Genomic DNA, 70,247 nt, shown 5'->3' on the forward strand with positions numbered 1-70,247 from the left:
AGGATGGATGAGGAGCTTGCGCGGGCTGGATTGTGATGAGGAAGGATGAGCAGGGAGGGTGAGCCCTCAGACCCGGTGCAGCTACGGACCCTCCCTGGCCAGGCCGTAAACCCAGGATGCTCAGACAAGGGCTCGCATCGGTAGTCGCGAGACAGTGGGGCATACCAGCTTCACCCACTAAAAGCACAGTGCAGCAGGCCGCTTTGCTCATGAATCAGCACCAGCTGCGCATCCAGGGCTGAATGGAGGCCAAGCTGCTTCGTTAGAGACGTGCCGTGTGGGGCACTTGGCTTGGAGAGGTGGGGCTCTGAGGCAAGCCGACCACTAGGCAGATCACCAGCAGGGGCTCCCTTTGAGGTGGCTGATGTGTGAAAATGCTGGGGGAAGAGGGCCACGTGGGATGGGACCCCCGATCCTTCAAGGAACTTCTTTCCAGACTATTGGACGGCTTTGGGGTCAGGGATCAACACATCGAGGAGGGTCAAGCTGGGTCAGACATGTGCCCTCCTGTTGGCTAAGACCCCTCTTGTCCTTGGAGCAACCGTGGGGCAGGAGGATGGGAAGGCTGGAGGGGGAGTGGAGTCCTGGGCTCTGGGGTCCAGGGCACCATCTAGGGGATTTAGGTATTCGGAGATTTCTGTCCCCAGGGAACCAGCTACATTCGTGTCCCACATCCATCTGTCATCAGCTTTGAGACTCAAAGTCACTAACAATCTGGACATTTTAGTGCCAGGTATATATGGATCCCAGCACCTGCCCTGAGAGTTTCCCCCTCGCCCCCACGGCTGATGTGGGGATCACAGGAGATGATAACAGACATTCACAAGTTGAAAAGCATCACACCCATAACTTCCCCCCATCCCCTGCCCTGTGGCACCCAAGAGGCTATACTTCTACATTTCTTGCTTATGTCCCAGGCGTTTAACCTTTGAAAACTTCTGGAGAAGGGGACAGCTACCCACTCCAGTATTCTGGCCTGGAGAATTCCATGGACTGTACAGTCCATAGGGTCGCAAAGAGTTGGACATGACTGAGCATATACCCTCTTGCTTGCTAAGACCCCTCTTGTCCTTGGAGCAGCCATGGGGCAGGAGGACTGGGAAGGGCTGGAAGGAATGGAGTCCTGCGCTCAGGGATCCAGGGCACCATCTAGAGGATTTAGGGGTTCAGAGATTTCTATCCCCGGGGAACCAACTCCATTCATTGTCCCACACCCATCTGTCATCAGCTTTGAGATGAGACTCCAGGGAAGTCACTTAAAATCCGGACATTTTAATGCCATGTACCATAATGTACGGATCACAGCACCTGCCGTGCGCACCTGTGAAGGACCAGTCATTCTTCTTCAGGGTCTGCCTGACGTTTTATATCAAGCTTCATCATGTAATAGTACTAATAAGTGGGTCCTATTAACGTTTCTGTATCAGAGAACAGGGGACTGAGGACAGAGAGGTTAAGTAACTTTCTCAGGTTCACGCGGCTTCTGGTATGATTTGAGCCCAGACCCTCAGGCACCAGCCCCAATGCTCTCAGTCACTGTGCTGGGCGCCCTTTCTATTAACGTATTATCTCACTGAATAAAGCCACGTCCCCATGCAGTCAGCCCGCTGGCTGTCTTAAGTGCACACCACATGGCTGCACCGCTCTCCCCAAGCCCAACTTTGATTCGGTTGACCTCCCTGCACAACCGGTGATCAAAGAAAAGAGAAGTGGGACCTGGGGACTGACTGACACGCCTCCATTGTCTTCTCCCAGCAAAGTAGCAATAGTTTGTCTCAAGGTTTGTTCTGTTGTCCATGAGCACGGCTCGGGCAACAAGAAAAGGAGGAGTATAAGGGATTCAGTCGCAGAAAGCAGATGAATGCCATGTGTGGTCAAGATGATCTGCTGGCCACTCCCAGCAGCGGTTCAGACACCTTAGAATCCATTTCTGGCCACACAAGAAAGAGGGTAGGGGCACAAGTGTGCCACCCCCACTAACCACTCCATTGCAGGTACTGTGGAAATAACACCAGCGGCTGTTTATACAGCAGAGCCTGGAACCAGGTGGAGGGGGGATTGGGTACCACTGAGGTTCATGCCCACTCAGAACCAGTTCAACCAATGCCTGCCCTCAACCAGGCCTTAGTCCAGGCTGCTCAAATGACTGGTCAGATTCTAGTCAGTGTGCCCCTGGAGGCCTGTCAGACCTCATCTGTTAAAGCCACCAACGCACCAGCTCAGGAGACCCTTTTCCCAGCTAATGAATATTCATTCCTCATTAAGAGCTGTCAGTTAAAGTGAAGCTAATTCTTTGCTAATCTGTCATATGGATGTTTGGTTTGAAATGTACTGTGTTCTAAGCTATTAGGGAGTTATGCTGATTACTGACTATTCAGAGTATTTGATAGAGCGCCAGGAAAGCGTTTATAGGATGAAGATGCTGGGGGAAGAGAGAAACAGATTGAACACCCCTGATGGTCAGAGGGGCCCTTTCATTGGGACGAAGTGTGTAATTTTGGGTCAGGGATTAAATGTAGAGTCAGGAGACTGGGTCAGACATGTACCATTTTCCTGTCTCGGGCACCTCTTCCAAGTCGTCAACTGTCTCCCTGCAGCAACCTTGGAGCAGGTGCAGGAGGGTGTGGGAGAGCAGTCAGGAACTCTTGGGTCAGTGGTCCAGGGCACGAGCTGGTGGTCTCAGGTGTTCAGGGGTCTGTGTCCCAAGGTGGCCAGCTACATTCCTGTGTAGGATTCATTACTCATCAGTGTTATGTCAAGTCACTTAATCCCTCAATTTCTGTGCCCTGCATCATAAAATGTGGGTAACAGCCCCTTCACTGCCCACCCCACAGTGCGATATAGAGTTCACAGGAGATAACAGGCTTTGCCCATGAACTATAGTGTCTCACCATGTGAAGGCTGATAACTAACCTCTCCTGACTCACAGTCATTCCTCTCTGGAGGAACCACTGCTGTATTTCTTATTCTTTCGGGCTAGGAATATTTTGAATACTTCTGTAGTGCTTAGGAAGTACTGATAATTTTTCTTCAGGCTTTATCTGTATTCACTTAAAATTAGTCTCATAATAGCAGTAAGTAGGCCCTACTACGGACAAGGCGATGGCACCCCACTCCGGTACTCTTGCCTGGCAAACCCCATGGATGGAGGAGCCTGGTAGGCTGCAGTCCATGGGGTCGCAAAGAGTTGGACACAACTGAGCGACTTCCCTTTCGCTTTTCACTTTCATGCATTGGAGAAGGAAATGGACACCCAGTCCAGTGTTCTTGCCTGGAGAATCCCAGGGATGGGGGAGCCTGGTGGGCTGCCGTCTATGGGGTCACACAGAGTCGGACACGACTGAAGCGACTTAGCAGCAGCAGCAGCAGACGCTACTAACACTTTCCTATCACAGAACAAGAAATGAGAACAGGAGGGTCCACATAACCTTCCCAGGTTCACGTGACGCCTGGTATTGAACCCAGACCATCAGGCACCAGCCCCCATGCCCTCAGGCACTGTGCTGTGCGTCCTTTCTATATTATCTTATCTGAATAAAGTCATGTTCCAGTGCGATCGGCGCTGAATAGTCTGGAGAGTATTAACTGCACACCACATTGCAACATTCCTCTCCCCAGCCGCAACTTTGATTCAGCTGACTCCCCTAGGCAGCTGGCGATCGAGGGGAACAGAAGTGGGGCCTGGGGATGAGTTGATATTTCCCCATGCTCTTCTCCCAGGACTATGTCAATAGTTCTGCTTTGAACGTATTTTCCAGGATTGTGGCCCGGTTAACCAAAAGGAAAGGACCACAGGGGATTCAGACACTGGACGCACAAGAATATCATGTGTGTTCCCAAACATGCATGTAAGAATTAAAGATTTTAAAATTAAAATAAAAAATAAAAAATAATAATAACTGTGATAAAAAAAAAAAAAAAAAAGAAAATCATGTGTGGTCAAGATGGTCTGTTCACCATTCCCAGCCGTGGTCCAGACACATCAGAATTCACTTCTGGCCAAACCACAGGTAGGGGCAGACGTGTGCCACCCCCACTAACCACTCCATTGAAGGTACTGTGGGCGTAACACCAGTGAGTAGCTTCAAGAGTAAAGGCTGTAGTTGATACAGCAGAGCCTGGATCTGGGTGAGCGAGGACTGGGCAGAGATGGTGCCCACTCAGAACCAGTTCAGCCACTGCCCGCCCTCAACCAGGCCTTAGTCCAGGCTTTAGTCAGTGAGGCGCTGGGGCCCACAGACTTCATTCATTAAGCCCCCCAAACACCACCAGCCCGGGAGATCCCGTTCCCAGCCAGTGAGTAGCCACTGCTCCTCGTCCAGGTTTGGGCAGTTGAAGATGATGCGAATTCTCTGTGCGACTGTCGTGTGGGCAGTCGGTTTAGAATGTCCTGGGTTCTGAGCCAGTTCGAGTCAAGCAGGTTACTGGTCATTCAGGGTGGTCACCTGACCACCAGGAAGTCTCATTGCAAAGCAGCAGCAGACAGAATCATGTGCTGAGGGGGGCGGGGGCAAGATGCATGTTCTGATCTCGCGGTCCATCAGGGGGTCTTCATTTGGGGGAAAGGCAGTGTATTTGGGCTCAGGGATTGAGTCAGGAGTTGGGCTGAGATTTGAGCCATTCTCCTGGGCCAGGCATCTCCTCTGGGTACCAGCTGTCTCCCTGCAGCATCCTTAGGCAGGAGGACGTGGGAAGGGAGTGAGGAGAGCTCTTGGTTTGTGTATCCAAGGCACGATCTCATGTCCAAGGGTTCAGGCATCTCCATCCCCAGGGAATCATCTCCCTGTCTTGCTTCAGACCCATCACTCATGAGTGTTGTGACTCTGGGCAAGTTACTCAATCTCTCTAAATTTCAGTCTCCTGAACCGTAAAATATGGGTCACAGCCCCTACTCTGCCCGCCCCACAGTGTTGATTCCAAGAAATAACAGATTCTCACCACTGCTGACAGCTGAGTATTGAAATTTCCAACTATTATCATTAAAGAGTTTCTTGTCAGTTTGCTTCATGTATTTTGGAGCTATCTTGTTCAGTGCAAAAGAGGTAACTGTTTCCTCCTTGAAAAATGGACACTTTGTCACTATAAAATGTCCTTATTTGTCTCTAGAAAAAATTGTCACAACCTTTGTTTTACATAATAAAGCCAGTCAGATTCTCTCTTGGTTAATATTTGCTTGGTATATGTTTTCTCATCCTTTTGTTGTTCTCAGTCCCTTTGTATCTTGAATTTAAAGTTCAGCTCTAGATAGCACATAGTAAGATCAGAACTTTTTCTCCATTCTGCCAGTGTCTGCCTTTTAATTGAACTGTGTAAACCATATGCGTTTTGTTTAATCTCTAAAATCACGTAACATTGGAATCTGTTACTTCGCCACCTGTTCTCTGTATGAGTGACATCTTTTTGTTCTCCCATTCCTCCATTACTGCTTTCTTTTGTGGTTATTTTCTAGTGGACCAATTTAATCCCCATGTTGTTTCTTTTACTATAGATTCTGGATTATAGTCTTAGTGGTTTCTCTGGGGACAATTAACATCTTAATTTATAAAATTCTTATTTGGATTAATACCAAATTAATTGCAGCGATTCACGGAGACTCGGCTCATCTGTGGACCTGTTCCATTACCCTCCTGTATGCTGTTATTGTTGTAGTCATTATCCACTTTATACTTTCTGTGTTCAGGAACATAGATTTACAATATTCTTATAGTGTGCTTATTAACCAGATAGAATAAAATAGTACATGGTTTATATGGACTTTCCTCATAGCTCAGTTGGTAAAGAATCCACCTGCAATGTAGGAGACCCCGGTTCGATTCCCAGGTCAGGAGGATCCCCTGGAGAAGGGATAGGCTACCCACTCCAGTATTCTGCCCTGAAGAATTCCTCGGACTGTTTATGTATAGTCCATGGGGTCACAAAGAGTCGGAAACGACTGAGTGACTTTCACTTTCACTTTCTATGTTTATTCTATATACATCTTATGTACTTACATTTACACTATTGCCTTTTCAGCATAAAGGACTCCACATTTCTTATAGGTAGCAATGGATTCTCGCAGGTTTTATTCATCGGTAATGTCTAATGTCTCCATCACTGAAGGGCGTCTCTACTAGAGAGTTCTCGGTTGACATTCAGTGACTTTTAGCAGTTGTCTGTTTTGTTTTTTTGACTGCACGGCATGTGACTTGCTGGATCTCGGTTTCCCAACCAGGGATTGAACCCCTAGGCCCTCGGCCAGTGAAAGTGCAAGTCCTAACCATTGGACTGCCAGAGAATTCCTTCTTCCAACGCTTTTAATACACCATCCCACTGACGCTAATAAAATGCGGCCCTTACACTTAGTGGGAGGCTTTGCATGCAATCTGCCCCTTCTTTGTTGTTGCTTTCATGATTCTTTGTCTTTGGCCTTCAATTATTTTATTATGATGCAAGCTTATTCATCGTATGAGGACTTCCCTCATGGCTCAGTTGGTAAAGAATCCAGCTGCCATGCAGAAGACCCCAGTTCAATTCCTGGGTTGGGAACATCCGCTGGAGAAGGGATAGGCTACCCACTCCAGTACTCTTGGGCTTCCCTTGTGGCTCAGCTGGTAAAGAATCTGCTTGCAATGCAGGAGACCTGGGTACGATTCTTGCGTTGGGAAGATTTTGATTCCCTGGAGAAGGGAAAGCCTACCCACTCCAGTATTCAGGCCTGGAGAATTCCACGGACTGTGTATACAGTCCATGGCGTCACAAAGAGTCAGACACAACTAAGCAAGTCTCACTTTCACTTTGGGCTTCCCTGATAGCTCAGTCGGTAAAGAATTTGCCTGGAGTACAGGAGACCCAGGTTCAATCCCTGGGTTGGGAAGATCCTCTGGAGAAGGAGAAGGAAATGGCCACCCATACCAGTATTCTTGCTTGGAAAATCCTACGGACCGAGGAAGAGGAGCCTGGCGGGCTACAGTCCATGAGGTCACAAGAGTTGGATACAAGTTAGTGACTAAACCACCAAGCTTATTCAACTTGATGTTTATCAGACTTCCTGAATACTGTGATTGTGTTTTCCATTAAATTTGGTGAGATTTTGGCTAGTACTTGACATGGCCTCCCTTTCTCTCTCTTGTGTCTTTTAGGAACTCTCTTTATGCATGTGGTAGCATGCAGGTCTAATTAGGCTCTGTTCATTTATCTTCCCTATCCCCCTGCCTTTTTTATTTAAAAAAAAAAAAAAAGACTGTTCATCAGACTGGAACTCAGGTATCCCGATGTCTTCAAATTTGCTGATTCTGTCTTCCTCCTATTGAAAGCTGTTCACCCCTATTGTGGGTTTGTGTCCCCACCCCCAGTTAGGAATTAGTTCGTTATTTGGAAAGAAGGTCTCAAGTTTGGAAACACAGACACAGAGAAGGCCGCATGATATTGAAGGCAGAGATTAGAACTATGCAACTGGAAGGCAAAGGAAACCGTGGAGTTCCAGAAGATGCCAAAGGCGAGAAAGCAAGGAATTCATTTTCTAGTTTTTCATAGGGAGTTGAGCCCAGCCTCCAGAAGTGTGAAACAGTAAATTTCTGTTGTTTTAAGCCATGTGGTTTGTAGTGATTTGTTACAGCAGCTCTGAGAAAGTAATGGAAGCCCCTCCGGTGAAATTTGCAGTTACTTCTACCCTTTTCAACTCCAGATATTCCGTTTGGTTCTCTTGTATAAGTTTATCTCCTTTATTGCTATTCTGTACTTCAAAGAATATAATTTTCATACTACTGTTCACTTTTTAAAGTATCATTTCTTTTGATTCTTTGAACATACTTAAATTATGTCCATAGCAGCAGTATTTACAATAGACAAGACATGGAAACAACCAGATGAGTGAGGGTACAGAGCAGAACAGAAGGGGGTCTCCCAGAAATCTTGCACCCAGAGCAGGTCAGCCCCCACGTATACTGACAGGGAGGAGGAGGAGGAGAGCGGGGTGCAGGCTGTGGAGCAGGTGCTTAAGAGGTGTGCCCCTGGAGACTCCAGCAGGGGGCTCCCCCAAGCCTCTCTTATTCTGAGGCACCCATGGGGGAAGGAGTTCCTACATTCACATATGTCCCTTGTTCCCGACAGTCTCAGCCCTGGACAATGTTTCTGGCAGGACAATGGCCCGTCTAAAGATGTCCATATTCTAATCTTTAAATTCTACCCACATGTTGCCTTATATGTTTGGGAAAGAGAATCAAGGTTGCAGACAAAGCTAGGCCGGTAACCAGCTCACATGAAAATAGGGAGAATATCCTGGATTATCCAAGTAGTCCCAGCATCATCACAAGGGTCATTAAAAGTGGAAGTGGGAGGCAGAAGAGCCAGGGTCGGTGCGATATGAGAATCACTCCACTGAACACTGCAGGCTTTGAAGATGGAGGTGGGGCCAGGAGGTAAGGAGTGCAGACAACCTATAGGAAATGGAGTGGAGGAAACGAGACTCCTGGAGCAGGAAGGAATGCAGCCCTGCGGACACGTTAAGTTTAGCCTGGCAAGGCCTGCGTCAGACCTCTCACTCAGAGTCAGGAAGTTTGTTATTCTGAGATTATATATTGTTATTGCTACTTACAGCTTCCCAGGTACAGAATTTGCCCTGCAGGAGGTGCAAGAAACACAGGTTCAATCCCTGGGTTGGGAAGATCCCCTGGAGGAGGAAATGGCAACCCACTCCAGTACTTTTGCCTGGAGAATCCCATGAACAGAGGAGCCTGTTGGGCTACAGTCCATGGATCTCAAAGAGTTGAACACAGTTAAGCACACACACACACACACACACACACACACACACACACACACACACACACACACACACACACACACACACATACACACTGATACTTAAGCCAAATTCATTCCTAAAAGACCTTTAATTGGTCTGCCAAAGCAGAGACATTACTTTGCCGACTAAGGTCCGTCTAGTCAAGGCTATGGCTTTTCCTGTGGTCATGTATGGATGTGAGGGTTGGACTGTGAAGAAGGCTGAGGGCCGAAGAATTGATGCGTTTGAACTGTGGTGTTGGAGAAAACTCTTGAGAGTCCCTTGGACTGCAAGGAGATCCAACCAGTCCATTCTGAAGGAGATCAACCCTGGGATTTCTTTGGAAGGAATGATGCTAAAGCTGAAGCTCCAGTACTTTGGCCACCTCATGTGAAGAGTTGACTCATTGGAAAAGACTGTGATGCTGGGAGGGATTGGGGGCAGGAGGAGAAGGGGACAACCCAGGATGAGATGGCTGGATGGCATCATCGACTCCATGGACGTGAGTCTGAGTGAACTCCGGGAGATGGTGATGGACAGGGAGGCCTGGTGTGCTGTGATTCACGGGGTCGCAAAGAGTCAAACACGATTGAGCAACGGAAATGAACTGAACTGAACTGAACACCTGCTCAGTAACATGAAACTTAGGTAGTACTGTGATATATTGGAGAAAGTTTATCTGTTAGGCCTTTGGAATAATACAGCTTTCCCCTAGAAATATTTGATACCCAGTTTCTTTCATCTGATTTTATAAAGGACTAGTAGGCTGGAGAAGGCAATGGCACCCCACTCCAGTACTCTTGCCTGGCAAATCCCATGGACGGAGAAGCCTGGCGGGCTGCAGTCCATGGAGTCACGAAGAGTCGGACATGACTGAGTGACTTTCACTTTTCACTTTCATGCATTGGAGAAGGAAATGGCAACCCACTCCAGTGTTCTTGCCTGGAGAATCCCAGGGACGGGGGAGCCTGGTGGACTGCCGTCTATGGGGTCACACAGAGTCGGACATGACTGAAGTGACTTAGCAGCAGCAGCAGTAGGCTAATAAAATCAGATGGTGTCCTGGTCACAATATTTCTATTAATCTTAGAAAAGCAATAATTTTTTTCTAATCAGCAGATTAAGAAGCCTAAAACCAGCATATATTTTTAATAACAAGACTGAATTCAATGATTTTAACATGAATACCTTTATTGAGTCACATTTTAAATTTATAAGTCTAGAAATTATAGTGTTACAAATAAATGATATTTGTATTGCATTTGTAAGAAACATTCAGAAAGTTATTACTTTGAATTTGTTCCTTCCAAGTGATTTCTGTAGATCTCTAGAAACCTGCTACCATAAATGTATTATCATAAATCAAATTCTGGTTTTAGAAGAGAATATGTTATCTTTAATCATGGAGACCATATCCTATATTTATCATTATTGGCAATATAGCTAGGTAGGACATTACCTGGGCTGCAGTATATTTAAATAACTTGTTTTCATTTTCTTATAAGGCCGTTTCAAACCTAAATGAATAACCTATAATCAAAGCAATTATATTATTTTTAAGCATATCCTTTTGGATATATTAAAAGCCAGTATATTCTCCCTTACCACCCCACCTCAAAAAAATATATATATATACCACTCCATTTAGGAGTATAGGAAAATAAAAGTTTCACATACTGTCTCTTAAGTATATTTAAAGGTAGATTTGAGTGGAGAGAGAAAAAAATGTCTGCTTTCAGGAAAAACATGACAACTTTAAACAGCTTATCTTCTGATGATGGTACAGCTATCATAAAAACATCACATTTAGAACATGCAGAAGAGAATGAATTAAACAAATGCTAACAAAGCCCTTAATTGACCTTAAAAATGACAAAATGTTATGTTCCTGAGCTTCCAACTTTTAAGTCCATACTACAGCTCCACCAAAAATAAAAAAAAATTGATTCTCACATGGGTACAAAGAATAAACTGTTTCACATATAGGTTATTTCTTCCTTACAGAATATTAAACACAAATTCCCATTTAATTTTGCCACTGTTGAATCTTCTGTCCTTAAGGAAAAGGTTGTTTCAAAAATAAAGTAGGTATGGTTTTTCCAAGTATAATTTACTTGTTCATAGACATATTCTCCATGTGACTAATTCCCAACCTTTACAATTATAGCAGCTTTACTTGGAGTAGAGGATTCAGACACATTGAATCATAAAGTCTTTGTAACACATTTGAGTGGTAAATTGTGAGTCAAAACCTTCATTGTCAGTTCTCCCACCTGGAGAAGAGAAGCCTCATGTTTAAGTTAGTGATCCCTTTGAAAATAGCTTAACATCTCTGAATCTCGTCCATGTCAAGAATGGTTTTAAATTCTGATCATGCATCTGGAAAAAATATTTCAGATGTACAGATACAAAATGAGAAGATAAATGTATAAATTATGTTTTTCAGCATCCCACTGTGCTTTCTTCTGTAGGTTAAAGGTAAAAGAGAGATTTTGACAGAGATTCGTGTGGTTGTTGATGAAGACTCTGGCCCACCAAGTAAGCCAGTTTATGGGCATAATGGCAAGGAGCAGGAACTCGGATGATACCCTTTAGGAGAAAGAAAAAAAAACATTTTTTTTTAACCTTTATGTTTACTTCCCCTAAGTTTCAATTTTTTTTATAGATATCCAAGTTTCAAAAAGTAGATTCAATTTTGTACAGTTTCACAGAGGTGAAGGAAAATCAGTATCAAAAAATTCCACAGCCACTGTGGAAAACAGTATGAAGGTTCCTTAAAAGCAGAAATAGAGTTCGCATGTGATCCAGCAATCCCAGCCCTGGGTGCATATCCAGGAAAGAAGAAAGCTTCAACTCAGAAACATGCATGAACCCCAGCAGCACTGTTTATAACAGCCAAGACGCAGAAGCAACCTAAGTGTGTGTCAGCAGACGAATGGACAAAGTCGCGGTGTGTTTCTCCGATAGACCACTCACTCAGCCGTCAAGAGTGAAATGAGGCCATTTGTGGCCACAGGGATGAACCTAGAGACTGTCGTGCTACCTGAAGTAAGCCAGAAACAAACATTATGCCGTATCACTTATATGTAAAATCTAAAAAAGCGGGGTGCAAATTAACTTATTTACCTAGCAGAAATGGACAGAAAACAACTCCATGGTTACCAAAGGAGAAAGGGCAGGGGAGAGGGAGAAATTAGGAGTCTGAGATTAACAGATACACACTACCAAACTGAAGAAGAAAAAAAAAAAAAAACTTACCGAAAAATTGTAGTACATGTGGCAGAGTTTGTAAGTGAGACCCTGTACTGCATCCGGGCTCAAGTAAAGTGTGTCGTGGATGACGTTATAATGAGTGGGAGTGACAGTACCAGTACCTTCTCGCACAGACTGACTCACAATGAAAAAATCATACCTAGAATTACAGAACGGGTCGGTCTCACGCTTATTTTAGAAGAAAAATGATGCAGCAAAGCTAGTCTCTGGAGTAACATTAATTTATAGAAGTCCATTCTACCGAGATTCCTGTGTATTTAGAAGCCTGGCTAACTGTTGAGTGGTGACTTGCTAAAGCACATCTGCCAAAGACAGGGAAATCATCGACGTGATTAATAACACTCACGGGATCTACACTCAGAAGCATATGTGCTGATGCCTAGAGGCAGCACACTTCAAAATAGCACATTAGACGTGGTCATGGGGAATGTGATTCAGGGAGAAATAGAAGCTACCTGTCTTTCAAGTCACCAGAATAGATTCAAACGCCCTAAATTACCTAAGTGGTAAGGTTAACCGGATTCCTGTCGGTGTTGAATGTTCAAATCATCTTATGCTGTGCTTCATGTTTATCCTATTCTCCACTGGGTTTGTTTTCTTCAGGCCTTTCCTTCCTTCTACCAGAAGGATCAATGTTTCTGCCTTTCTTCAAATTGTGTTCATTTCTCCCTCTCTACTGGTATGAACGTCCTGTTTACTTCTCGCTGTGCGTTTTGCATAACTTTCTTATTTGCATAACTTCTTGAGACGTTCAAAGTGAACCAGAAGCTCTAGCATTTCTACCTAACACCTGAGTCATCTTAGAATGATCGGTATATCTGTCTGGTTTTTAAATTCTGAGAAACAAAATGAAGACCAAAAAAAACTTAACCATCTAACACACAAATCGTTTTTAACCCTCTTTAGGCCAATTCTTCCTTTCTCATCCAAATCATTCAAACCTTGAAAAATTCTTACTATTTAAATAAAAGGGAACCTCTGAAATAAAGAAAGGGGGCTTACCATTCTGTCCTGGTCACCTTTAGGTCAATAACTGTTCCTGGAGATGGATTGTTAAGTCTCCCTCCATCCTTTTCAATAAAAAATCTGGTATTTATTCTTTTCTTGACCACGATGAAAGTTAGTCTGACCCTTAAAAGATTACGATCACTTGTCACTACTTGCTCTGTGTTATCTCAGAAGCATTCAGAATGTCAAAAGCAGCTCACACTTAGGAGCCAATAAAGGGAGCCGGCAGGCAGCTTTCTGCCCACCCGTTTGACTGTCTTAGCTCCACTAGCCTTATGCAGGCAGTATAGGAGGAGGTCTCGACTCATAGCCATTCAGATCCTAGGGGAAGGGTCCTTTGCTCCCAAGGTCAGAATTATTTGTACTGTCTATGCTGGGCACCAGGCTTCACGGACAAGCAGATGGGGTCAGAGAAGAGAACTGTGAGAAAGCCCCAGCCCTGGGATGTGCAAAAACTCCAGGATTGAGAAGCTGGATGAGTCCAAACTACTGACAGGCTGTATTCATGGATGCTAAAAACATCAGAGGCTAACAAGCCCTCCTCCATCAAGGTTTGGCAGGAGATTAGATGAGAAAGATTCATGGGTTCCCATGTGGGGAAACCACCTGCTATTCAGGGCTTCTAGGGGTAAGGTATGTTGTCTCCCCAACCACCCACTGAAGGCTGCTGTGTCCAGCTCTCCAATTCGCACACCACAATGGTTACAGATACTCCTCCCTGCCACTTGCCCTCCCCCAAACTAAAATGCAAGACTTATGAAGTCTGCCCTTCACGATGTATATACCTACTTTTGTCCTCTGTAAGCGTTCTCTAAGTAGGTCTCCATCTGTTTTACTTCTTGGTCTATGAGTGCTTGAAGCTGTCCGTCTCCCACTCCATCTCGATACACAATGATAGAACGTGGCAGAGATGAATTTTGTTCACACCAGAGCTTCAGGGCAGCTGAAAGGAAGTCAGAAACCCATATAAATGAACCATGACTTTTAGAACAAAGTGGCCACTATTTCTGACAACGTCTGGATTCTTCTGTCAATACGGCGGCTTTCAGGACACTGCTCAAGTCCTCCGTCTAGCCCAGACTCAACAAGAGTATGGACATTTTGAGCCAGATCATTCTTTGTGAAGGTCAGGCAGAAAGTATTGCTGTCCCATGCATGGTAAGATATTTGACAGCCTCCCCAAACCTCTATCCACTAGACTAGATGCCAATAGCACCTCTGTCCCCCTGTGAAAACCAAAAGCGTCTTCACTCATTGCCAGATGTCCCTGAGCTGGGAGTTGATGGGGAGGGAGGGTGGGGGGCAGTGCAGGGGGAGGGACTGGGCACAAAATCTCCACCCAGTACAGACTCAGGCCCTCCAACATCCACCAGACACTGACTATACAAGCAGGTCGTCAGCCCCTTGACAAGCTCCTGCCCCGATTGCTGGATGATACACTCAGAGAACCACCTGTTTGGAGAAAAATAAACCATTAGCTTGGAAAACAAGATTAATTCAGAATCAACATGATGAAGTTAATCTATGCACGCCGCCCCCCACCCCTCCAAATTCACTGTCAGTAGCTGAGGATCCAGCTGAAGATCCATGTGTTCGTGCCCCTGCAGTGATCCAAGTATTGGCCTCTCCCATATTGTAGGCATTTTGTAACATTTTGAATGCATACAAATAGTAAGAGAGAATGGAAACAGCCATTAACATTAGCTACAAGTTATACATGCTTTGAATACATATGGTCCCGACTGTTGCAGCTCCTGGGAAATTCCACTAGGTACAAACCCTGGGTTTTCCTGGAGACTCCTCCTCATATTTCATAGGTCAGGAGTCATCCTTATGAATCGATTAAACAGCAGTTCATCCATATGAATCTGCTTGGAGGGAACAGTTTTCTTCAAAACAGCAATAGATACCGTGACCAGTGCTCAGCGTATCAAGGACAATCACCTCTTTGCCTCGCGTGTCTATCCCCTTACTACACTTTTGTTCACTTCAGAGTCTTGGGATGGCCTGGTAAACGGTCATGACATGTGTTTGCCTCATCATCTGAATGTGCACTCAGTGGATGGGGTGAGGCATTCCGGCTCTACATTTTCACTGCCTTCTCAGGATTTGCACGTAGCAAATGCTTGTAAGGCCCCGAGAGCCCTGCCACGACCACCATCTGACCCGCAGGACTGCCCGTGCTCACGCAGGCATTGTCTTAAGCGACCACATTTGCCACCGTTGTTATGCAGCAAAAGAGAATGGCCAGAAGCTTCCACACAGAACGTTCTGGGAGCCTAACTTGGCCAGAAGGTCAGGAAAGCCCATCGTTAACCTGTCCGTGGATCTTGCCAGCAGTGAGCATGAGGGCCACCTCTCTCATCTGGCCTCCCCACTAAGCACTCCCAGAGATTTAACTCACCGCGTCAGGTCTGGATCGATGCTTGCCACAAATCCTGCGACCGACTTCCGCCGACGTTCAATATCGTGGAAACAATCGATACCGATGAACATTGCATTCTGCAACTTAAGTTTTAAACAGGGTAGAAGATTGAGTTAGAACAGAACACAAAGCAAATTTACAATTTAAATAGGACCTTAACAAATTCTGCCAAAGATGGATGAAAGGAAGAGAAGCCAACAGAATTCCCTCGTACTCCTATGTCCACCTTCCAGAGGGCACCTCCCAGCTTGCAGTTCATCTGCAGAGCAATTTTGGTAGCGATGGTCACCGGCGTCTTAGGTCTGTCCAAGGTCCGTTTCAACACACACTGGCTTGGAATTGGGTAATTGATGCACAGGTATCTTTTTATGCCATCGTAAATTTCCTTGTTGTCAGTGGGCAGCAGGCAAAGGACCTTGAAAGGAAGCAAACGTGAAACTCCCCAAGATGCAAGGACACGATGACGCCAGAAATGGATGCTGTGTTGAGGAAGCTACATAGGCGGCCCACTGACAAAGTAGAGCCTGTTTAAGCAGATACCTGAGTGCATGAGCGCGAAGGGTCTAGAGTCACACTTCATCCAACAATTGTTAGTGTGAACGTACGGAAGAGACAGGCTGTGAGGTATTATTTGGAAATACGCATCAGTCCCTTAAACCTGCTTAAACGCTTTTATGCTGGTCATTTGATTTCCAGGAGTTTATCATGAAGTTGACATAGTGGGTTAAGAACATGGACTGTACTATACCATCATCAGCACAGTCACCATCGACAGATGATCACTATGTGTGGGGCACTCACCAAGCATTTTACTTGATTTGGTTAATTATCTCAACAGTCTACTTAGAAATACTATTATCCCCATTTTACCCTCCCCCCAACACCAGCAAACAAATTTGGGGAGTTGTTATGGAAATTGCCTGATTTACAAGGTTCCAAACTCTCACCAGGACCTCTAATAGGATACTAAGCAGTTAGGAAGGGAGGTTCCTGCTTGACTTGTTTCTGACTAATGGGAAAAAATCATCAATATATTCTTTTCAACATAATGATACTTAACAGAAGTTTTTGGCAGACATTATCAGATTAGGGCAATTCTTTTCTCATTGTAGATTTAGCAAGTTTTTCTTTTTACATGAAAGGGTGACGTGAAAGTGGCTCAGTCCTGTCCGACTCTTTGCAACCCCATGGACTGTACAGCCCAGTTCTCCAGGCCAGAATACTGGAGTGGGTTGCCATTTCCTCCTCCAGGGCATTTTCCCGACCCAGGGATTGAACCCATGTCTTCTTCATCTCCTGCATTGGCAGGTGGATTCTTTACCACTGAGCCGCCTGGGAAACCCATGTACATACCTGTAGCTGCTGTGAATAGTGACCCATGTGTATGTATACACATACATTACATATATAATGAAAAGGAAAGAATGGTTATATGTAGGTAGATACAGAGGGCTTCCCAGGTGGCACTACTAGTAAAGAACCTGCCTGCCAATGCAGGAGGCTTTAGAGATGCAGCTTAAGCCCCAGGTAGGGAAGATCCCCTGCAGGAAGGCACGGCAATCCACTCCTGTCTTGCCAGGAGAATCCTCATGGACAGAGGAGCCTGGTGGGCTACAGTCCATCGGGTCACAAAGAGTCGGACACGACTGAAGAGACTTAGCACAGCGCAACACAGGTAGGTCTAGAGAGGGGAAAAGAATGTTCATAGAAATGTGATAAAATTTACTGAGTGGGAAACCTGAATGACGGTTGTAAAGAGAGCTGTACTTTCCTGTAAGTCTGAAAATATGAAAAGCAAAAAGGTTTTAAAACCTCACGAAAATAGTGGAGGTTTTACACTGGATTCATGTGCACTCATTTTTAAAACAAAAATGATAAAAGATCCTCTACTTAAAACAATGGGCACTGTGTTCACAGTTGGCATTTTTACTGCCAATATTGGATTTTGAGGAATAGGTGGTATTATGTATTAATATAAGCTGATTACTTTATTCTTTTTGCCTTAAATTATTAACTCAGTAGTAGATTTCTTTTCCTTCCTAGTTTAAAAAATCTATAGTTTAAATGTACTTTTATTTCCTGTATATCTGCCTTACTCCTCCAACTCACACGTTTATAGGAATTAAATTATTATTCAAGCACTTACGCTTCCTCATCATGACCTGTTTAAAACAGTGATCTATAATCTTTTGTCTGCACATGCCATAAGGAAAATATTCCCGAACTATGTGAGTACTTATGAACTCTTCTAGTATCACCACCAATTCACTTTAACATTTTGGAAGTTAACATTTACTTTTAGATATAAATATGTGGCTTGATGTCTTCCCGTCACATTCAGTGGATTAGTTTACACAGACTGGTTCTGGCCCCCCACCCACCCAATGCCACACAGACTTTGAAATTTGTGAGCCACGTGGCTTCACCCCTGCTTATACACATGAATTCCCCTCTGTTTTGAGTCTAGGGAGACTTCTATTTATGCCTAAAGATATTTTGCACATAATTTCCAGTTGCTGTTTCATCAGTCATTCCAGTTGTTTGGAGTATATATGATTATAGGCATGTTCTCCCCACCATCTGAAAAAAAAAATACCTTAAAATATTTAAGGGGCACCTTGAATAAGAGATATTGTTCCAAAAAGCAAAGCCAGGATAAATGGGTAAAAGTGGGACACGTTCCCATTGAAGATACAGATAAGCTTTCTTAAAAGACATCCCCACAATTAGAAAGGCAGTCTCTCACTTTCCAGGCAGATGCTCAGTGGACAAAGTCATGTCATGAGTTGGGATGCAGACCCACCACCATGGCCTCTTCAATGCCATTCTACCATGTGAGTCTTTGCTGAGTCCCACCAGAGGCTTCCCTGCCCTACAGGAGAAGAATTAAGCATGGTGTTCCATCACAGTGACAGGAAGCAAGCACACAAGACTTAAGAACAGGATTTCAAAAGTAAGACATTTCATTTGAGTGTGATAATGGCTCACAGAAAGCAGCCACCGTGCATGTGTGCTAAGTCGCTTCAGTTGTGTTCGACTCTTTGTGACTCTATGGAATGTAGCTCTGTCCATGGGATTCTCCAGCAAGAATACTGAAGTGGGTTCCTATTTCCTACTCAAGGGGATCTTCCCACCCCAGGGATCGAACCTGAGCCCCTTATATCTCCTGCATTAGCAGGCACGTTCTTTACCACTAGCATGGTGACTCTCAGAAGCTAGCATTCAGCGTAGCCTAAAAGGTTCCCTGGTAGAAGCTGAAAGGAGAGAGAAGTCTAGGCTCTTTGGATAAGACAATAAGAAGAATAGCCTGGTTTTGTGATCAAGAAACAAAAGATCCCTTTTCAGAGCATTTTGGATGATGAAGGAACAATGTGAGATGAGTTTGAACAAAGCACCCAGAGGAGGAAGGAAAAAGAAGTAACTTTAGTAATTTAGGCACAACACTTGTTGACAGCTTGGTCTAAGACATCGGATGGGGAAAAGGAAAGATCCCAAGAGAAATACCAGACAAAAGAAAGGACACTTACTGGAAGAGACCAGATCACAGACTTTGCAGGTTATAGCTGGAGAGAGAAATAGTACACGTGACTACCATAATCCATATTACTTCATATTTTTATGGTGTTTTTCAGTTTGAGACTTAAAAATTAACTCTAAGTCCTCAAGCCTGAAAGAATGAGCATAACACAGTGATATCAGGTAGTAGTTAAAACCCCAAAGTCTGTATTGAGCTACATTACAGGGGTAAATTTCTATTTTTTGGCTGATTTGGGAAACCAATGGCAACATCTCAATTCAAAGATATTAATACATACAAAGGCAGCTCACTCACTAAGGAGGGGGCACACATCACAGAGACACTTACCATCTGTGTTTTTTGTGAAGCATGTTTTTCTAAGGTTCTTATGTAAGATTGGACTGTATCAGCTGCTTCGAGCCTAGAAAATAAGTATTTCATATTTCAAAAATAATGAACAGTGAAACATGTAACATTTTATACAGCCAATGACACATGATACAAAGCAAGATAAGCATTTCAGCTGAAAGTTTTTAAGGCAAAACCAAGTTCAGTTTTTGGAAATAAGACTGGAAACTAGTTTTTACCATCTCCCCCCCCACCCCCCACTTGCTAATTCTCGTGTCTTCAAGATGAAGCCCAATAGCCAGAAATCTACAGATCCCAAGGGTCTGATATTAATACATGCAGGCTGGAGCAGACTTTACTTTTTTGCTCACACACATTTTAGAGTTTGGATAACATGTCAGAGTCCTACAGTTTCAGAAGTCTTTCCTCTTTCAGATTGCCAGCAACCAGTTTTGAAATCACAGATAATTTCTGCTCTACTTACAGTTTTGCATTTCTGACAGTTACGCCCATTTTGGGTGTCACTTTCTGTAGATTCTGCTGCAAGGTCAGGGCTGTTTCATAATTTCCCTTAGTATACACTATCAGCCAATGATCCAGTGACACCGCTCTAAGTAATGGCACCTCCCTTGTGTTTTTTGACCAGTCTGCTTTATGGTTGTCAAACTGGAAGAGAATTCCAAGCCATGGTATAAAATTCATTAAAAAGGAAAAACTGACATCATCTAAGATCCTTTCCATTGTAAAAGCTGTGATATTTCCTATTGGAACATTATCATTTTACACTTCAGTCATGATAGGATAAGTTTATTATAACTAATGTAAAATCTGACATGTTTTCAAACATGTTTGCTAAAAAAGTAACCGCCCCCCTCCCCCCGCCCCACTTCCCCCATCCCCATAAGACAGAGTTATAAGAACTTGGACAGAGTTCAAGTTTTAAACATGAAACTCTCATTCATTAGTTGATCCTTGAAAGCTCCAAAACATTATATTCTAAACAAATGTCCATTAAAATCAAGAAATCAACAAGCCACTTGCTTTCTGCTGTCATTATGACGCTTATTCAAAATGCTGAGGGATAAGGACAGGTAAAGCCAGACTGCATGAGACAAATATTCCAACTGCACGGGCTGGGACTTCCCTGGTGGTCCAGTGGTTAGGGCTCTGTGCTCCCAATGCCAGGGGCTCAGGTGCGATTCCAGGTCAGGGAACTAGATTTTTCATGCTGCAACTAAGATCCAGTACAGCCAAATAAAAATTGTTTAAGTATATGGATCTATGAAGTCACAAACAACTGCGATGAGAATACTGGGAGTATTAAACATTGACTTAAAAAAGCAGTCTCAAGGAAATCTTTGTCCATTGTAGACTTCAGCAGCTGATCTAAAGTATTAGCTATTTTTCTGCAAGATATAGGTTAGTAACACTGGAGTTCTACCATGGGTAATTCTGGGTTACTTTGATTTTAGATATTTCAGGATATTGTGACTCTTTAAGGATACATTTGGTAGATTATTTTGCCAAGAGAGAATGTATACAATACTATTAATAACAAAGATATAATATGTAACACATGAGTTTACTATATGCCAAGCATGTTACATGCATTTTTATTGAATGTTGACTTGTCCTCTCATAGAGAAAGGACAGGTAGTCTGGAAAGAGTTATTGACACGACCAAGTTAGTCCATCTTTGGGTTGTTAGTAATTTGACCCAACTCTGACATGACAATTCTGAAGCTCTTACCACCCTTCTTCCTTGGTGAATTCTTACATCTTGCAGAGTTCTTCCAGAAAGGGTCAAAAACCCCTCCTCGAGTTCCAAATTCCAGTCTCGAAGCTCCTTCTGCACAGTATTATTTCTGAAAGAAAAGACATTTCCACGTGACCAAACCCAAGAAAATAAGCAAAGACAATTATCCATTTGCAAAACACAAGTCAGTGTTTCTCTCATCTAAAGAGCCTCATTGCTTGTCCTTTGTGTCAAGATGCTACCAATAAATTCCCTAAACTCAGCAATAGTCTTGTCTTTGTTCTCACATTTGTGTGGGCACTCAGAATCTATTTCAGTCTTACCCTCGCAATGACAGAAGAAAACTAGTTGCCCTTCCCTCCCCCATCTCCTCCCAAATATAATTTTCTTTCCAATCATCACTTTTTAATAGAAGAAATCTGAGATGCCAAGTGATCCACTCAGGTCTTTACTTCATACTCCCACACAGAAAAGTAGCACTTACTCCACACGGCTTGTGGGATCTTAGTTCTCCAACCAGGGGTTGAACCTGTGTCCTCAGCAGTGAAAGCAGAGTCCTAACCACTGGACCAGCATGGAATTCCCAAGCACTTACTTTCTTAAAGCGTCCATAAATGTCAGCAGTTTATGCTGCCTTCTATCAGGATCCATCCTCGTCTGGGTGGACAAGTCTCCCATCATTCTGGAGTCTTTACGCATGTCATCCGTTAAGCCTTTAAAAAAGAAAAAATCTGAAAGATAACATGCTCAACAAGCAAGGATAGATTTGTATTAGAGGAGACTTAACTATTGTGTCCGGAAGGAGGAGGAAATCAGAGAGCACACAGGTCTGGGTCATGTGGAATCTTATGAAAAAGCCTGTAAGGTAATATTGGTGACTTTAAAGAAGGGGTGTCCTATGAAGATGGGATAAATCCGCAGTACCTGTCAGGTGGCACAACTCAGGAACCAGCATGATGGGCTGATGAGGTGTGTCCTGTCGGCTCTTTTTCCACTTGCCTTTGGTGATCAAAAGCGGCTGATTTAAGGTAGTGACCACTGTACCGTACCGCTGTTGGACAGAAGAACAAACACTGGCATGACTATTAGCAAAACCTTAGTAACGTCACATAAATAGGTGCAAAGGCATATTTTCAGATCACAATTGGAGGCCCAGAGGTGTAGTGATACAGTTTCCCCAAGTTCAAGAAAGCACCAAAAATAGTCTAAATGTTCTCTTGATTTGATGTCCCAGGGATCACTGATGGCCAAGAAGAGTAGGACACCCACCAAACATAATGGAATTATCATGCTACCCTTTTTAATATAGACGTAGATAGGTGAGAGCGTCTCGGAATATGTATTTCTCACCACAGTAATGCCTTGAAACTTTCTAAAACACATTGAGAACTTTCAAGAGGATTCCCATTAGTAATAGGGAACAAAAAAGCCCTGGCCACTTTTTAGAGTGGCAGTTATACAACTATTCCCAGCATTCTTCCTTGTTTATTTGCCCCAAATCCTTAGCCCTGCTTCCAGTAAGGAAGTTCAGTACAGTTCGGTTGCTCAGTCGTGTCCGACTCTTTGCAACCCCATGAATCGCAGCACGCCAGGCCTCCCTGTTTATCACCATCTCCCGGAGTTCACTCAAACTCATGTCCACTGAGTCGGAGATGCCATTCAGCCATCTCATCCTCCGTCGTCCCCTTCTCCTCCTGCTCTCAATCTTTCCCAGCATCAGGGTCTTTTCCAATGTGTCAACTCTTCGCATCAGGTGGCCAAAGTATTGGAGTTTTAGCCTCAGCATCAGTCCTTCCAAAGAACACCCAGGACTGATCTCCTTCAGAATGGACTGGTTGGATCTCCTTGCAGTCCAAGGGACTCTCAAGAGTCTTCTCCAACACCACAGTTCAAAAGCATCAATTCTTCAGCGCTCAGCTTTCTTCACAGTCCAACTCTCAAATCCATACATGACCACAGGAAAAACCATAGCCTTGACTAGATGGACTTTGTTGGCAAAGTAATGTCTCTGCTTTTGAATATGCTATTTAGGTTGGTCATAACTTTTCTTCCAAGGAGTAAGCGTCTTTTAATTTCATGGCCAGTAAGGAAAGGCATCTTCTAAGACATCACATACAGAAGTTCCTATCCCTAAGGCAGCAAATTCTTGTACAACAGGGTGCCTGTACTCTAAACCCAAAGTGGAGATTCTTCATAGAGTTTGTTCATAAGCTGCTTGTTAGCAAGGTCCTTATCAGTAATAAGTTAGCCACATGACTTGTGGTATCATCTGGCATTTAAAGGCTTCCCTGATAGCTCAGTAGGTAAAGAATCCGCCTGCAATGCAGGAGACCCCGGTTCGATTCCTGGGTTGGGAAGATCCCCTGGAGAAGGGAAAGACTACCCACTCCAGTATTCTGGCCTGGAGAATTCCATAGACTGTATACTCCATGGGGTTGCAAAGAGTCGGACACAACCAAGAGACTTTCACTTTCACTCACTGGCATTTAAGCTTCTGGGAAATTCAAAAGGAGCTTGTTCCCAAAATGAAAACTCCAGGCTGTACAGGCCCAGAGAGCATGCTTTAACTTACCCACTTTGGCAAAGAAATGATATTGAGCTCACTACGTCTGTACATGGAAGAGAACTGTTCCCTAAGTTAGGTTCGTCAGCCTACAACTTTCAGCCTAAGGGACCTAAGGGCCAGTAAGCTGCTTCTACCTCTCTTCTAATATCACAACCTTGGAGTCCACTTGTTAGGATGGTAGAGCCACAAAATGGTAACAGATGGGACCTCCGAGCCTTTAAGAGCCAGACGTATTCAAGCCAGAAGTAAACCTTTTAAAATGAACTCACTGATATTTCAGTTTGCAACTCCGGCTGGGAGGGATTGGGGGCAGGAGGAGAAGGGGACAACAGAGGATGAGATGGCTTGATAGCATCACTGACTTGATGGACGTGAATCTGAGTGAACTCTGGGAGTTGGTGATGGACAGGGAGGCCTGGCGTGCTGTGATTCATGGGGTCGCAAAGAGTCGGACACGTCTGAGTGACTGAACTGAACTGAGTGCCTGTCTCATCCCAGAACAGTCCCCAAACCAGCTCCTCCCACAGACTCCCCTATTTCAATAAATAAAGCCACCCTCCACTCACTTCCTCAGATAAAGCCCAAAAGGTTACATTTCGGTCGTCCCTTTCCACCACTTATCATATCCAAGCCTTCGCTATGTCCTCTCCATACTTCTCCCACCCTACTCCAGACCAACCACCATTTAAGTCGACTGACTTAATAACCTTCTCACGGGTGTCCCTTCCTCCATTTTTACCCCCATGCAGCCCATTCTCTGTACCTTAGATGAGACATCTTACAAATATCTGCATAAGTTGACTGGACGATAACATCCAATTTCTCTCGAGAACACTCCACCCTTGTTTGGGCTCTGGATACGCCATGCCCATCCTGAAAATAGTGTCTTTATACCATCTCTTTTCCTTCATCCACACCCAGCTTGCTCCTTGCTGACAGTGGGTATCAGCTTCTCCGAGGAGCTTTTGAAGAATATGCAAACCAAGTAGCCACAGGACACTCTCCATAATGCCACCCAATTTTAGTTGTCTCCATATCCCTTGTAACTGTTAGAATAGCTTTCTTCTTTCACCACCTCTGTCCACAATGAGAATGCAAGTCCTTTGAGAGCTGAGAACTCAATTGTTTTACTAATGTATACCCAAGATATACAATAGGCATCCACTAAATGCTTTAGGGATTGAAATGAACAACCAATAAGTGTGAAACACAAATGAAGATGTCATAATAACCACCCCTTGAAGGGAGGTCAGAGGTCTATGTACCTACAAATTCCAAGTAGCTTTGGGTCCCAATATAATACAGGCTTTTTAAGTGTCAACGTATAACTTTTTAAAATTTATCCATTTATAAGTTATTTCCATTTGTCACATATATCTACCATTCCTTTAACTATCTTTCTTTTATGAACCAAAACTAGAAAACCAACCTCACCAACTGGCCTCAGTTTGTCTTTGTGAGCACTCAAATTAAAAATAGAGGAATCCGTGAATTAAGAGATTTAACACAGAACAGGCATCGTTTCAGATTGTAGTTGGTCATTCTTTTTGAACCAAGTTGTGTAGAGCTGAAGCTCCTCCGTAACGTTCTCATTTCTGAAGTTCTACCATATTTTATATTTTCTACCTAACAACTCATCTATGTATTTAAAACTACCATAGCCACATCTAAAACTGACAGGGAGGGCCATCTTGGAGCCATTCTAATTATGTGACTTTACGCGATACACAAGGCACTGGAATACACGGATAATCGGCATAAGCCAAGCTACAATGCCCCGAAGGGAGAATACACACAAATATATACATATGTATATCTAAATAAGACTTGAGACATATACTTAACTATATAAGGAAAAATTTTTAAGACGAATGTGTTTAAAGCTAATTTCATACCTCCTTATAGTAGTCTACAAAGGAGATCTCACTGCCATCTGATTTGGTAAATGTAGAGCTGGGGGACATCTCCCAAATAATATCATCCACTCTGTAGGTTCTGTTATTATACCTGCAGAATAATCATGGAATATATGGTATTATTCCTGACTTTAGAGCATGGAACCATGTAAAAAAGAAGTGGTTTAAAATCCTGCTCTAATTGTAGGATGTATCAGCTTTGTTAAGATTAATTCATATAACATGCAATTCACCCATGTGTGAGAAATCTAGTGATTTTTAGCATATTCACAGGCATGCGTCCATTAACGCAATTTTAGAATATTTTCATCAACCAAAGAAGAAACACCTTAACTATGAGCTTAACTCTACTTGACTACAAGCTCATGGTCAAGTACAGTTGAGCTTAACTCTACTTGACTATAAGTCACCCCCTTTTTCCACCCAGACCTTAAACCACTACTAGCTTACCTCCTGCCCCTACGTGTTTGCCTACTCATCACATTTCATATAAGTTGAATTATATAATATGAGATCTTCCCTGACTGGGTTTCTTCAGGGTTCAGTCACACCGTAGCATGTATTGCTACCCCCTTCCTTTTTACTGACAAATAATATGCCATTGTGTAGACACACCACATTTGTGTTTATCCATTTCCCAGGTGATGAACATCTGGGTTGTTTACACTCAATCTGTTGTGAATAGTGGTGTTGTAGATATTCATATACCAACTTTGGTGGACATGGTTTTATTTCTACTCTAGGAGTAGAATTGCTGGGTCATCTGGTAATGCTGTATTTGACACACTGAGGAAATGACAGGCTCTTCAGCGAGGCCATACCAAACATATGATGGTTGGTTCCAATTCTTCCACATCCTTGCCAACGCTTGTTAACATCTTCCTTTTTCAACTTTAGCTAACCTAGTTAGATAGGAAGCAGCGTTTCATTGTGGTTTGAATTTGCATTTCCCTGATAGCAAATGATGTTGAGCATCTTTTCATGTGATTATTGGCCATTTATATATTCTAGGTGGAGAAATGTCTATTCAGACTCTTTGCTCATTTTTTAAAGTCAAGTTTCTTTCAGTTATTGAGTTGTAAATATTCTTTATGCATCTAGACACAAATTACTTACTACATGAGATTTGCAAATATTTCCCCCATTCGCCAGTTGTCTGTTCACCTTTATGACAGTGTTCTTTAAGAACATTTTGTGTTTGGTTAAGTCCAATTTGTTTTTTTGGCATCACTTGTGCTTTTGGTGACTTTTCTGATAAGGTTTTTGCATAACTCAAAGTCAAATAATTCACTCATGTTTTCTTTTAAAATTTTTACTTAGGTCTATTTTGAGTTAATTTTTTAGTAAATTTGAATTAATTTTGTATATCCTATGATGAAGAGGCAGGTAAATATACAGCTATCCCAGCCATGGTTGTTGAAGACTATTCTTTTCTTGACTGAATTGTCCCCATACCCTTGTCAAAAAGGCAACTGACTTTAATAGTGAGGGTTAAACACATGGATTCCTTATTCTGTTTCACTGACTTTTATGTCTATCCTTACACCAGCATCACACTGTCTTGATTACTGTCGCTTCATAATAAGGTTTGAAATTAGGAAGTGTGAGTCTTCCAACTCTGGTCTTCTGAAGATTGGTTTTAAACTTACTTAGTCAAAATGTCCTCTTATCAATTTAAGATCTCCAGTGTAGAGGGAGATTAAAAATAAAAACTTCCTTCAAATGGGAATTTGCTAGATTATAATTGAGCACAAATTTTTAAAAATAGCTATAGGCAAAGAGAAAGGAAAATAAATTTGGAAGAAGCATACATACCCTCATGTGCAATAAGGGCTCAGAGCCAATGACCAAATTAGCAGTAGGACATACAAGGACTGCAGTTTACAATTGACTTCTTACATACTTACATACTTCTATGCTGTATAACTCGGTGAGAAAAAGTATCTAATGATTCTTACCATTTTCATGCTCTTTCTGCTTCTGAAGGTCAACATTTAATCATTTTAAAATCCTAGGAAATTCTCTAATGAAAAAAAGTAAAAGTGATTGCATAGGTTTTCAAAAAGCAGACTTACTTTGTAAGAACAGATGACCCAACTAATTTTCTAAGAATTTTCTCTTTGGCGTCTTCTCCTCTGGCTTTTTCACGAGTGTGTGATATTAAATCATAAGCAGTTTCCATTCGGAGCAGTTTATGGCTCACATCAGCACAGAGAGTAAGACCAGTTTCATATGGGAGAATAGAAGTAACATAGCCAGGCCATATTTCCAACCTGCAAACAAGTTAGGTGTGGGTGTCAAGATCCCAGCTCTGGATATAAAGCCAAGTGGTAGGGGACCTAAACTCACTGCCTAAAACACATATTGATGGTGTCAGTTTTAGTCTCTTATTTTTAATAGTCACTGATCCTTTGAAGGACCTTCAAATAGAGACTTTTACCGGGTGTGCTAGTTAGAAGTAATACATCTTCGTTAAATCATTTTTATTACCACTTGCAGCCTTAAACTATTATATATACTCATGTGAGAATATATGATATATAATATGTAAATTATATACACATATACCAATGAAGAATTAATGCTTTTGAACTGTGGTGCTGGAGAAGACTCTTGAGAGTCCCTTGGACTGCAAGGAGATCCAACCAGTCCATTCTAAAGGAGATTAGTCCTGGGTGTTCTTTGGAAGGAATGATGCTGAAAAGAAACTCCAGTACTTTGACCACCTCATGCGAAGAGTTGACTCATTGGAAAAGACTCTGATGCTGGGAGGGACTAGGGGCAGGAGGAGAAGGGGACGACAGAGGATGAGATGGCTGGATGGCATCACCGACTCGATGGACGTGAGTTTGAGTGAACTCTGGGAGATGGTGATGGACAGCGAGGCCTGGCGTGCTGCAACTCATGGGGTCGCAAAGAGTCGGACACGACTGAGCGACTGAACTGAACTGATACCAGTAAGTAATAGACACACATAGAGGCAAGTGTTGGACTGACTATAATTTCAGAGAAATTATCCGAGTTTCAGATGATTGATTTCCTAAGGTTTATACAATAACTGACCATCTGAAAAGTTTATGCTTATCATGCTAGGAATTTTTAGGGTAAATAAATTTTTAAGTTTAAATTATAAATTCAGTTGTAACTTAGTTGTTCACAGTCATTGGATAGTATTTAAAAGATCACTTGTAAATCATACACCAGTTCAGATGAGCAACTTTCTCAAACGTTTCTGTGATTATGTCTACAGAATGTGAAACTTTGCACTTCATAGACCACTTCATACATACCTATACTCGTTGAACTCAGTCTTCTTATTTTTATTGTAATAGTTGCGACCAATTTGGTCCAAATCCATCTTCTGCAACATTCTAGAAATGTAAGAATAGGTTTTGTTGAAAGTGCAGTGAATATTAGTAAGCATTTGTTAACACACATAAGAACTGGAAGCGTAGCTTTTGTTGAAAGTGAAGTATTAGTAAGCATTTGTTAACACACGTAAGGATGCATTAGAGAGGGAAATGATCTGTCAGTGGTTTTCTTTATACTAACAACATAAAATACCTGATAATGACAAGTAAATTATTAATACATTGCTGAGGTGAATACTGAAGTTAATTTAACGTCAAATTTTCTCTTTCATAATATAAAACAGTATAACATGGAAAGGCCATCAGCATGTCCTTCATTCCTAGAAATGGATCGAAACATCTTTTGCAGTCTATGTGTTCCAAGTTTGAATTTTGACTATTTGTTCACTATAATGAGTCTAGAACAGAAAACAAGTATATTTTCTCTAGAAAGAAATAAGCACGGATATACATAGTTGATGTCTATTACTTCTTCTAGACAGGTCCCCGACAGGGAAAGCAGAGGTGGGCAGGAAGTGGAATACAGAAGAAACCCATGGAATTTGCACATGCCTCGCTGAAGCTCCAGTGTCATTTCATCTCAGAAGATCCCTCACCCTCTCAGAATGTGGGACTTGTCAAGAACACAACGCTAGAGGCACATGGCTGTGTTCAGCATCACTGACACAGAGCAGTGTGTGTCAACTGAATCCGAAGGAAACCCTCTTGGATACCTTCTAAAGAGAATGTTGTAATAGCGGAGGCAGTCTGGAGAAGTGGTCTGGAGTTCTCTGGAGAGCTCGAAGGTTATCTTCACAGGTTCATTTTTCAGCTTGCTGACCACTTCCTTTTTCTGAGAGGAAGGAAAAAAAAAAATCCCTTAGTTCTTCTAAGGAAACTAAGCTCCACCATGTGATAGATCAAATTGTCACTTGGCTGCCCAGCACAGCACAAGGGCAAGGAGCAGCCTCTTCCACAGAAAGGCAAACACAGGCAAAAAATGAGATGGACAAGACCAAAGAGAAGGGTCAGAATTAAATGTGCAAGTCAAAACTTTCATTTAAGCAAGTTCCTATGTGACCCTTTACTGGAGAAGTTTATAGGATAAAACAGTAAGTCCCTCTCCTAATGGTTTTTTTTTTTTTTCTGTTTAAAAAAAAAAAAAAGAGAAGAGGGGATTTTAAAAATTGTTGTTGCTGCTGTTAACTTGCTCAGTTTTATCTGACTCTTATGCAACCCCATGGACTCCAGCCCTCCAGGGCTCCTCTGTCGATGGGGTTTCCCAGGAAAGAACACTGGAGTGGGCTGCCGTTATTCAGCTTCAGTATCAGCATTTGAAACATATTGTGCCATCAAAAAAAGGTAAAAGTTATATTTTACCTCTATGTCAAATAAATTCAGTTTAGGCAGTAAAGATGAGACCCTAGAGAGTGTCAGTGAAAATTAAACATGGTTTGTGGGTTAGTTACAAGTCCTATGAGCAAGGAGTGTTCAGGATTTCTCCACAAACTGTTGCGCAGGAATGGTGAGAGTTTGGCTACTCCAGAGTGAAAAATGGGAGAGAAGAACAAGGTAGAATACTACTAGAGATGTAGCGGAAAAAAGTAGGGAGACGCAGAATACTACTTAACCGTTTCCCCTAGTGAGTGAGGTAACAGCAAAGAGTTTCCGTCGTATATACAACAATTTCCCAGTAACTTTTCCAGTTCAGAGAGTAAAGCTTCCCGTTTGCTTCCATCCTCTATGTCTGGCGTGTAGATGACGTTGTACTTGTATAAATGCCTCTGAGAGCGAGACTTGAGCCGGACATGATTCGATAACAGCATTACCGGGCTACCTTGCGTGCCTGGGAAAATGGAATCACGTGGCAGTCACGAGACAGTCCGGCTGATCAGACCCCAAACAGACAATCTGGACACCACGATACTGACAGCCAGAGTTAGATCCAACAAGGGAGGTGGTCAGCAAATGACATAAGCAGTTATATACCCCCGGCATCCAGAAGCCCTCACGTGAGTTTAGGTGAGCCCTTATCCAAGCCCACACTCAGGAAGTTCAAGGAGAGAGGTATTTAACAGAGGTATTTAAATACAGGTACTTAACAGATATATTTCTATATTTAACAGAAATATCAAAAGAAAACCTCTGCAGCACAAATGTCCCAAAAGCTGGGGTTTGAGGGACGGGAGCCGCTGTACATAATAATGTTTTTTCGGGGGGGAGGGGTGCAGTTTATTGATCAGTATGTCTCAGCACAAACAAAGAACTGGGTCATTCTATCTTAGTGTCTATAAAAGGAAGAGAGGAAAATGAGTACCTCCAGGGCTCTAAAGTAAGTCTTACTTTCTGCAAAAGTGAATGTTATTATAAAACTGTAAGAAGGGGAGAGGGTACCTCCACTTAAAGTGATGGTATAAAGCATCAGAGACACTTAAACAACTCCATAAAACTGTATTGTTAATGGCCAGCATACCTTTTGTCGACTCTCTCACGTGGACCAAATTCTGCCGAGTATTTACCACAAAGTCTTGATAAGCTCTACCAACATCCCTCCTCTTCCTCAGCAAGGATCCCTGTGATCCAGATGCCGGTTGGAGTTCTTCTATGTACAAACAAGCATAACAGTTGTTAATTTACACAAAAAGGGAAATGGAACTAGAAAGGACAACATTACACCCCAGCTATTAAGATTTTTTTGAGGTAGAAAAGACAGCAAAGGAGCCAAACATTACTTAGCAATGGGTCATCAGGAAAGAGGGCTTCCCTGGTGGCGCAGTGGTAGAGAATCCACCTGCCAATGCAGGAGACCCAGGTTCAATCCCTGGGTCAGGAAGATTCCCTGGAGAAGGAAATGGCAACTGCTCTAATATTCTTGCCTGGAGAATCCCACGGAGAGTGGAGCCTGGTGGGTTATAGTCCATGTGATTACAAAGAGCTGGACACGACTAAGCGACTAGCACTGTCATGTACTAAACATTCTCTGCCCTTCACCGAATCTTTCTTCCTCCCTCTTTTTACCTGAAGGCTGAGACGTCGCTTCTGCTCCTGCTGGTGGTCCAGCCTCAGCCACGTGTCTAACACCTGTCAATGACTGGAGTCTAGGCTGGATTTGACGAGGTTGCTGAGCCTGCATGTTTTGGGGAGATAGAGTAATGTTATCCATATGTTCAACCATCATCCAAAAGTTATCATGTGCCTGCCATGTGCCATAATGCATGTATCAGGGCGCAAAGCAAAGGAACTGCCTTGAAAAGCTCATTCCAGCGACAGAAAATGAATCAACAATTAACTTACAAAGCATGAATATGATAATTGCTGGGGAAATGAAAAAAAGTAGGAGGAAGCCAAGTATGAAAAATCCTGGAAAGGTGGGGTGTGAAGGAGGCTGGTTGCCTTGACTCATGGGGGACAGAGCCTCAGCGAGAAGTTGACCCTGCAACAAAGACTCGGAGGCAGCGAGTTAACAAACCACACAAACCTCAGGTGGAAGAAAAAGCAAAGCTCCGAAGGAAGAAAAGCTCAAGGAAGAGCGAGACGAACAAGGAAAGGAGAAGCAGGAGGACTCAGAGGGGCAGTGGAAGGGTGGCCAAAAAAGGCATTCGCCTCCGACTCAAACAGGAGCCCTTACAGGGTGTGGGCTGAACGTGAACCCAAGATACTTGGTTCGATGCTGGGAAAAGACTGAGGGCGAGACCAGGGCAAAAGCAAGATGAGTTAGGAGGCTGTTCATGGGGTCCAGCCAGGGATGCTGGTGGTTTGGCCCAGAGGGTAGTAATAGAGAGGGTGAAAATGATCAAAGACTGGATTTTTTTTGTAAGTCAGGGGGGACAGCAGTACTTCCTGGTGGTTTCTGTGAAGGGTTTGAGGTCAAGAGAGGATACATCCGAAGGTTTCAGCCTCAACAACTAGAAGAAGGGGATTTCATCAAGTGAAGTAGTTAGGAATTGTCTGGGAGGGCAAATCAAGAATGTGGGACATCCACGGGGATGTTCCTTTGTGCAGGAGAAGGGTCTGGCTGGAGATATAAACATGGGAACCTGTCCACTTACCAGATCACACTTACAGCCATGATACGGATAAGATGACCAAGGGTGTGAGCGCACGGACCACAGAGAACAGGCCCAAGGATTAGGTCCTGGGCATTTCAACAGCACAGGAGGAGAACCCAACCAAGGGAAGCTTACAGCAGTGGCTAGTGAAGTCAGCAGAAAGCCAAGGGTGTGTGGTGACGGGACCACCACACAAGAAGGAGATGACCAAGGAGAGAAGAGGGCTTGACGGTTCCAAGTATAAGCGATAGGCAAGACCGTGGAGGACTGACCCGGAGAACTGACAAAGTAGAGGATACTAGGAAAGCCTGACCAGAGCCTTTTCAGCAGAGGGATGGGGGAGACCCCTGACCGGAGTGAAGAGACAAGACGGAAATAAGGGCTGGCATTCGGAGTAGACATCAGACTTCTTTGATGAGAAGCAAACAGAAAGAAAGTTAACTATGGGGAAAGCGGAATCCGGGAGAGGATTGTTGTTGGTGGGAGTCAGCTCAGCCGGCTGTAGGCAGATGGGAATGACCTATGACTCAGGCGATAAGAAAGGAGAACCGCAAGAGAGATTCAGGGGATGGAGAGTTGGCTAAGGGACCTCAGGCAGGAGCAGAGCCAGTGCCCTGGGGTCTCGGGTGAGGGGCCAAGGCCAGGATGTGGAGATTCAGGGAAGACAGAACAGAAGTTCTGCTTGGGTGCCGTATTTGTCTCAGGGACATAGAAGCTGATGTTGGAGGCTGAAAATGAAGACAGAGGAGGAGCCAGAGGAGGGATGGAGCAGGCAGCAGGGGGTAGGATACGAGATCAATAGTCCTGGAGGAGAAAGAATGGGACCGCTGGGGTCATGGGACTGCCGGGCCAGCACCAGGATCAATCAGAGGTTGTAAAAGCCAGACCCACCCCACCTCTCCTCAGCACACAAAGAGGATAGGGGATAAGAGAAGACCGAAATGCCTCGAGACAGCAGGGATACTGAGTTTTAAACAAAACAGAAAATTCTGTCCAACTCAATCTGTTCACACGCTTGAATAAAATCTCCCGCTTTGAGGTCACTCCCCAAAGAGGAGTCACCGGCTGAGGCCAAGGGATCTGAGTGCCCTTCCATCCACTCAGGGTTGGAAGAAAGCCTGTGTGCACCTGTGAAGACACACATGAGAAAGGGAAGCAAGCAGTGGAGACAAAGCCTGCCCACATGGGCAGCCCAGCCGTGGAGTCCGACTCTTCTCGTGAGCTTCTGTCTGCTCTCTCTCTCGGCAGAAGCGAACTCCATAGCAGGAGAGGAGCTATACCGGCTGAGCAACCAATCTCCCTCTTTTCTGGAAAGGCAGCATTTTTACATAAAGGCAACAATGCGAGGGAGCTCACCGCCGCCGTGCCGCGTCTCACTAAGTCAGCGAAGCTCAGTGGTGGGTCGGTCCTGGGCACTGGAGGCATTGGGTGACCCCTCGCCGCCTCGGGCTGAGCGGGCTCTGAGGGTGGTGTGTCCCGCCGTCTTCCTCGGGCGTGAACTCTGGCCCTGCCGGTCATTGCTGTCCTGAATCCGATGGCCCTGAAGGGGAGAGGCCCTTAAAGAACACAATTATGTTAGACATCTCTGCACTGTTGCCTGGGAATTTTTTTTTTAACTGTAAGCGTCTGGTTACTAATTACATGATTGCCAACCACACCAACAAAACGGACTGCCGCTAAATTAGTCAGAGGAGTGTCCCGTAATAAAAGACAGGGGACCTGGGAAGATACTCATGGCAGTTTAAGAAGATTGTTCATTGTGAGTCTTTTCTTCACATGGATTCACAAGACATTATGGTCAAAGTGCTTGCTGGCATTAGCCAGGTGTGTCCTGAGTTCTTACCTACAAGGCATCCCCACAGCACAGTGAGGAGCCCAAATGTCCCCTAGACTTTTAACACACTCACACACTCATACGTACCCTTACCACACACACACACACACACACACACACACACACACACATACACACACACACACACACGCGCGCGCACCCTTAAACTGCGACTCCACCTGTCTCCGGTCTCAGCCCTCCGAACTCGGCCCGCACAGCTCACCTCCCGTCTCTCCTCCTCTGGGATTAGGAAGATCTATGTGCGATGCTCCCACAGTTCTGCGCCCTCGGGTCCCTCTCCTCCAGCCCCACGGTGACCGAACACCGATTTCTGCGGGGTTAGAGGTGCAGACCTCCTTTCCAAAAGAGTTATCCCTTCCCAGGACACAGCCCTGCGCCCCGAAAGCAGTCACCAAGCAAAGGTGGGACCAGAGAGAGGACAGGCCTGGCCGCCTTGCAGGATGCGCCTCACTGCCCCCACCAGCAGGGCCCACCCCGATTTCAATTTCAACCCTGCTGCCCCGCCCCTTCCGGCGCCGCCTCCATCGGGGCCCAAGTGCAGCTGACTCTGAGTCGCCCCTGGCGAAGCTGAGCGATGCTCTGAGTGTCGGTGGGAGGGGTTGAGGGGCTGCTCTGCCTGCCCTCGGGCCCACCTGATCCCGCCTCTCAGCCATTCACCGATTAACCTGCCAGGTGACTTTACCAAATGAGGTGCACTTGAAACTCCAGAAACTGAGGTCCTTGGCACTTAATTGTTTTTGTCCTTAAGCTGCTAAGTCATGTCTGACTGTTCTGTGACAACCCCGTGGACTGCAGCCTGGCCAGTTACAGCCCAACCCTCTGTCCATGGGATTCCCAAGCAAGAATACCGGAGCGGGTTGCCCTTTCCTTCTTCAGGAAATATCCCCAGTCCAGGGATTGAACCCACATCTCCTGCTTGGCAGGCGGATTCTTTACCACTGAGCCACCTGGGAAGCCCTTAGCACTTAATACTTGAACTAAATCCCTGCTGTTGCCAATGTAGCCAAGTTGTAGCTGCTGTGACCTTCTTTGGACTCTTAATGTCGGCTCCTCCCTAATCATCTCCTTGGCACACACGTCCCTACAAGAGGATTTGCAGTGATTTGTAAGCCAAGTATTGGAGGTCGTTTTTGCAGATGATATTTGTCGTATTCTGCCTGCAATGCAGGAGACGCAGGTTCTATCCCTGGGTTGGGAAGACCCCCCCAGAGGAGGAAACAGCAACCCACTCCTATTCTTGCCTAGGAACTCCCATAGACGGCCTGGCAGGCTACAGTCCGTGGGGTCGCAGAGTCGGACGCGACTGAGCACATGTGTTCATTGTTTCCAGGTTTTGTCGTTCTCTGGCTTTGCCACTTAAAGTAAAAAAGGAAAAGTGAAGTGAAAGTCGCTCAGTCGTGTCTGACTCTTTGCGACCCCATGGACTATACAGTTCATGTAATTCTCCAGGCCAGAATACTGGAGTGGGTAGCCTTTCCCTTCTCCAGGGGATCTTCCCAACCCAGGCTTCAAACCCAGGTCTCCTGCATTGCAGGCAGATTCTTTACCAGCTGAGCCACAAGGGAACAAATTTTTTTTAATCATGAATTTTTTTATTTTAATATTTTTATAGTTGCATTGTTCTGCGTTTAATTCCTTGATGTACACACTGAATACCCATTTTAATTACGAGAAGGTTACTGACACTTGAATAACCCTCACCTTACTCACTGCTTTGAAATTCCATTGTTTTCCAACAGAAACCTGTGTGCACACTCAGCTCTAAATCTAAACTCAATTCTGCACTGTCCAGGGGGCTCCAGTAACAATATTTTGTTTGCTGTATCTTGAAATGATCCTAAAGATTAAAAAAGCCTAAAAGTGGTCAAAAATTTCTGGCTGGTCTTTGAAACATATTTTTTGAAATGAACTTTAGAATCCTTGGAATGAGTTCTTGACTGTAACAAATTCTGTCATCCTGTTAATTTGAGGTTGTATTGAATTTAGATGTTGATTTAGTTCTCCCCAGTTGCAGAGTCCTCACTAAGATTTCCCTGGAATATCCGTGTGTCCAGGCTTCCCAGGTGGCTCAGTGGTAAAGAATCAGCTTGCCAACGTAGGGGATGCAGGAGACGCGGGTTTGATTCCTGGGTCGGGAAGATCCCCTGGAGAAGGAAATGGCAACTCACTCCAGAATTCTTGCCTGGGAAATGCCATGGATAGAGGACCCTGGTGACCTGTAGCCCAAGAGGTCATAAAAGAGTCGGACACGCCTGAGCAACTGACACTTCCACTATTTTCAGGCACTTCACGTTAATGAATTTAGCTCTTTTCTAAGGAAGATGCAAGAGTCTGGGCTCCTTGACATCACTCCTTTGATAGGCACCTGGGCTTCCCTGGTGGCTCAGAGCTTAAAGCGTCTGCCTAGAATTCGGGAGACCTGGGTTCGATCCCTGGGTCGGGAAGATCCTCTGGAGAAGGAAATGACACCCCACTCCAGTACTCTTGCCTGGAGAATCCCATGGAGGGAGGAGTCTGGTAGACTACACTCCACAGAGTCGCAAAGAGTCGGACACGACTGAGCGACTTCACTTCACTTCACTTTGCTGTCTAGGACTGGTATCCTGTTCTTTCCCATCCTGAGTCCCCATCTGGGTGCACAGATGAGGGTGCCTGCAGTGGCTGAGGGCTTGGCAATGAGCCATCTGTTTCCATCCTGAGTCCCCTCGTGGCTCATGGCAGGAGGGCAGCTGCCGTGACTGATGGTAACAACATCTTTTGTTTACTGATATGGCAGTAAAGGATTTTCATCCACAAGGGAAATAAGGAGACCGAAGCTGAGATTGACACAGCAGTGGAAGTGCGGAGCCTTAACCACTGCACTCCTGGGGAAGTCCCAAGAAATCACTTAGCCTTAACTAGAATGTTCAGTTCAGTTCAGTTCGACCCCATGGACTGCAGCATGCCAGGCCTCCCTGTCCATCACCAACTCCCAGAGTTTAGATTCATGAAGACTGAAGATCAATCAGAAACAGGTACCAAGGAGTGTGGGACTCGAGATACAAATTAGATCCACACTAGATCTGCCAGTTCCTGAAACAAGTGGGACAGAGCTGGAAGCAGCCCCTAAGCCTCCTAGCCCAATGGGATGGACTTTTGTTGGAGGAGTGGGATGAGAAAGCCAGGGCAGTCATTACTAATTGATTACTGTGCTCTTCCCAGCCAAACCCGGATGTGGCCTCAGATTTTCTTAAACAGAGCTCCAGAATTCCAGAACCAACCAACTGGAGTTGGACATCAAGATGAAGCCTGACCCAACAAAAGTATAACTCCAAAAGATGCATACACCCTATGTTCATAGGAGCACTGTTCACAAGAGCCATGACATGGAAACAGCCCAAACGCCCACTGACAGCTAGATGGATAAAGAAAATGGATATACATATATACACTGAGGTCACTGCAGATGGTGACTGCAGCCATGAAATTAAAAGACACGTACTCCTTGGAAGGAAAGTTATGACCAACCTAAACAGCATATTGAAAAGCAGAGATATTACTTTGCCAACAAAGGTCCATCTAGTCAAGGCTATGGTTTTTCCAGTGGTCATGTATGGATGTGAGAGTTGGACTGTGAAGAAAGCTGAGTGCTGAAGAATTGATGCTTTTGAACTGTGGTGTTGGATAAGACTCTTGAGAGTCCCTTGAACTGCAAGGAGATCCAACCAGTCCATCCTAAAGGAGATCAGTCCTGGGTGTTCATTGGAAGGACTGATGCTGAGGCTGAAACTCCAGTACTTTGGCCACCTCATGAGAAGAGTTGACTCATTGGAAAAGACTCTGATGCTGGGAGGGATTGGGGGCAGGAGGAAAAGGGGACGACAGAGGATGAGATGGCTGGATGGCATCACTGACTCCATGGACATGAGTCTGAGTGAACTCTGGGAGTTAGTGATGGACAGGGAGGCCTGGCATGCTGTGATTCGTGGGGTTGCAAAGAGTCGGACACGACTGAGTGACTGAACTGAACTGAACTGATATACACTGAAATACTACTGAACTGAACTGATATACACTGAAATACTACTGAACTGAACTGATATACACTGAAATACTACTCAGCCACAAAAAAGAACGAATAATGCCATTTACAGCTACATGGATGGCCCTGCTGCTGCTAAGTCGCTTCAGTCGTGTCCGACTCTGTGGGACCCCATAGAGGGCAGCCGTAGAGATTACCATACTATGTGAAGTAAATGAGAAAGAGAAAGACAAATACGGCATGGTATCACTTATATGTTAAATCTAAAATACGACACGGAAGAAGGTGAAAGTGTTAGTCGCTCAGTTGTGTCCCACTCTTTTGCGACCCCATGGACTGCAGCCCGCCAGGCTCCTCCGTCCATGGGATTTCCCAGGCAAGAATACTGGAGCGGGTTGCCATTTCTTTCTCCAGCGGATCTCCCTGACCCAGGGATCGAACCCACGTCTCCTGCCTCTCCTGCACTGGCAGGTGGATTCCTTACCACTGAGCCATCTATACAGAACAGAAACAGACACAGGCAGAGAGAACAGACTCGTGGTGGCCAGGGGGTGAGGAGGCGGGGGAAGGACAGACGGGGAGTTTGGGATTAGCAGATGCAAACTATTATATAGAGAGTGGAAACAACAGGGTCCTACTGTACAGCACCGGGAGCTATATTCAATATCCTGTGATAAACTATAATGGAAAAGCAGAGCAAAAAGAATATGTGCGTATAACTGAATCAGTTTGCTGTACAGCACAAATTAACGCATTGTAAGCCAGCTATACTAAAGTAAAAAAATAAGTTTAAAGAAGCTATAACCGAGAATGTTGGAAAAACTGATATACATATGTAAGCATTTTCTTTATTCATTCGTCTGCCAATGGAGACATAAATTGCTTCCATGGATTAGCTGTAGTAATTGATGCTGCTATGAAAATGGCTGTACAAAGATCTTCGAGATCTTGCTTTCAATTCCTTTAGGTATACACCCCAAAGTGAAGTTGCTGGCAATTCTAAGTTTTTTGGTAACCACCACAGTGTTCCTTAGTGGCTGCAGCATTTTAAATTCCCACCAACTGTGTACAGAGTTAACAATTCCTCCACATCCTCACCAGCACTTGTCTTTTGTCTCTTTGAGAGCAACCCTTGTGATGGATGTGAGGTGGCACCTCCTTGTAGTCTTCCGTTTGTGTTTGCTAATGATTAGCAACTCTGAGCATCCCTTCACGTTTGCTGGCCACCTGTATATACTTTGGAAATGGTGTCTATTCACCTCCTTTGCACGGTTTTAATTGCAGCGTTAGTTTTCTGTTGTTGAATTCTGAGTCCCTTGGAGACCCTTCCGTCGCTCCTGTATGTCCTGAATATCGACTCCTCACGTTGCTGTTTACTCGCCAAGTCGTGTCCAACTCTCTGCAACCCTGTGGACAGTAACTCTCCAGGCTCCTCAGTCCAAAGGATTCTCCAGGCAAGAATAACTGAAGCGAGTTGCCATTTCCTTCTCCAGGAACTCTTCCCAACCCAAATGTCGAACTCGAGTCTCGTGCATTGCCAGCCAGATTCTTTACCACTGAGCCACCGGGAAGCCCAACCCCTTAGGAATGATTTTCAAATATATTCTCTCATCCTCTCAGTTGCCTTTTTTTTTTTTTTAAACTCTGTGTATTGTGTCCTTTGATGCACTTTTAATTTTGATGTCATCCACTTATATATTTTTATTCTGTCACCTGTGCTTCTGGTGTCACACCCAGGAAATCGCTGCTGACCTTTGAGGACCTACTTGATAGCACAGGAGACTCTGTTTAATGTTGTGTGGCAGTCTGGGTGGGAGGGAGTTTGGGGGAGAATGGATCCCGGTACACGTACGACGGAGTCCGTTTGCTGTTCACCTGAAACTATCACAACATTGTTTGCAAATCAACTATACCCCAGTACGAGTAAAAATTTCAATAAAAATAAATAAATACATTTAAAAAGGGGGAAAAAAGAGAAAGCATTGCCAAACCCAATGTCATGTAGCTTTTGCCCTGTTTTGTTCAAGTTTTATAGATTTCGCTCGTATGTTTACATATTTGATCAGTTTTGAATTAATTTTTGTATATGGCATAAAGTAAGGATCCAACTTTATAATTCTATGAATATTTATGGCATTTCTTCCCGTGTCTCCCGCAACCTTGGCCATTACACAAGCTTTCCACTCACTGCCCATGTGGATGCCTCCACCGAAGCCCCTGTCTGCACCTGGAATACAGAGCCACGCGGTGGCGCTGTTGTCTCCTGTGAATATTGGTGACGATAACTCGATATCAGCATAATTATGGACTGGGCTTCCCTGATAGCTCAGTTGGTAAAGGATCTGCCTGCAATGCAGGAGATCCCGGTTCTATTTCTGGCTCGGGAAGATCTGCTGGAGAAAGGATAGGCTACCCACTCCAGTATTCTTGGGGTTCCCTTGTGGCTCAGCTGATAAAGAATCTGCCAGCAATGCAGGAGACTTGGGTTTGATACCTGGATTGGGATGATCCCCTGGAGAAGGGAGAGACTACCCACTCCAGTGTTCTGGCCTGGAGAATTCCATGAACTGTATAGTCCATGGGGTCGCAGAGAGTCAGACATGGCAGAGCGACTTTCACTTACAGTTATAGAATGTGCTGCAATGCAGGAGACCGAAGTTCGATCCTTGGGTCGGGAAGATCCCCTGGAGAAAGGAATGGCTACCTACTCCAGTATTCTTGCCTGGAGAATTCCATGGACAGAGGAGCCTGGCGAGCTACAGTTCACGGGGTCGTAAAAAGTCAGACAATGACTGAGGCTGAATGACAAGCACAAACAAGGCCTTTCCATAGGCCTTCGCATCACTTGATCCTCTCAATGACCCGCAGAAGGAGGTGGTAAGTCACAGAGAGGCGAAGTTGCTTACCCAAAGTCACAGAGCTAGGAAGTATCAGAGGCAAGATTCGATTCCATAAGCCAGAGGCAGAAGATTTCTGCAGTGAAATTGTTGGTGTACCAACACCAGCTGTCCCTGCCTGGGGAAAGGCTATTTTTTTTTTTTTCCTTTTTTCCTGAAATTAGATGCTTCCTACCCTTTAGGTGTTAAAAGATGGTTTTTCTTCTATGAAATATGGAGACAGTAGATTCGTGGTGGCTTTTTGTGTCCTTAGTAACCAAAATTAAAAATTCCTGGAAATTCCCTAGAGGCCCAGTGGTACAGTAACAGTGCAGCACAGGGGTAAAGGGATTTAATATATGGATATACACACATATTCTTTTTCAGATCCTTTCTCATTATAGGTTATTAGCATTTACTTTAGATATTTATTTTTAAATTTTTAAATTATAGTTTATTTACAATATGATGTTAGTTTCAAGTGTATAGCATGGTGATTGAGTTATACATACATATGTAATCTGTTTTTTTTTCAGATTCTTTTCCATCTATGTGGGAAGAAAATAGGCCTTTTTGAATCAGGAGTTTGTGACGAACCACAGCAAGGTGCTTGCATGGTATTAGGACATTTGAAAAAATTAAAATATGTGCCAGTGGTTAGGGTTCTGTGCTTCCACTGTGGGGGGCACAGGTTCAATTCCTGGTCAGGGAACTAGTATACCACATGGACAGTGCACAGCCTAAATTAATTACTTACTTAAATTAATTAATCCTGTAGGTAGATATTTGTGGCCTCCACAATATCACTATAGGATTCCTCTTCTAAATACAAGTAAAATTGCTTTTGTACAACATCACCCATATGTACAAATGTAAGACCATCTTCCCAGGAATAGTTGTGCAGTCTGAGTTTAATTTCCATACATTTTGCTTTCCTGATTTCACAGGGTCAGAGTCACTTCTTTAAGCCTCCCAAAATCACATTAAGTGGATCTTTTAAGGCCCATGTCGCTTCCCCAAACTGTCTCTTGTAATTCAAAATTTAGTTCTTGAGAGAATGCTTCCAGCCCAAAAATTCTTAAGAACTCCCTAGTTCCTATGAGATAATGGGAGGTGGACTCCCTAAAAAGTAAGCCATGAAAGAGGGCATCCAGGTGTCGGTGATGTGAGCCCCCGGTAAGTGGTTCTTTTGGGTTTTGTGTGTTTGTTTTGCCGACCTGCCCCTTCGCAGCACTCCGCACTACAGCAGAAGCGAGTGGGTCCCCGAGAACCACAAGCGGCTGTGGGGGAAGAGGGGCCTGGACACCTGGAACACCCCCTCCCCCGCCAGAACACCCCCATAGTGGCCTGGGGACCAACAGTGACCCTGTGTTTGCAGGCACGATTGCCCCTCCCTTAAGTCAGGACCCAGGGGCGCATCCAAGCAGAGCCCCCTTGTTGCCAGCACACAGCCCAGTGACACCAAGGCAAGGCTGCGCTGAGACGTAGGCTCTGGCCTTTACTGCTGGTAACCCTGATTCTGCCAAAGGCACAGTGAGAAGCAGCCCTGTCGCTAGGGTCCCCTCGTCACCTGCCCAGGCTTTGTTGGACACAGAACTGTTGGGTCACCACCCAGCTCCCTTTCCTCTGGTTCGGGATCCACACTCCCAGGGTCTAAGCAGCAAAAGCTGACCTAAAGAACAGCTTGCTCAAGAAGCAGCCAGAGCTCAGCTTCCTGCATCCTGGACCTTGCCTGTGGTCTGTCTTTGTTTCTAACACAAACTTATCTCCCTCCAGGAAACTGGAATCCCAAGATCTCAAAGAGTGTGTGAAGAGAAGGAGGGAGGCAGAATAAGGCGGAGCAGAAGGCACCTAATGCCCAGATCTTGGTTTTAAAAGCCACACTCCAAACAAAGAAACCAGGCCTTCCTGGAGAAGCAGCTGATTCACAAGGAGGCAAGATTCACAAAACAGGCCAGTACTTCCAATTCCTGCTGAGATCTTACCCCATCATTTTTTATTATTATCCTTTTTACTTTATATTTTGTGAAAAGGTAACATATGTTTATAATAACTTTTTTAAAAGCACGCTGCTGGAAAGAGTCCACAATTCAGAGTAAGTCTCCCTTCCCTTACGTCAGTGAAGGGAACAAGACCCATCAGCAGAGAGAATGGAGCCACACACAGCAAGAGAAAATCCATCAGCCTCACACAGCCAGAGATACTGCTGTTTGGCTTGTCCTTTTTTTCTATCAAATCCACCCCCCAACCCCCCACCCCTGTATCTTTCCATCAGCTTAAGTGACTCAGAGCGAGTGTCATTTCTCTCCCAAGAGCCTTGACTGAGATCTGCTTTAGCAGCTCGATAACATTACTGTATCACTTCGCTAAATTAACGATCCTGTGTACACCAAGAATCTCCATAAACACGATGTCATTTGATTCTCATCCTCACAGGTGCACTGGGCGATGAATAGACAAGTAAAATTAACACCTGTCCCATTTTATAGATGAGAAGACAGACTTGGAGAATCGGGAAGGATGTGCAGAAGGCCAGGACTGTGAAGCAGGAGCCAGGCTTCCTGGAGCCACCCGGAACACTCTCCACTCCCTCCCATCCTCTCCAGGCCCCACTCATAGGCACGTGCTCTGACTGAAGACTTAAAGATAAAAGCTGGACCGATAAAAATCTTAGGAGAAAACACAGGGGCAAATAGGCATAATCCTGGTTTTGGATATGGTTTCTTAGATATGGCATCAAAATCACAAGTAATAAAAAATACCTAAATTGGACTTCATAAAAATTTGAAACTTAAAAAAAAATTTTTTTGCACTATCTTACTAGGCCACTGTCAAGAAAGAAAAGAGCCCACATAATGGGAGAAAATATTTGCAAATTATATGTGTTATAAGAGTCTAGTATCCAGAATACAGAAAGAATTCATGCATCTCACCAACAAAAAGACAATTCAGTTTAAAATGAGCAAAAGACTAGAATAAAATTTCTCCAGAAAAGTTTTACAAATGGCTCACAGGCATATGAAAAGATGTACAACATCATTAGTCATTAAGAAAATGCAAATCAAAATCACAATCAGATAACACTTCACACCCATTGGGATGACTTTAATTTTTAAAAAGGAAAATAGTTTTGGCAAGGATGTGAAAAGAACTGAAATCCTTGTGCACTGCTGGTAGTAATATGAAATGGCACAGTCGCTATGGAAAAGAATATGGAGGCTTCTCAAAACATTAAGCATAGAATGGCCATATGACCGATGTCTTTGTCAGCCTGGACTGTTAAAATACCATAGACTGGTTGGCTTATAAACAACAGAGATTTATTTCTCACAGTTCTGAAGGCTAGAAAGTCCACAATCAAGATACTGACAAATCCAGTGTCTGACGAGAGCTACCTCCTGATTTCTAGATGGCTATCTTCTTGCTGTATTTTCATATGGTGGAGGAGGCCAGAAAGCTCTCCAGGATCTCTTATAAGGGCACTAATCCCATTTATGAGGGATCCATCCCCCTGAGCTAATCACCTCCCAAAGGCCCCACCTCCAAATACTGTCACATTGGGGATTAGGTATCAACATGTAAATCTGAAGAGAACATAAACTCTTAACCTGTAGCACCCAGAAATTATACTCCTAGGTATCAAATACGCAAGTTAAAAACATTTGTCCACATAAAATCTTCTACGCCAATGTGTACAGCTCTGTTCACAGAAGCACTCTATTTATAACAGCCAAGAGGTAGAAACCATCCAGATGTCCATCAACTAATGAATGGAGAAACATATCCACCCACTGGGTGGGTATGTCCACACAACGGAATATTAAGTCATAAAAAGGAAAGAAGTACTATGTGCTGTAACATGGATGAACCTCAAAAATATTGCGGTATGTCAAGGAAGCTGGATATAAGGGCTACACATCGGCTCGTTTAATTTAATGAAATCTGCAGAATAGGCAGACTCATCGATACAAAAAGCAGATGAGTGGTTGCTGAAAGTTATGGGGAAGGGGGAAATGGGGAGAGGCTGCTTAATGGGTACAGGGTTTCCTTTTGAGGTGAAGAAGTGTTCTGGAACTAGACAGTGGTGATGGCCTCCGCACATTGGGAGGAAATGCCACTGGACTGTCCAGTTTAAACTAGTCACAGTGGTGAATGTTATGTGAATATTACCACAGTAGATTTAAAAGGCTTGCTGGTGGAGAGAATGTGGGATGAGAAAGTAAGAAGAAAATCAAGGCTCTCGGGCTTTTTTAAGGAGTTATGGACTGGAGGAGCCTTACGCACGGACTGTGTGACGGTCTCCACCACACCCATTCACCCCAGGGCCTTTGCACCTGCTCTCCCACGTGCCTGGAATGATTGCGATCTGCATTTATTGACAGAGAGAGATGTTCATTTTCTAAGTGGAAAAGTAGGTCAGCTTTTTTTCTATTCATGTTCATAGAAACAGATGAACACATTCCATGGAATAATTTTATGAGCACAATGTTTTCAACTGCAAGTAATAGAAAACGCTGGGTCAGTGGCTTCACAATGAGGCCATGCCATTGTACCAGTAATCAGTGTACTGCTTTTCAATTCCAAATTCATTCTTCCGTAATAAATGGAACTGTTCAGGGATCTCTGGCCATAAGCCACAGAAGCTGCCTTTGGCTAACTTAAGCAAAAGGCAATAAACTGGAGGAAAAATGGGTTTTCCCAGAGTCCAACGGGGGCTTCTCGGTAGCGTTAACGTTGTCTCATTTATGCTAAGCACGATGCTGAGTTTTCCCCGTAGAGGGCGCTAAAGGGACACTGCAGGAGGAACAGGCCTTCCTCGCTGGTTCTGGCATTTGAACAAGGGGTCAGCTGCACAGGTATGAGACAAAGCCTAGGTAGCAGTGAGTCAGATGGTGGGATTCTCAGACCCTGCTTTTGGGCTTTGGGACCCAGGAAAGATTTCCTGCTCTATCTCAAGAGAGATTGCGACTCAACAAGCTGACCTTCGGTGCCAGCGCCCCTAGTGGTGAGTGGTCTAACTGCAGCAGAGAGAGCCAAGCTCACGGTCCAAGTTCAGTCAGTTCAGTCGCTCAGTCGTGTCCGACTCTTTCCGACCCCATGAATCGCAGCACGCCAGGCCTCCCTGTCCATCATCAACTCCCGGGGTTCACTCAAACTCACGTCCATCGAGTCCGTGATGCCATCCAGCCATCTCATCCTCTGTCGTCCCCTTCTCCTCCTGCCCCCCAATCCCTCCTAGCATCAGGATCTTTTCCAATGAGTCAACTCTTCACATGAGGTGGCCAAAGTACTGGAGTTTCAGCTTCAGCATCAGTCCTTCCAAAGAACACCCAGGACTGATCTCCTTTAGGATGGACTGGTTGGATCTCCTTGCAGTTCAAGGGACTCTCAAGAGTCTTCTCCAACATCACAGTTCAAAAGCATCAATTCTTCAGTGCTCAGCTTTCTTCACAGTCCAACTCTCACATCCATACATGACTACTGCAAAAACCATAGCCTTGACTAGACGGACCTTTGTTGGCAAAGTAATGTCTCTGCTTTTGAATATGCTATCTAGGTTGGTCATAACTTTCCTTCCAAGGAGTAAGCGTCTTTTAATTTCATGGCTGCAATCACCATCTGCAGTGATTTTGGAGCCCCCAAAAATAAAAAACTGAGTCTGGGTCCAAAAACCTGAGCAAATCCAGGTCCCATAGATGCCCATCTTCCTGTTGCCACTAAAGCAAGCTTCATCAAATCCTTCCTTTTGGAAGAAAAGCTCCAGGTTTTCAAGGAAGGAGCAGTACAAGTCACCTTCCCATGCTTTGAGCTTGGTAGGAGGAAAACTTGCCAAGTGGTGCTAGTTAGTGGTAAAGAACCTGCCTGCCAGTGCAGGAGACCTAAGGGGTCCCATCCCTGGATTGGGAAGATCCCCTGGAGGAGGGCACAACAACCCACTCCAGTATTCTTGCCTGGAGGATCCCACGGACAGAGGAGCCTAGCGGGCTACAGTCCATGGGGTCGCCAAGAGTTGGACACGACTGAAGCATGTTAACACACACACATGCGCGAGACAGAAGGAAAAACACGGGTTTTAGGAAACACACACCAAGGTGGGGCTTGGATGCCCTACTTTTCTAAAGTAACTCCATCATCTTAGGGGCACAGTCAAGAACAGAACCCCTGGATCAGTCTCTTCTGTTCACTTGGTTGTTAGGTATTTTTGCTAACAAGCAACTGTTCCCTATTCTCTGGGCTCCAAGGGGACCCACCACACCTGCCTGGAGATGGTGGGGCAGTAGGGCTGTGAATGAGGCGGCCCTCCCCCAGCAGGGGGCAGGCGTGTGACCCAGGCCAGACCAATCAGACGCTCCCGTTCTGCAACAGGACCTCAAATAGATGGAGTTCCTATCACCTGAGTGGTGGTGCCCTAAACACCCTGTCTCTGTCAGATGATTGTTCAAGTCTCTCTTGCTGGCCTTCCAGCGCTGCCTTGGTTTCACCCAGTTTCTGAGCACTCCAGCCTCCCTTGGACTCTGGGAATGCCTGCCATCCTTCCAGTCTATTCCGTTTTGCAAAGTTAGCCAAAGTCAGCACCTGTGGCTTATGGCCAAAGGCCCCCCTGACACTGACAAACGGAAAAGAGGGGACTCTGGATCCACGGCTGGATATACTGGAGTGGAGCTGGAATACTGGAATCCCGGAGTGGGCTGCCATTCCCTTCTCCAGGGGATCTTCCCAACCTCTGGTTGGAACCTGTGTCTCTTATGTCTCCTGCATTGGCAGGCGGGTTCTTTACCACTAGCGCCACGCGGGAAGCCCGTCATCGGCGACTTCATGGAGGATTCAGTCTTTTTGCTGGTGGAGGGTGTGAAATATTTATTATGAGCACTACCAAAATGTGACAGAGACACAAAGCGATCGAGTCGATGCCCCTGGGGAAATGGCACAGACCGACGTGCCCCAAACTTTCCATTTGTAAAAAGCGAAACCCGCAAAGGTAAAGTGCAGTAAAGCGAAGCACGATAAAAAGAGGCATGCCTACAGTAGCCGGAGCAGTAATGATAATAGTAACAGTATGCAGCCCAGCTATCCTTTGTGGCTGCCGGCCCTTTATCCCTAGATGTGTGTTAAGCGCTTTACATTCAGGACTTCCTTTAAGTCTCATGTCATTCCTATGAGGGGATCAAACTATATCCATTTTAAAGAGGAAAAAACAGGCTAGGAGACCGTCGGTAGTGGCCCCCCCACGCCCGCCCCCCACCGCCACATCCGAACCTGGCACACCGCAGAGAGTGAACAAGTGATGATGTCTTTCCCGGCCCCATAGAAGAAGGGTGGGCATGGAAGTGGTCGTGGTGGTGGGTCTCCCCTTGGGAGGGAGGTGCCGGCGCCGGCTCCTCGGGACGCGCGGGACCGAGGGTGTGTGTCGGGCGGGGAGGAGCCTCTGGGAGGACCTGGGCGGCCCGGCGTGGCTCCCGGGAGGGTGGGGCGGCCGCGGCGGGGCCTGACGTCTGGCGCCTGGACCGTCACTCGGCGCTCGCCCCGCCCCGCCGCGGCTGCAGCAGGCGAGTGGAGCGCCCGGGAGCCGCCGCCGCCACCCGGACTCGGATCGCCGCGCGCGCAGCCATGGCTTCGGGGCTGGCGGGTAAGGGGGCGCAGGGTGCGGGGGCGGGGGGAAGGCAGCTCCGCAGCGCGGCCCCCAGCCCTGGGCTGAGCGGCCGCCCTCCCGTCTCACCCCACAGAGGCGGAGACCCGGCAGAGGCTGCTGCGCACGGTCAAGAAGGAGGTGAGTGCCGGGAGGAGGCGGGCGGCGCGACCCCCGGGGAGGGGGCCGCCGCAGCCACCCCCAGGGAAGCGTCTCCAAAGGCCGCGTGGCCAGCTGGGGTGGCGGGCCCACCTGGGTGGGGGCTAACCTCGCGCAGGGCTAGAAGCAGGTGAGTTTGGGGGTGGGAGTAGGGGGTAGGGGGCCCTGGGTGTTTTTATGCTGTGTACAGGAGCAACTGCTGCGTGAGGGCCCTCCAGGTGGGGGGACATACCTGGATGTGTCTCGGTAGGACCCCCTCTTGTGGAAGAGCAGGTGGGTGGGTCTCATCAAGGTGAGAAACGCACCTGGGGCAGGGGGGAGGGGGGTTGCTGCTGTCGGGGCTTGTTGAGTCGGGGAGGCCTGGATGGGGCTGCAGGCAGTGGACCAGACTTCCGGAAGCGGGGGGATTCACTTTGGGAAAATAAAGCTTCCTGCACACACTCCTCCCCTAAATTCAGTCCTTGGAGCCACCCCGAGGAGCCAGGGGACCCCTCCCTGAGAGTCCCAAGCCAGTGGGTTAAGTCCACTGGTAGGCATGTGTGCCTGCTCTCCTGGCAGGCAGGGTCCCCGGACCCCCACCCAGCCGACTCTGGCAGGAAGGTGAGAATTAGTCAGGGTTCAGCTGCCCCTCTGACCCTTCACTCTCCCTGGGGTTAGCCCAGTCTAGCCTTCAGAGTTAATAGTTCATGACTTCTCACAGAGCAAGAGAATCTATAGTGATGGGTGCCTAGGGAAGCATTTAGATACCTGGACTCTGTGTGTGTGTGTGTGTGTGTGTGTGTGTGTGTGTATGCGCGTGTACATGCACATGCACATGCCTGTGTGGACTGTGTGTGTGTGTGTGTACACAAACATGCCTGTGTGTACTCTGTGTCTGTGTGTGTCTGTGTGTGTACACGCACATGCCTGTGTGAGTGAGGATGTGCAGCTGTATGTGTATCTGAGCACATCCACGCATCTCCCTGGAGATATCTAAGTGTATCTCTGTGTGTCCATACATCTGTGTGTTTATCTGTTTTTCTGATTATGATGTGTATCTGTGTGATGCAGGAATGTGTGAATGAGTGAACCAGTGGCTGTGTCTGTGCGTGTGACATGGGATGGCGTGAATCTGTGTGTGGATGAGTGAGGCTGCGGCCGTGTGTGTGTGCATGCCCCCATGTCACCCTGCATCCCACCACCTGGGACCCCATCACTGCCGAGCATGCCTCACCTCTGCGTTCTGAGCACTCAGCTCTCGGTGGAGGGGGCTGGCCTGGTCCTGTGCCTCCGGGTGTGTTGAGGGTGCTGGTATCTGGAGGCAGTGCTGACCACCAAAAAGGCCCTCCCCGCACGGTGGCAGCCAGCCAGCCACCAAGGGCAGTCTCAGCGCTGGGACCTGTTGCTGCCCCTTCCCCCCCGGGAGCGTGGGCGTGTGTCTGTGTGTGTCTCTGTGTGTGGCACGTCCCGCTGTTGCTGAAAGAATCCGCTCCAGGCTGATTGCACGCACATTCTAGTGTCTCTGAGTAAGGAGACATACACATGAAATCCCTCAGAAAGGCCCAGAACTTTTACGCTCACAGAGACCCCTGTGGGGACCTGAAGAGAGCTCTGTCTAGACCCTCTTTCCGTCGAAAGCTACACGTTCGGATGACTGTTTCAGGCGAGAGTGGGTATAGACTGCCCCCTCCAAAAGCCTTCAGAGTAAAACCCTGCAATTTTTGTGTTCGTTGTTTCATTAAACCCAGATGTTCTATGTGCTCTCCATGTATTTTCACCCAGAATGGCTGTGTTTTTAAGGACATGGTTCCACTGAGGGTCGGGGGCTGGGTTGGGGGGCGTCGGGGGCACGGCTACAAGCTGAAGAGATTGTGAGCATGTTGGAGGGAGTGATTTCTGCTCTGGGCAGGCCTCCAGCTGAGCCCTAAACCCAGCTCTGCCACCAGCTCCCTCAATGCCCTTGCGAGTTCCTTCCCCTCTCGAGGACTCAGTTTCTCCATGTCTGGAGGAGGAAGCATTGGTCCGGTGTCCTTGGAGGTCCCATCCATGTCAGTCTGCTTTGGGCTATTGGCCAGGTTGGGGGGGGACACTTTCCCCCTGGTGATCGAAGGCTGCATTTTCTCTTGTGAGCCGCTGAGTTTGGCGATTGGGATGAGCTTTCTGCCTGACTGGAGGCCAAGGCCATCTGGTCTAAGGGACCTCTTGGCATCCCGCTCGTTGCCTGGGCAGGGGTGGGTGGGGGTGCAGAGGCAGACCTTGCCAAGTTTGGTCAAGAACTCAAGTATCCATTGACCCTGAAGTGCAATCAGAGGGCAGGACTTCGCAAGCTGATGGCTGATTCTAAATTTTGCATTTCTCGAGGCTCATCATTATGGTAATTAGTGCTTCCACTTCCTGGAGGCTACTCTAAGCTGTATCCTGTGTGCACAGTAATTTTATGAAGTCAGTGAGGTTTTCCCCATTTTACAGACACAGAAACTGAGGCTCACAGAGGAGGAGTGAGTTCCTCACGAACGCACAGCCCAGAAGGGACAGACCCTCCCAAGCCTGGCCTGGCATCAGAGCCAGGTTCTTACCCCCTAAATCAAAAACATGCCCATTCACGTCTACACGGCACCACAATCTCAGTGTGTGGGGGTGCTATAATTTCCATTTTATAGATGAGAAAACTGGCCCAGAGAGAGGGAGCAAGAGAGGGAGGGACACAGAACCAGTAAAGGGGAACAGTTTTCTGTCTCTGAGCCCCCTGTTCAGCATGGGTACCCCCCGCCAAGGGTATGGAGACAAATCCAGCCACACACACGCCCCTCCAAAGTAGACCTCCTCTCTCCTTCCTCTGACCACCTCCTCGGGGAGCATCTCCAATGGGAAGGCAAAGGGGAGCTCTTTGCTTAGAAAACTAGGAGTCAAGTCTTCCTTCCTTGCACCCTCTGGGTTCAAAGCCACATCCCTGCCTGTCGCAGCCTTGCCCAGAGGTGCCTCCCATCCTTCTTTCTGGAACGGGGCAACTTAACAGCAAGTTTCTGTAGATAAGCCAGGCGGGTCTGCAAGCTTTTGTCTGAGCCACTGAAGCCACAAAGGCTGGCAGAGGCTGTGGGGCTGGAAGCTCTGTCGAGTGCTGACTCGGCCGGGCTCTGCGGATCCCACGGTGAACTAGATCGGCTGAGTCCTCTCGGGGCTGACACTCTAGTATGGTGGACAGAGCCTGACAGACATCCTGGGGGGTAGTGTAATTAAAGGGGTAATTGCAGGGTGTGCACCAAGGTCTAGAGGAGAAGCAAGCATCACTTGGCATTACAAGAGCATGTATCCAGATGTAATTGCATGCAGGGGGCTCAGGAAGGCTTCCTGGAGGAAGTGGTGTTTAAGAAGCTGTGTGAAGGATAAGTCGGCTTTTTAGGTGAAGGTATGAGGTGGTGAGAGATAGCGGAAAAACGATTCCTGGCAGAGGGAACTGCACACGCCAAGACTTTGTAGCTGGAGGGGGAACCACAAACTGGGAGGAATGGGCGCGGGGAGGTGGGAGGGGGGACTCGGAAATGGCTGGAGTGCAGAGGGCTGCACGCAGAGGGGGCAGACCATGTGGTCCTATCCTAAAGGCAAGAGGAAAGGAGTGGGGAGGGCATGAGGAATATGGAAAGAAGAGGGTGGAGCTGAAACTGATTGCTCGTCAGTTGTGCAATCTTGGACAAGCATCTGTCTTTACCTTCACACGTGTCTGGATTCTAGTTTATTCGTAATGGGGATGAAAATTACTCACCTGTCAGTATAAACCATGTGAAAACACCCACCATGTTAGCCTGAGCTTCTCCAGGACAGGAATCTTTTTTTTTTTTTTTTTAACTGTCTCCCTCCCCAGGGACAGCTGGGGACAGGATGGTCTCAGCATGATTTCCTCCAGTCAAATCCAGCCACTCTCTCCTGGCTCCTTCCTGGCTCCCTTAGCCCTCCCCTCCTTGCCCCTCCCCGCCTCCACCCCTTTAATTTTGTTTTGGTTCCCAGAGCAGCAGGGACTGGCTTCCTGTTGCCATGACGACTACCATTAAAGGAGCCAGCCACGTGACACGGGTTGATAACGGAAGCGAAGTGACTAACTGCGTTGTTTTCCTGCCTCTTGGCTGGGCCTGCTTGGCCTCTTAACTGGAGGGGAGAAGGCAGGGGCTTGTGGGTCTGCAGAGAGACCCCGGGAAAGAGTCTGGGGATGAGAGGAAGCCACGTTTAGCTCTGCTTCCTGGAGCTGGTGCGAGGGCTGTTCCGGGGGGGCCATCGTCACAGCGGCTGAGCCGGGGTTGTTTGGGGAGCTGAACCTCCCCACCTCTGAGTGGGCGATCAGGGCAGGAGGGTGGGACGTGCTGAGAAGGTTGGAGGAAGTCAAGAAGGAAAACAGGGATGTTAGCAACAGGACCCTACGGTGGTGTCCCTCTAACCCCGGGGCTCTTGAGGAAGGAGGAAGGACAGTTTTGCCTCCCAGGTAGGATTGCCAGATAGCACACAGGTCACACAGTTAAATTCAAATTTAAGATAAACAATGAATAGTCTTTTGGAATAAATATGCATTGCTAAATCTGGCAGCCTTACCCCCCACCCACTGGGACATTTGGCATCGTCTGGAGACGTCTTCGGTTGTCAGAGCTGGAGATGCTCTGGCATCTAGTGGGGAGAGACCGGAAATGCTGCTCAGCATCCTGAAAGCACAGCACAGCCCCCATCACGAGGAAGTTTCCAGGTCAGAATAGCACAGCTGGGCTGAGTGGTCCCTAGATGCTTACCTCCTTCACCCCTCATGACAGACAGCCCTAACAGGGAGACTTACCACCTCCTCTCCTGGATACAAGAGGAACTGGAGGCACGGAGATGGTCACACGGCTGGCGGGTGGAGAAGCCAGGATTCAGATCACGCTTTGCCAGGATCTGGAGCACGGCCTCATGGCCCCTCATTCCCAGAGGGCAGAGGTTGGGAACCACAAGCTTCAGCAGAGTCCCTAGAAGCCAGCTGGGGGTTCCGATGTGTGTAGGGGAAGGAGATGAGTCAGGAGAGGTCCATGCGTCACAGCCTGTGCAGCGCTGTGAATGCTTGGCTGCAGCGTCTGCCCCCTCAGAGAGTGGGGAGCTCTGGAAGATTTGTGAGCAGGGGAGGGTCTTGCTTGGAGTTGTACCTCAGGAGACTTCAACTGGCAGCAAGGGCCGAGACGGACCTTTTCTGGCAGTTCTTAGAAGGAAACTTCCTCTCTCCTCTTCACAAACATTTCTTGAGCATATACTAGGTGCCAGGCGCTGTTGCAGGAAGGTTGAGAAATGAACAAAAACAACATCCCTGCTCACATGCTCTTGAGAAGCTGTGCTCAGTCATGGCCGACTCTGTGTGACCCCATGGACTGTAGCCCACCAGGCTCCTGTGTGCATGGGATTCTCCAGGCAAGAATACTGGAGTGGGTGGCCATGCCCTCCTCCAGGGGATCTTCCCGACCCAAGGGTCAACCCTGCGTTTCCTGCATTGGCGGATGTGTTCTTTGCCACTAGCACCACCTGGGAAGCTCTGTTGTGAAGTTTAATAAATACATAATAAATAGGTATTAGAAGCAGCGGGAGCTGGGAGGAAGATAAAGCAGGAAAGGCGGTGGAGCGTGGTGGGAAGCGGGCTCCAGAGGTGACCCTCAAGGGCGGCTTCTCTGACGGGGTGACGTTGAGCAGAGCCCTGCCGGGCAGACATCCGTGGCAAGGGTGTCCCTGACAGAGGGAACAGCAAGCACAAAGGCCTTGAGAGGGGATCAGCGAATCACCAGGAGGCCAGCGAATCCCCAGGAGGCCAGCGAGGCTGCAGCAGAGTGAAAAAGAACGGAGGAGGAGGAGATGGAACAGGCGGCCGGTCGTGCAGGGCCTGTGGCCCTCGGAAGCTTGGGCTTGTACTCTGAGTGAGATGGAAGCTGGTGTGGGTGGGGGGCGGGGAGGCGTTAATCACGAGAGGAGTGTGAATTCACCTACGCGTGGCTGCCAGATGGGCAGTACATGGAGGGACAAATGAGGATTCAAAGTGGTTAGGCAAGAGAGGAAACTCCCATCTCATATTTTCTGACCTTTCCATTCTTGGGCCGGAAATCACAGCCCCACACTCCCCCGCCGGGCCAAGTGCAGGTTCCAGAAACGCTGGCCCGATGGAAGGAATGACAGCAGGACCACTGGGTGGGATATTCTGGGGGCGCTCTGATGCTAGCAGGGTTGACTCAAATCAGTTCATGTGTGTTGTGTTCTCAGGCTTAAGACGGCAGAAGTGCTCATGAATGATGCAGCCATATCTGCACGTGGCCCGGTTTGATGCTTGTTTTCGTGTATCTGGCAATGCGCCTTCCTGGAGCTTTTGATAGTGGTGGGCTTGGGGACAACGTGACAGGGGTGTTGGGAGGGATGCTGGCTTTCCTGCGTAAGTGTAGTCTGCCTGGGTCCCCCTGCAGTAACCTCCTGGGGGCCTCAGGAGAGGGTGCTGGTTGGCACATGGGAAAAGGCATTTCTGCCTCCTCGCCACGTTGGGCCCACAGTTGTTGGCTGCAGACCCCAGGATGGGAGGTGAAGACACCCGAGTCCTTGTCCCCACGCTGACCCTGACAGTCTGTGGCCTCCTACCAGGCCCCTTCTCCCTGTCTCGTTCTTCTGCTTTCTAAGCGGATTCTAAGAACCTCCAGCCATCTGATTTGGCCGGCATCACTTTCCGAGAGCCAAGTCTCCCCCGTGTTTTCTCTACTCTGAATTTGCCAAGTCTGTATTTAAGACTTATTTAAAAAAAAACTGAGTAGCTGATAAGACTTTTAGGGAGCCTTCACTCAAGGAAAACAAGGGCTGACTAAAGCCATTCTAATGGAATAAAGATCTTAAAAAGAAAAAAAAAAAGAACAGCATTTACTGGGCGTTTTATATGAGTGACCTCACTTAAGGATCTCAGTGCCCCCTGAAGTGGATAAAATGTTTTCCCTAACAGAGACGGATACTGGGGCACAAAAGATGACAAGTACCTTGCCTGCAGTCATGGAGGTTGTCAGTGGTACAGCTTGGGGGTCTGGCTCCAGTATCCCGCTCTGTATCACTGCGGAGCCCAAACCCACATGTGGTTGTGAGCGACACCGGAAGTGTGTAGCTGGGGATAAGGCCAAGCTTTGAAAGCAGACAGCCTTGAGTTCAGGTCACAGCCCTGCCCTTTAGGGGCTGCAGGAGCCTCTCGGACTTGAGCTTCTTCGTGTATCAGTCCGCTGGGGCATCACCCACCGCTCTCTTGTGCTATCACCGGAGGGCTCTTTGTGGAGGGACCAGGCACAGTGCTTGACTCGCCCACTTAAGAGTGAGATAGGACCCAGTTCAGCGTGAGAAGGACATTTTGCTGCCCTTTCTGGTCACACTGAACTTACAGGTGCCCTCAGCGTGGGATCGTGCCCTTCTTGGGTCAGCCTGGGGCTACGGGGGTGAGGGGCAGGGCCAGGGCCACAGGAGGGGTGCTGTGGATGGGGAAGGGGCATGTTTGGGGATCCAGAGGGACTGAGCCCCGTGAGTAGGAGTCCGGGAAGCTGAGTCTTGACTGATGGCAGCACCATCCTGGGGTGGGCAGCTGGAGCGTCCCTCTGTGTCTGGACGCTCCTCGGTCCCCAGTGGAGGTAATCCCTCTGCCTCAGGAGGTCGGAAACCCTCGTGAGCCTGCCAGCCCTGCTGCTGAGGCACTGTGAGCCCCTGGGTGAGGCGGCTAGGAGGGCATCAGTCCTTCCAATGATATTATGCAGGGTTGATTTCCTTTAGGATTGACTGGTTTGATCTTGCTGTCCAAGGGACTGTCAAGAGTCTTCTCCAGCACCACAGCCTGAAGGCATCGATTTTTCGGCACTCAGCCTTCTTTATGGCCCAGGGCTTACATCCGCATAGGACCCCTGGAAAAGCCATAGCTTTGACTATTTAGGTCCTATTTATCATCCCATTTTACAGATGAGTAAACCAAGGCACAGAGGAAGTGAAGTGACTTGCCCAAGGTCACAGAGGTGGTAAAAACCAGGATTCTAAGCCAACCCTTAAACACAGTATCTCACTGCTTTTCCTCCTAAGGTTTGCTGGAGGTGGCTGGTCCATTTTCTGGTCCACACTGTGTGTGAACCGTCTGGGAATTCCATTTCTTACTTTCCTGTGGCCCCTACACTCCAGAATTTCAGGCTGCCTTCCAGAGAATCTCAGCACCGTCTGGAGTCTGTGCGCACCTTCCTCATCCACGAGGCCCGTGGGTCTGCAGAAACAGGGAGTGTTGCCAGGGGAGCCGCCACACGCAGTGGGCAGGGCACCCGGGAGAAAGCTGGCGGGGGTCCAGGGTGTGAGCTCAGGATGTGAAACACTAGGGCCCTTTCCCCTGGGGACGGGAGGCAGTTGGGCAGCTGTCTTTAAGGCTCCTCCATCTCCATCATTGACAGGGTATAGGAGTATTGGCTGAAAGGACATTTTCCCCAAGGTGCCCCCTGGCAAGTGCTCTTAGCATCAGGCACTGGGGGAGGCTTCTTGTCAGGCACTGGGGGGCACCCATGCAGGGCTTCCGGTTGGTGGGAGCCCCATTCTCAGCCCCAGAACCCCTCTCCTTCCTGGCTAGCTGGCTGGCCAGTCCTCCGACTCTTGGGAAAGAATGTAGGTTTCCTATTTATATGTACTATTTATAGCACACCAGTAAACCATTAACTGGGGCCGGGCTGGCAGCAGGCCGGGAGAGGCATCTGCTTCTCCTGCAAGCCCCAAAGCCAACTTTAGGGTCGTTAAGAGAGGAACCCCTCCCTGAGTCTGAAGACTCACATGCGACCGTCTCATCATCTGTTTGTCTGCTCACTCCCATCACACGGATGGGCTGGCAGAAGGATGCCCCTGGAGCTTTGCCTTCCTTACCTGTGGATGTGGCAGGCAGGATGGGAGGATGTGGGCGGGGAGGGTGAGGCAGGTCAGTCCCGGAACTGCAGGTGAGAGTCCAGAAAAGGAAGCCTTGATCCATTCCCCGTGGTCGCCAAGGTCCTAGATGAGGTCTTCAGACCCCAGCTCTGCGAGACCCCAAAGGCCCCCTGTGGCCCATGCAGACTGAGGGCGTGGAGGAGTGCCTTAGCATGTCTGCCCAAAAGCTGGAACCCCTGCCCAACATCCTCCATGAGCAGCAGAGTGAGGGAAAGACATTTTTTTTTAAAAAATAGACTTTATTTTTAAAAGCAGTTTTAGGTTCACTGTAAAAATTAAGTGGAAAGTACAGAGATTTCCCTTATATCCCCCACCCCCACTTCCCTTGTGGGCTTCCCTTGTGGCTCAGCTGGTAAAAAATCCGCCTGCAATGCAGGAGACCTGGGTTTGATCCCTGGATTGGGAAGATCCCCTGGAGAATGGATAGGCTGCCCAGTCCAGTATCCTGGCCTGGAAAATTCTATGGGCTCTATAGTCCATGGGGTTGCAAAGAGTCGGACACGACTGAGCAACTTTCAGTTTCCCCACCCCCACACATGGACAGTCTCCCCTATTAGGGACCCTCCACCACCAAAGTGGGACATTTGCTAACAATGGATGAACCTACACGAACGCAGCATTGTCACCCCAAGTTCATAGTTACATTAGGCTTCACTCTTGGTGATGCACATTCTGTGGGTCTGGACCAATGCGTAAGGACAGGTATGCACCATTAGAGTATCACACAGAATACTCTTGTGTATGCGAGCTAAGTCTCTTCAGTCGTGTCCAGCTCTGCGACCCTTTGGACTGCAGCCCGCCAGGCTCTTCTCTGCCTATAGGATGCTCCAGGCAAGACTATTGGAGTGGGTTGCCATGCCCTCCTCCGGGGGATCTTCCCGACCCAGGGATCGAACCCCACATCTCTTATGTCTCTTGCACTGGCCGACGGGTTCTTCACCACTGAGCCACCTGGGAAGAGTACTCTCAGTACTGTAAAAACTGTCCGTGCCCTGCCTGCTCATCTCTCTCCCCTCAATCCCTGGCAACTGCCGATCCTCTTACTGTCTCCATAGTCTTGCCTTTCCCTGCTGCGGCTGCTAAGTCGCTTCAGTCGTGTCGGACTCTTCGCGACCCCATGGACTGCAGCCCACCAGGCTCCCCCGTCCCTGGGACTCTCCAGGCAAGAACACTGGAGTGGGTTGCCATTTCCTTCTCCAATGCATAAAAGTGAAAAGCGAAAGGGAAGTAGCTCAGTCACGTCCGACTCTTCGCGACCCCATGGACTGCAGCCCACCAGGCTCCTCCGCCCATGGGATTTTCCAGGCAAGAGCACTGGAGTGGGGTGCCATCGCCTTCTCCGAGAATGTCCTACAGGTGGAGTCATACCGCGTGTTGCCTTTTCAGATTGGCTTCCTTCATTTACTAATAAGCATTTCAGCCTGGACGTTTCTTTTTGCGACTGTGATTCACCTTGGGGAACCGATGAGGGGCAGAGCGAGGGAACCAGGAGGTAAGCTGGAAGAGGTGAGTGATGGAAGATGAAAGATGACGGCTGAGGCAGAGGTGGAGCTGGCAGGCGCTGCTGGACCGCGGCTGTGCCAGTGACGCTGGGCTGCACTGGGCTGAGGGAGCAGGTGCCTTGTCCAGCTGGCTGCTGGGGTCCCCACCATGACCTGGGACTGCAGGGCAGGAGACCTTGGACTCAGATCCCAGCCTCTTCACAGGCCCAGTGATCTTTGTCCCTCCCAGGTCCACCGCTTCCTTGGGAAAATGAGAATAATAACAATAATACCTGCATTATTGTGAATCTCTGGGCTCACTTTTGTAAAGTGCCTACTCAGCGTGCAGGAAGCATCTGTATGTATCTGTTGAACGAATGAATGCGTCTACTGCGTGCCAGGCTCAGTACAGGGCAGACAGTCATGGGTTTGAATCTCTGCCCTGCCATTTGAAAACCTTGGGCTCTTGGGAAGTTGTTTAGTCTCAACGAGACTCAGTTTCCTCATCTGTAACATGGGGAGAGTGATTGTGCCCATTTTTCCGAATTACCACAAGGACTGGATGAGATAAACAGTGCCAGGCGCAGTGAGGCCCTTATAAGTAAGTGCCGGTTGTTCTTACATAAAACAGATGAGTGCAGCACCTGCTGTGTGGCTGCCGCTATGTTCAGTGCTCTGTGCTGAGTTGTCTAAGTGTTTATGTGTATTTTGGATATTAACCCCTTATTAGTCATATCATTTGCATATATTTTCTCCCACTCTGTTTAGACTGTCTTTTTTGTCTTGTTGATGGTTTCCCTTGCTGTACAAAAAGCTTTTAAGTTTAATTAGGCTCCGTTTGTTTATTTTTGCTTTTATTTCTTTTGCCTTCAGAGGCAGAGCCAAGAGATACTGCTATGGAACGTATTATCTTATGCCCGTGAGGCAATACCAACACAAATAGTAATGTAACGCTAATATGAATAGGACTCATTGTACGGATGGGAATGCTGAGGCTCAGAGAAGGGACACGGTTTGCCCAAGATCACGAGTGTGTTAGCTGGGATCTGAATCCTGGAAGTTCAATTCCAGAGCTCACGGCTGGGCCGTGGGTGTTATTCTGTGTATGTGTACTCCGTCGTGTCTGACTCTTTGCGACCCCTGTGGCCCACCAGGCTCCTCTGTCCATGGAGTTTCCCAGGCAAGAATACTGGAGTGGCTTGCCCTTGCCTCCTCTGGGGGATCTTCCTGACCCAGGAATCGAACCCGCCTCTCTTGCGTCTCCTGCACTGACAGGCGGGTTCTTTACCTGGAACAGGTGGGGGTGGGCAGAGCATCACAGCAACTTGAGGGCATCTCAGGAGGGAGTGAGAAGCTCACGTTACCTGGTTCCAAGTCTGAGCATCTGGCTGGTTTTCCAGAGCTGGAGATGGAGGTAGGAGGTAGGAGTTAGGGTGTCAGGTGGAGAGGACTGCGGAAGCCAAGGTCAGCTGGTGGGAGTCACGTGAGTCACCCGGAAGGAGTGCTTGTGTGCCTGGGAAGGGACAGGATTTGGCTGGAAAAGAAGGTGGGGGCCACATGGAAGCAGTCACGATTTGCAGGGCGGTCCCATCCAGGTCCAGCCCCCACGTCTGTGTCTGTGCTTTGGAGCTTCCCAAAATATTCCTGTCCCCTCCCCATCCCCCACCGATCAGGCCGGTTCCAGCCCCTCTCACCTCTCACCTCCTGCGTGCCTCGCCCATAACAAATTGAAAAATGCAGAGCCGCCAGCTATTTCCGTGCAGTGCTTTTCCCTGCCACACCGTCCGTACATCTGTTCCTTCTTTGAGCTCCAGGGTGCCTCTGTGGGGGCAGTAGCAGAAAGAAGCTTTTCCCCTCTGCTTTCCAGTTGGTGAATCCGAAATCCAGAGAGTTCATTGCTACTTGTACTTCAGAACTTGAGCATCACCTCCTCCAGGAAGCCCTCCCTGATCTCCCCACCTCCCCAGTTTCCTTGCTATTTGTTCTCATAGAACCAAGTTTTTTCACTGCAGAGAATTGGTCTCACTTCACACTGGTTGGTGTGATTTAGTTAATGTCTTTCCACTCAGCTGGACTGTGACCTCCATGAGAACAGAGACTGAATCTGCTCGCTGCCTGATGCCAGATGCCTAGGAGGTGCCCTATGAATGTTGATTGAACGAGTGCGTTTTGGTTCATGTGATACATGCTGGGAAGGAAGGTGTCAGCGGAATGTGGAAGAGGCGCACTTATCCCTGCTTGGTATATGGAGAGTCCAGGAAGGCTCCCAGGAGGAGGGGACACCTGAGCTGAAGCCCAAGTTGCAGTTAGCAAGCTGGAGTGTGCATGGAGGGGTGTCTGGCAGAAGGCACCAAGTGGGCAAACCGTGGAGGTGAGCCCATCGGGTGGCCTTTGGGGACCCACATCCAGGAGTCAGTTGTTCCAGCAGGATTTACAGTGTCTGCATCTTGCTCTCAGCATCCGGAGTGCCTGCAGAGGGGCCCAGCCCATCCACCACTCACCCCCTCACCCCAGTCGTCCTTGAGGGGGCCTCTGTGTCACTCCCCTCTTCTCCCCACTTTGCCCACATGCTGAGAGTTATTTTTAAAACAACCTCGAAGGCCCTCCAGGCATCCTAATTTAGCGGTCCTCTCCACTGTGAGTTTCTTGCACAGTTAAGAGTCAGGCTGCTTGGGGGCCTTCATCTCAGAAGCTGATGCTGCCTCAGCATTAGTCACCCGCCTGCATGGCCAGGCACCAACCCCCTGAGACCCCAGCTGGGGTGGGAATGCTCCTCGCTGGCCTCCGAGGAGCAGGTGGCAGCTCCAGGGGTGTTTATTTAGGCCTCCTATGAGCCACAGGCACTGAGCTGGGTGCTGTAAACCGGGGGTCCCTGTTTGTGGACGACTCTTGAGCTGAGAGGGCTTTCTACATTACAAAGAGCTGTGAAAACAAGAGACTCATTTAGACCATAGGTGGCTGAAAAGAGGTTTGCCAGATTTAGCAAATGAAAATTCAGAACGCCCAATTCAATTTGGATTTCAGGGAAAGATTAACGTTTTAGTAAAAACATGCACCATGTACTCTTTAAGGACATACTTATGCTAAATATACATTTATCCGAAACTTACATTTCACTGGGCAGCCTGTGTTTTACGTGGCAGCCTTGTCCCAAAGCCTGAAACATTTGCTGTCTGACTCATTATAGAAGAAGTTTGTCAACCCCAGACTTACACAAGAGCAAACACGATCCGTCAAAAGGGCTTAGGACACTGCCTGGGACCCAGTTCCATAAGCACTGGATACTGGTATTAGTGTTATCAATATAATCAGAGTGATCACCAAATATATATCGAACTGCTTGTCCAGTCACTGTCCTAGGGGCTCAAGGTTTACTTGAGCAGGTAAATCCACAGATGTGTAGTGACAATCAGGCCCTGATAAGTTCTAAGGTGCCACATACGACACTCTGTTTTAGGGCAGTTCTGAGCGCTGTGCCTGTTTTGTCTTTGGAGTCTCCCCATAGCCCTGTGAGGTGGTGCAAAACATGATCCCCATTTCACAGGTGAGGAAACTGAGGCCTAGGATTCCCCCAGCTAACAGCAGAGCTGGCGTTTGACCGCAGCCTGGTGGCTCCAAGCCCATGTTCTTACATCACTAAAGTGCCTCCCTTTACACCGTGGCAGCTGTGTGCTGGGTCCCACTTAAGGCCCCTGCCTGTATCTTCCACAGCCCTTAACGACAGTCCTGCACACTGGGCCAAGTGGTTCCCACCAGGCGCTTGGAGGCGGTGGACACAGCTCAGCATGGGGAGGCAGGGAGGAGGAGCAGGTGGTCTGAAGCCTGGCAGGGCTCCAGGTGGGCTGCGTGAGAGTTCCTGGGCGTGGGCAGGTGGCAGGTGTGAGGAGGAGAGAGACAGGATGGCCTGGGGGGCCCCCCAGGAGCCCCCCTTCCAGCTGTGCAGACTGGCCCGGATTTCCCTGCCTCCCTTCAGAGATGAATCCTCCTTTTATGCTGTTTAAATATTTGCAGGTGGAGGGAGGTTGGGGTGAAGGAGGGCGGGGCATTTTTCTGAGTGGTTGCAGGGTGAGGCCGGAGGAGCAGGGGCAGCTGCTCCAGGCCTGACGTGGGGGAGGGGTGGGGCCAGGCCACAGCCAGAGCAAGTTAAGGTTGCTCGCCCGAATAGAGCTGAAAGGGCCTCCTAGTTCCTGCACATTCGCTGAGTAACTAACCCTCATGAAAATCCACCCCAGGCCGGGCAGTGAACCTGACCGTCACTGTTATCTCAAGAGTCACTACTGTTTGTAGAATCCCTATATGTGCTAGGCACTGTGTCCACGATCTCACTCAAGCCTCATGTTGGCCCTGTGAGGTGGGGGTGCTAAGACCCCACACACACACCGTTTTCCAGATGGGGAAGCTTGTCCAGCGTCAGGCGGGCAGCGAGTGGCCAAGGGCTTGGCCCCAGGTCAGTGACTCCACCTCCCGAGCTCTTAGCCTCTCTCACCTGCCTCCTGACATCCTATCCTTAGATCTGAGAAGCTGGTTCCAAAAGGAGCAAGCTCCCCATCGTTGGAGGAATGCAAGCCAACGTTGGAGGACTCCTGAGAGTGGAACTGGAGAGATTGCAGCTTCCTGACCACTGTGACCTTTGAGGTCCCCCCCGCCTCTGAAGGGTCCCCACAGTGGTTAACACAGTCACATCCGGGTGAGCCAGGTCTTCTGACTCCTAGTTCAACGCCTCTTTCCAGCCCCAAGTTGGGAGACCCCGAGGAGTCCCGCCTCACAGATTTCTCAGCACCTGACCCACGACTGGGCAAGGCTGGAAGCAGTGCTCCAGGACAGGCTGTCAGGCAGACCTGGGTTCAAGTCCTGGCTGTGTGACCTTCAGGCAGGTCGTATAAACTCTCCATGCCTCACTTCATCCATCTTTAAAGTAGGGGATAATAATGGTCTATTGAACTCCGGGAGTTGGTGATGGACAGGGAGGCTTGGCGTGCTGCGATTCATGGTGTCGCAAAGAGTCGGACATGACTGAGCTACTGAACTGAACTGAACTGAACTGATTAAATCAGACTTTCAATACAGCTTACCTGGCACTTAGTAGGTACTGTTAGTAAACATTCTCTTTATAACAAAAGCAGAATAATAAAACAAAAGGAAAATAACAAAAGCATTTGCTTCACAATGGCCTCTGGCTTCTGCAGAGAGGGACAAAGTATTATTAGAACAAAGGCCCTGGGTCTGTCCAGGCACTGCCCTAGGGGCTCAAGGTTTCCTTGGGAGAGATGAACACTGAACAGGTTCACGTGGTGATGATCCACAGATCCACAGATGTATAGTGATGAGCAGGCCCTGGGTCTGAATCCTGTCACCTCTTCATGGCCCGGGTCAGATTAGCTAATTCTGTGTGTGTGTATCAGTTTCCCCATCTATATATAAAATGGGAATAACTTGGGAAATGGCCTCCTTAAGGTTGTGTTTACAAAAACTGTCCCCAGAACATAGCAAGCGCCCCCCAAAAAAGTGAGAGTATGCTTTAGTGCCATAAAGCTCCTACTGTGTGTTGGCCCAGGCTGCCCCTTCACCAGCAATGTCCCATTTAATCCTCAGCGCAGCCCTGCAGGGTGACAGGTTCCACTTCACAGTTGAGGACGCTGAAGTGGCAGCAGGGGGGTGTCCTGACCGTGCCCACACAGGACACTGGTGGCTGAGCCAGGGTGGGAACATGGGTCTGTGCGGCTCCAGAACAGTGCCAACCACAGCCACAGCCTCCGTGCCGCCAAGACAGGGCATGACTCCTGGGCCCGGGCTTGGGAAGTCACACTGGATGCCAGGATGCCACCCTGCCACCCGCACTGTCTCCACACCACCCCGTGGTCCTTCTGAGCTTTCTCCTTCCAAAGCGGACCACACTCAAGACCATGTCTGGCAGCCTGAGAGGGGGAAGGTGGTTAAGAGTTTGAGAAGCTCTCTGTGGCTGCCAGGCCCTCGTCCCCTGCCCACAGGGCTGGTCAGTCCTCGGGGATGGTCTCCCCCAACTCGTGCAGGAGTGGGCAGCAGCTTCTTTCTTCCCACCTTAAGACCATGCCCCCTTCTGCAGGATTCTCAGTGGCCTTCTTGGGCAGGCTCCCACAGCATTGCCTTTTCATTTCCTCCCTGGCCTCCGGCTGTCGGCCTGCTATTAACTTCTGGGGAGACGCTCTAGCCCACAGCTGGGAGCCAGCGGAAGTGGGGAGGGGTCTTTACTCACCAGAACCCCTCCTTCAGGCTGAGAACACCTCGGTGCTGCGTTCTCCTCTCCAGCCCCCCTGCCCTGGATCCATGCCCAGGGGTCCTCCCTGCAGCCAGCTTCCTGACTGTGTGACCTCAAGACCTGAGTTTCAGGATCCACAGCTGTAAGCAAACAGTCTTCTCTGCTCCGCAGATTTTGAACTTGAGACAGGGCATGTGTGCAGTCAGGGTGCCGATAGGAAGCAGATGGCTCCCCCAAACCGAGGACATTAAGATGAATTTAATAAAAGGCTGTTGACTACGACGAGGGAAGGATGCTGAGAGACCGCAGGAAGTGTGCAGCACTCTGTGATATTAACAGTGGGGAGCCAGGAGCCACCACTGCCCCCAGCCTGACCAGGGTGTGCGAAAGGCATTCCCAGAAGGAGCTTGCTGTGTGGGGAGGGTCCCTGGACACAGCCGTGACTGCCGCATCTCCTCCTTGAGGATTTGGGGACAGTTCCCTGTTTTATATCCTCCCCCACGCTTCCCTACTCTCTCCCACCCTCCGTCTCCATCTCCTTAGCTCCTCTGTGCAGTCTGAGCGTGAAGAAGATCGCTTGGGGGTCTTGATATCCACCCCGGGGTTTCTGATTCAGTAGGTCCAGGGTGAGGCCGAGCGTTTGTATCTGTAACCAGTTCTCAGCTGGCACTGGTGCCTCTCGGCCCCTCCTGGAGCAGCTCTGCCAGTCCCCACTGCATGTACCTGGTGCCTCTCTTAGGGTGTGGCTCTTAGGACTAAGGGCCCCTCCAGCCCAGGACTGTCTGGCTACATCCCCTCGGCTCTCCCTACCTCGAGCTCAGTACCCAAGGGCTGATTCTCCTGCCTTCTGCCCAGATGAGTTCCCCTGCGTTTATATCATTTGCAGCTTGTCCCTGGAGACTGCTGTCCAGACGCGTTGATGGGAGGTCAGCGCTAAGATGGAGGTCAGGAGGCAGGAGGTTTACGGGGGCCTGCTCTTGGGGTCAGCTCCAGGGAAGGTGAGGAGGAGCAGCGGGAGTGGGTGGAGGGAGAAGTTGGGCCCCGAGCTGGCCTCCGCGGAAGCCCCTGGCAGCCCCCACCATCCCCGTGGGGAACTGGGAGCGCCCCTGTGACCTGTCCCGTGTGAGGGCAAGGATGCCGGATCTTCACAGCCACATCATTTCCTGTATGGCACCCCCCCCCCCGACCTCGGGAAGGAGCGAGACTTTGGAGGGGCTATCTGTGCAGCTGAGGTGACCCTGTTCTGAGGGGCCAGCAGCTCTCCCAGCCTCCAGTCCTCATGGGATCCAAGTGGTGCCTTGTGGCAGCTGCCACATCATCAGAACCTTCTCACGGCCCACCCCTCTCCCCGCCCTCCTCTCTCTGTCCCTGAGGCCCATGGCCCCTGCACTCCACACTCTTCCTTCCTCTCCAGCCCCAAACCAGAGAGCCCTCTAGCTAGCACTCAAGTGCACAGAGCAACCCCCCCCCCCCAGTTTTTTTGCCCCCAGAGCAAAACACCTGCCCACAGTTTTGCCACCAGCGGACCTCTGAATCTTCATTTTGCTTGGCCAGGCCCTCCTGCAGCTCCAAGAAGTAAAAGCACCTCCCACCAAGGCCCCACCCCGCTTGCACTTCATCGGTATTACCTGCCACGCGCCATGGGTCGGGATGCTCCAGGCCTTCTGGAGAGAGAGGAAGATGGCAGAGGTGTGAGTCTGCTCAGGCTGACATAGCAGGGTACCACACGCTTGGCAGCTTGAACAGCAGGAATGCATTTCCTCACAGTTCTGGCGGCTGGAAGTCCAAGATCAAGGTGTTGGCAGGACGGGTTCCTTCCGAGGGCCTCGCGGGAAGCGTCTGTGTCGGGTGTCCCCCACCGGCTGCCGATGACAGTCTGCTCCCCATATCTTCACGTGCTCTTCCTCTGTGACCGTCCATGTTCAAATTTCCTCTTCGTGTAAGGACCCCAGATGATAACAGATTCGGGCTCGCTCTGAATGTCCTGATTTCCACTTAATCACTCTGTAAAGATCTCGTCTCCAAATACCGTCACGTTCTGAGGAACCGAGGATAGGATTTCAAGATACGTATTTGGTGGGGGCCCAGGGAGGGCCACAGCTGAGCCTGTAATATTAGGGGAGGTGACAGTTTAGAGGATTGGAAAGAAGGTGACAAGGAAAGGGAAGGGAAAGAGTTTAAGGCATCCTGAGCAGGTATTTGAGGTCAGAGGGGGAAACCACATCCCTGAGGGGCAGTGCCAGGCTCAGGGCGCCTCCTGGTTGATGGCTGAACCAGAAGTCAAAGCTGAGGGATTTTTCACGTGTCCTCAGGAAGCTCAGAGCTTCCTTTTGTGGAGGGAGCCAATGGGCCTGGTCGTCTCTGCACTCACCGTGGCGGAGGAGGCAGCAGGCAGCAGGGTCCCCGCGTCAGAGCCACTCCAGAGGGTGACCGGCAGATGGCCACCTCCGAGGAACAGGAGGGCGTCGGCAGGAGGGCTGTGACCTGCTTAGAGGGCAGCCAGCCCTCTCTCTGGAAGGAGCTGGGGCCTGCCATGGCGTGGGGCAGACAGGCTTCGACCCTCCCTGCCACCCTGCCCTTCCCCCGCAAGAGCTGTCCTGCTGCTAAAAGAAACACACCAGGCCCGCAGAGCCGAGCGTTCTTGTGCTCAGTCGGAGAGCTGCAAAAACACGCCCCTCTTGTGTGTTTCTCCTTTGCTCTCAGCTGTCCCCCACACAGCAATCTGACACCAGACGTGTGGGTTTTCCACACAACAATTCTCTGACAGTACCTGAGTGTCCTATAGTTAACTCAGTTCTGACACCATCTACCCAGGGGTGGCATCAGATCCTACAGGTTAAGGGCCCAGTCCCATAATACTGACCCCCATCCCCTGATTTCAGGCACCGATCACAAATTTCAGGCTATTCCTTGTACTTCTGGCAGACTGGCTGTAGATCAGGGTTCCCAGCTCCTAACCCCATCATAGTGCAAGTTTGGGTTTCAGTGGATGAATTTTGGGGGACCCTGAACTACCCTTTGCAAAGGAGTGTGCTTCCTCCTCCATCTCAGTTTCCTCCCCTATGCAAGGCGAGGGTGTTACCATGCCGTTCTTCTGCTGATCCAGAGAGGCGAGGCAGGTAGGAGAGAGCTTTGGAAGCAGTGATACGCGCAGGAACTATAATTCTGGCTCTTTCTGTCCACCCGCTTGCAACCCTCCTTTACACACCGTGCAGGCTCCCCTTGGTGGCCGTGTTTCCCCGGGGAGGTTAATTTTGGTTTTCTTTTTGTTTTGGTTTTATCTGTATGACGGCTTGTTGTAGAAGGAGTGCAGCCACTGGCATGAGGTAAACCTGGATCCGAGCCCTGAACCCGCTCCTCACAGCTGTGTGACCCGGGGCGGGTTACTCTACCTCTCTGTGCCTTTGCTTGCTCCAGGGATCAGTACGCTGTTGCTCTACGTACCCATGACTGTAGTGACTGGAGAATTCCCTGGACAGAGTCCGTGGGGTCGCAAGGAGTCAGACACGGCTGAGCGTGTTTCGCATAGTAACAAGAAAGCTTTCTTTTTTTTCCCCTGACTAAAATATTCTACCAAAGCAGAAAGTCATGATCCTTCAAGTCGTTCATTAGTCAAACACAACTTTACTGAGCACCTGCTGTGTGCTGGAGACACGGTTGTAAATCAGGGAGACATGGAGTGCTTGCCCTCGTGGGATCCCCAGCTTGGCAAGGGGGACAGGTGCTAACAAAATCAGCATAAATCTGATGGGTGTTACAAAAGCAGCCACCGTAAGGACCTCAGGCAAGGAGGTTTAACCGAAACAGCTGATGTTTCCGCCAGGATCAGAATTAGCAGTGAAGGAGGCCAAAGGCAAGCCTCTAGGCAGGACAGTGCCTGAGGAAATACAGCTAGCAGATGGAGGGGCTGGAGGAGGCAATGGCACCCCACTCCAGTACTCTTGCCTGGAAAATCCCATGGATGGAGGAGCCTGGTGGGCTGCGGTCCATGGTGTCGCTAAGAGTCGGACACAACTAAGTGACTTCACTTTCACTTTTCACTTTCATGCATTGGAGAAGGAAATGGCAACCCACTCCAGTGTTCTTGCCTGGA

At 47.8% G+C, this 70,247-nt stretch overlaps 1 protein-coding gene across 1 annotated transcript; it reads right to left on the reverse strand.

The window, feature by feature from the left end:
• Window positions 1–11,233: 11,233 nt before the first annotated feature.
• PIWIL3 (piwi like RNA-mediated gene silencing 3) lies at window positions 11,234–34,487 on the reverse strand. Its single transcript, XM_068990074.1, has 20 exons — window positions 34,329–34,487; window positions 31,939–32,047; window positions 31,394–31,522; window positions 30,552–30,766; window positions 29,655–29,773; window positions 28,861–28,941; window positions 27,646–27,843; window positions 25,550–25,661; window positions 22,013–22,139; window positions 21,684–21,801; window positions 21,077–21,197; window positions 19,817–19,998; window positions 19,333–19,405; window positions 15,682–15,882; window positions 15,447–15,550; window positions 14,424–14,494; window positions 13,832–13,985; window positions 13,037–13,165; window positions 12,020–12,173; window positions 11,234–11,350 (listed from the first exon to the last, which is right to left on the reverse strand). Exons 1-20 carry the CDS (start codon window positions 34,485–34,487, stop codon window positions 11,234–11,236), a joined length of 2,673 nt encoding a protein of 890 aa, XP_068846175.1.
• Window positions 34,488–70,247: the final 35,760 nt, after the last annotated feature.

This window comes from Capricornis sumatraensis, chromosome 17, assembly GCF_032405125.1.
Source record: "Capricornis sumatraensis isolate serow.1 chromosome 17, serow.2, whole genome shotgun sequence".
Lineage (NCBI taxonomy): Eukaryota > Metazoa > Chordata > Mammalia > Artiodactyla > Bovidae > Capricornis > Capricornis sumatraensis.

Coding starts and splice junctions, on each gene's coding strand:
- PIWIL3 (XM_068990074.1), bottom strand. CDS start 34,487: ATGACCGGCAGGGCCAGAGTTCACGCCCGAGGAAGACGGCGGGACACA. Junction 25,662..27,645: donor GGGTCATCTGTTCTTACAAA/GTAAGTCTGCTT, acceptor ATTATTCTGCAG/GTATAATAACAGAACCTACA. Junction 21,198..21,683: donor TTTATGGACGCTTTAAGAAA/GTAAGTGCTTGG, acceptor CTTTTCTTTCAG/AAATAATACTGTGCAGAAGG.